This window comes from Pyrgilauda ruficollis, unplaced genomic scaffold, assembly GCF_017590135.1.
Source record: "Pyrgilauda ruficollis isolate IOZ18807 unplaced genomic scaffold, ASM1759013v1 scaffold21, whole genome shotgun sequence".
NCBI classification, from domain to species: domain Eukaryota; kingdom Metazoa; phylum Chordata; class Aves; order Passeriformes; family Passeridae; genus Pyrgilauda; species Pyrgilauda ruficollis.
The window spans coordinates 757,146-818,093 of NW_024520318.1; the positions used below are offsets into that span (position 1 = coordinate 757,146).

General features: G+C 46.9%; 2 protein-coding genes across 2 annotated transcripts; one reads left to right on the plus strand and one right to left on the minus strand.

The window, feature by feature from the left end:
* Positions 1 to 26,711: 26,711 nt before the first annotated feature.
* On the plus strand, positions 26,712 to 57,230 carry MME (membrane metalloendopeptidase). The gene is made up of 23 exons (XM_041467923.1): positions 26,712 to 27,200; positions 30,397 to 30,566; positions 31,657 to 31,692; positions 35,215 to 35,376; positions 36,213 to 36,293; positions 36,982 to 37,077; positions 37,178 to 37,296; positions 38,003 to 38,068; positions 40,643 to 40,777; positions 42,124 to 42,225; positions 43,781 to 43,917; positions 44,018 to 44,111; positions 44,724 to 44,852; positions 45,496 to 45,594; positions 46,089 to 46,169; positions 46,834 to 46,937; positions 47,112 to 47,170; positions 49,154 to 49,273; positions 49,518 to 49,651; positions 50,600 to 50,665; positions 52,756 to 52,851; positions 53,250 to 53,326; positions 55,866 to 57,230. The coding sequence occupies exons 2-23, from the start codon at positions 30,407 to 30,409 to the stop codon at positions 55,963 to 55,965; spliced, it is 2,253 nt and encodes a 750-aa protein (XP_041323857.1). The 5' UTR covers positions 26,712 to 27,200; positions 30,397 to 30,406; the 3' UTR covers positions 55,966 to 57,230.
* Positions 57,231 to 58,901: 1,671 nt separating this feature from the next.
* On the minus strand, positions 58,902 to 60,699 carry STRIT1 (small transmembrane regulator of ion transport 1). The gene is made up of 2 exons (XM_041467982.1): positions 60,687 to 60,699; positions 58,902 to 58,996 (listed from the first exon to the last, which is right to left on the minus strand). Exons 1-2 carry the CDS (start codon positions 60,697 to 60,699, stop codon positions 58,902 to 58,904), a joined length of 108 nt encoding a protein of 35 aa, XP_041323916.1.
* Positions 60,700 to 60,948: the final 249 nt, after the last annotated feature.

Sequence of the window (60,948 nt, forward strand, 5' to 3'; positions counted from 1 at the left end):
TCAGAGCCTCATTATCACAAAGTTAGGTAAAGGGGAAATCCCTAAGAATAGAATGGGAAAATTAAGGACTGCACACAGATGCTGAAGAGCCTGATCAAAGTTTTGTTTTCATGTTCTTATAGGAAGGATGAGTAACTGGAAGATATAGTGCCTGTACCTTCCTTTTCAGTTACTTTATCAGTAAAAATGTGACTCTCAACCTGTTTTCTGCATCCCCAGATTAGGAGATCATTTACTGAGGTTCAGCTCAGCCCTGAGAACCAAGAGCAAGGCTGAGTTCCTTCCTATCCCCTGTGTGTCAGGGTGACACTGTGACACACCTGTTGTGACACATTTAGGCCGATTGCTGGCTCTGTGCAGCCATGGGTCTCATGATGTTTGCCTTGCCTGGTTTCTGAAGCAGGGCCAGGCTGGCTGTGCCCGTGGCTGTGCGATGGGCTGGCACTGCTGGGACCTGCTCACTCAGGTGTGATTGAACTGCAGCACCTGCAGTGGAGCACTGACCTGTGCTTTCATCAGTGAGCCACCTCCTGTCTCCCCAGCCCTGCCCACAGATCAGCACTTCAGGGACCTCTGGAGTTAAAACATTTTCTCTCAGTCCTGCTGCTGCTTGTGAACTGGCCTGAGTGGGTTTGCAGGGCTGGGAGAGCAAAGTTTGGATGCAGGAGTGTTTCCTTTTGTTCCATTGTGGCATTCCTATGATCCCCCACAGCAAGAGCAAAACAAAACCAATTTGTGAAGTCGATTCTTAAAAAACCCTCTCAGCCGAGTCAGAGATGCCTGCATTCTGCAAGGCCTGGAGGCAGTGGGGGGAGTTTAGCCATATAAAAAAGTGTTTGTTTTCAATGCACTCCCCTTTGTTTCAGGAGAACAATGTCCTGAAGGATCTCTCTTCACTCCCCATGGCCAAAATCAAGTATGGACAAGAACTGAAATAAGCCTGGGTGGTAGAAGAGACTTCTTTAAAATCCACATTTCCTGTGGACTTTTTGTTTGTTTCACAGCACATCATAGTTTTATACTGATGGGAAGGACTCAGCAGAAGCAGTAACACAGACAAAGTCTGTCATACATAAGGAAAACCCCTCTTCTTAAAGTACCTCTGCCCTCTGGAGAGCTGGAGTACCTGCCACTGGAGTTCAGTCAGCATTTTTCTTGTCTAATCTCCACGTGATGAACTCACATAGTCCTTAATGACTCCATGTGTTTATTATTTTTAACAGGGAATATTTTAACAGTCTCTCACCTACTTTTAGGCCACTCTGTTACCTTTTTTACATTTCCTTATGGAAACAAGCAATCATTTCTAATAAAACATTGTAAATTTCTGTATGTGCTTCTACCCAGTCCTAAAGAATACTACAGCACTGAAAAGGGCCTAAAGGGATTTAAAGGGATGATAAAAGATTCAAAGACTCTGCATCTTTGATCTTCAATGATACTCTGTGTTATTAAATTAAGTCTAACCTAAATGTCAAATATATTAAATGCTCTAATTGGAGCAAGGTTAATGCATAGATTGAAAGCATCTCCTCGAACGTCTCTTTTAAACTGTGCATTCTGTGCTAAGTAACCAAAGTTCACCCAGACTCTGAGGCAATAGATAATCCCTCCTCATTTGCAGTAGTCACCACCCAGTGAAGTTCTCTGAGTTCTTTGTAGAGCATCAGTGGTTCACAGGCACTTCCAGGGCGTCAGTGGAGCTGTTCCTGTCAAGTACTTCCCAGTTTTCAGCAAAAAAGGCAATCCCTGAGAGCTTTCAGGAAATTTTGGGAACACTTCAGACCTCCCTACTGGTACTTGCTCCAAGTCCTTCTCTCTTGTGTGTTTCTCACGTGGGAATTTATTTACATTAAAATTTGCTGTTTCAGGAGAAGTAGCACACGCAGAATTGTATGCCCCTGTGCAGATGGGAGCAGCTGGAGCTGAAACCAGCACAGGAGACTCAGTCATGCTGCTGAGCATAAGCCCTGCAAGCAGAAATAAAGAGCACAGGCAGAGCGTGGGGCAGAGGAGCTGCACACCCCTCATTCCAGGCAGGAGCCAGCTGGTTTAACCCCTTCCCGCTGAGGGCATGGCCCAGTGCCACTCAATATCACACTGCCCCAGAAAGGGGAAAGGACAAAAAGCAGGACAGTGACACTTAAGGAGAAAACAATGTCCCAAAGCCCTTTCCCAGTGCTGTCACAACAGGAGGGGCTGCAGGATGGAGGCTGCAGAAGGTCAGGTCAGCATGATCACACACTGGAGTCAGTTTTCCCAGAAGGGCCGTCTTGGAAAAAAGGAACTCTGGCAAATTTCCATGTGGAAATCAATTCAGACATAAATGCTCTGGCTGGACAGTGTCATCCAGCTCCCTGCATTCATTCCCACAGCCCTTATGGGTACCTGCAGGAGGCCCTAAAGGCCAGGGGACAGAATTGTAATCCCTCTCTTCCACAGACCTTTGCTGCACCAGCCACAAGGGAAGACTCATTTCTCTTTTTGACCTCTCCAAAGCCAGGTTCTACCTGTCTTTCATCTGAGTTTCAAGCCCTGGTGTGTGAATAATAAAAGTAATGTAATCCACATGGTCAACATTCCCTGAAAGCCCTTCACACTGCTCTAGAGTGTCTCAGAAGTTAAAGGGACTTGTGCAGTTTGGCTCAGACAGAACAGATCTCTATCTGTGGTGCAGGAGTTTTTATGACAGATTATCACTCTTTTTTTTCTCACAGAATTCCGTGGGAGTCTGACTGAATCAGACATGAACAAGGGCTGAATCAAAACCTCAGGACCCAGTTCACTGGACGTTTAAGATGCAGAGTTAATCCCAGAGTGAAAAAAGTCAGTTTTCAGTGGAAACTCACAGGACTGACTCACTGCAGTAGGTTTTCTCACTTTCCTGATATTTCTAGAACTCTGTCTTTCAAGCCTGTCTGTTACACAGCTCATCTGGAAAACTGTCCTCAGGTTCTGGTCACCTTTCACAGAGCAGAATTGACTCTGTTTGCCCCTTCTCTGTAACTGCATGGACACACCAGCTGGGATATTACAAGCTCAAATAGGCAAAATCTGCATTAATGAAGATTTGTGGTTCTGTATTTTTATCATCCCTGGCTACCAGAATTTACAGGCATTCATTCCTTCCTGGCTGCAAGGAAGAGAAAGCTCTGTAATCCTTTTGTTATAATTTAATAATCCATCATTTCTTTAGCACTGCCCCACTGCTGTTGCCAACTAACACATCTAAGTGGGAATATTGCCATTTGGAACAGCTGGATGTGCATTTCTGTACAGGTGATAGGGAAGACAGGAATTGTGAGGGATCTCTTTTCTCTCCCCCATGACCATTTTGGCTACCTGAGTTTATTCTCCACTGGGAATGAGCAGTGCTAGTCAGCCTTCCTCATTTGGAGCTGCCCATTGACAAAGACTGGAAAATGGCTGATGACAATTGTGCTATTTTCTGTTCTCTGACATTCTGACCAGCTTCAAACGGGGCACACAGGAGGCTCGATGACCTCAGCCAGCCCTACCCACACCACAGGCAGATCATGTCTCTGCGCTGCTTTCTGCTGGGAGCCCAGCTCAGCGCTCTGAGTCCACCCCACCTGGAAATAGCCACAGCCCTGCAGGGCACTGTGCCCTTCTGGCTCCCCTCCCGTGCAGACAGTCCCTGCCAAGGAAACCCTCTTGTTCCCGTGGCCAAGGCTGCAGCTACCCCGCACTGTCCCAGGAGCAGGGCAGGGCCCCTGAGCACCCACAGCAGCACAGCCCTGCACAAGGGCCAGGCTCAGAGGCCACTCGAGCTGCAGCCTGAGCCCTTTTCACGTGGCTCTGCCTTGGACTGAACATGCCACGCTGCTGCAAAGCAGTTCTTCGGGCAGAGATTCCTCCAGGAACGTGCACACACACCGGGGCTGGGGCAGGAGAATGTGCATTGAAAACCTGGCTTTGCTTGAGTTCTGGCTGGTGACAGCGTGCCAGGAATGGCTGTCCCTGGGCAGAGCAGGCAGAGCTGCCACCCTGGCGCTGCCAGTGTGTCCCTGGCATGGGCACAGCACCCCTGGGTGCCCACAAACCCCACGTGTCACAGCACAGGCTGCTCGAGGTTTCACTCACATGTTAAACAAGGCAATTTCAGCTCCATTTGGTCTTAACCCGTTCGAGGAAGTGTTGAGTACAAGCTCATAAGGGCTTAAGTAGAGATTTTAATAAGGACTGATAAGGCAAATAAGGGCTCTAAGCAGAGATTCCATCCAGACTCACAGTTCCAGCTGAGGCAAGTGGACTGAACTGGGGGGCAAACACTCCCCAAAGCACAGTTCAAGTCTTCAGGGCAGGGAAATCAACATTTCTTTAGCATCAGCTTCTCTCCACTGTTTTTTAGAAGGAGGGAGAAGGAAAAGAAAAAGTAGAAGTTTGGGAATAATTAATTTGCAGTGAGCCCTGCTTAGGCAAGTGCTTCTCCACCAACTCTTCTTTTAAATATTTCTGATAATGGGATGCAGATACTTACACCTGTGAATTACAGAGGTAATTTGCACCCACTTAGAGCTCCGTTTTGGGGAGGTATAAAAATACCCCAATAACGGGAATCCGGTCCATTCCTTATAACCATTATTAGAAATGAGACTAGAAATTATTTTAGCTTCACTAATAACAGGAAAATCAGGCAGAAATGTGCCTTTGAAGATTCCATGACAGTCTTGTCTGCCACTAAATATATGAACACCATTCCTGCAAAAGTTCTCCTTGATTTTCATCCTCCTGCCCCCTTCACAAGAATGGAATGATGCTGGAAGAAAGCAAAGTGTCCCGAGATTGTTCCAAGACATCTCAACACTCAAGTTCACTGAGCTGTTCCAAGTATGTGCTCGGTGACAGAGGCTGCATCCCTGCAGTCCTGATCCCCCAGGGATGTCAGATCCATTCTGCATGCTCCCTCCACAGTGAGCCTGGATGCACACTGGCCCATAGACCTGGAATATCAGAGATCCAGGGATAAAGCACTCAAAGGAAAGGGATTAAACCATAGACTCCAGCACAAAAAGGCATTTGTGTCCACCCCACCTGGGGACATTCTGTGTGTAAATCCTATCTGATACAAATGCTGCATAAACAGACATCATTTAAACCCTGTACATGAGCAAGCTCAAACTTTTCATAAAGAACTGCCAAGAGAACAAAAGATCTTTTTTTTTTCCCCCGGAATTCTTCCACATACACTGGAACAACACTAAGATATTTTGGGAATGCTGCTCCCCCTGTAAAACTGACTCTAGATTCTCCATGACAGGTAATTGTGGCAGGTAACAGAACAGATGACCTGAGATTGTCCAAACAGATTAAAGTGAGCAGGAAAATGAAGGGGTTTGAAGGCAAGCCATTTGGATCATCCCTCTCTGCAGTTACAGCTGTCATACTCCACATGACAGCTACAGCTTCAATTTCTTTCCGCTTGATTTGATCCTTGTGTGACAGTCCATCAAATTCAGGAGTCAATCCCAGAACTGTATCATAACTTTCCCTAAAATTCACAGAAATCACACTGCTTCTAATTCTGTTAAAATAAATGGCCTGAAATTAAAACTCTCCCCAACCTTTGATAATTTTTTTCAGTGACAGTGCAGCACCTTCCTAGGCAAATGTGCAGCTGAAAACTGAGGGAGTGCAAGAGCAGGGCCTGCACAGAACCCACCAGTGCAGGTTTTGGGAACCCTTCCAATGCAGGACTGGAGCAAAGTCTGAGCTGCAGGAGCGTGCAGGCAGCAGTTCATCCCATCCTGGGCTGCTTGGCTGGGCAGTTCTGGCCCGCTGAGCCCCTGTGCTGGCTGCTGGCAGGGCTGGAATGCCAGCAAGGAGCAGCCACGAGGGTCACTGTGAAACTCTCCAACTGGGAAACTCTTGCTGTTGAGCACTCACAAGGAACACGCTTCACCTTCCCAGCTGTGGGAACACTTCTCTGATTCTGAAGTGCACTGTTGTGTACAGGATTGGTTTGCTGGATCCATCCCAATCTCCCTCCAGAAAATGGGCAAGGAGTGCAGAGAGGCCACACACCTTCCAGCCCAGTCCTGCTGGCACCAGCACCTCTGCCAGCTCAGGGACACCCACGTGTCCCAAAGTCCAGTACAGGAAGCTGGATCAAGTACAGATTCATAGGACAAGGAGAACCAAGAAAACTTCTCCCTTAGCACTCCTCATCAAGAGCCTCCATCCCAAGGATCCATGGGTTTAGTGTGGAGCAGCTTACACATCCTGGGAGAAGACCTGAGCTGTGTCCTGGGAAGAGCTACAGGCTCAGCTGGCTCCTGGTGGGACACCTGAACTCCCCACACAGAACTATTCCAGGCATCCCGAGTCATTTCCTCTGTTTACCGTGCCCAGGGCTTTCCTTCTGCCAGGCAAAGGCTGCTGGGGTTTCCGAGGGTGTCCTGGTAGTGCCCCCATCCCCAGCAGTGCCCCCATCCCTGGCAGTGCCCCCGCCCCTGGCAGTGCCCCCATCCCTGGCAGTGCCCCCATCCCTGGTACAGCCCCCATCCCCAGCAGTGCCCCCGTCCCTGGCAGCAGTTCCCCAGCTGTGCTGGGATGCACTGAGCCTCTGCACAACACCCTGACACCCGGGCGAGCTCCTGGCACAAGGATCAGGCTTCTCCTTCACCTGGGGCACAGTTTGTGAGTAAATCCTTCCTACGTGCCTTGAGCAGGCTGGGGCTGTCAGTCATGGCACAAAAGCAGTGCCTCGACTTAATCACAGCCTTTCCATCAGCTGCTGCTTTGGGGGCTTCCACAAACCCACCCCTTTTCCTGGTGCTCCAGCCTCATCCCCCCCTAGGATTTCTGCCTTCGCTTGTTTACATCTGACGTTCCAAAATTAATCACCAATCAAACAAATCCACTCATGTTACTGGACCATGCCAAGTGTAAAATAAAGGCACTACAGGAATCAAACTTAATTTTAACCCTATGCAAACAAATCTAAATTAAGAATTTTGATTATTGAAAAGCAGATGGCACAGGGAGGCATTACATGACCACTGCTAAAATGCCTGATTTATAAAAAGGAAAATACTATTTCATCAAAATCCATTCTTCATAGTAGTGAATATATGAGATAACTAAGGCACATTAAACCAAGTTATTCTCTTAAAATGTCCCATTGCAGTGATAGAAACTAGTGTAAATACAGTGTCTTACCGCAGGATAAAAAATTAGACTTAATTTTAATTTTTTCTTTGTTCAGGGGTACATCAAATACATCAACTTCATCAGCCACAATTCTATATGGTGGAAGTTGGAAGTATTATGCAAATCAGGATTAATTTTCTTGGCAATAGCAGAGGAGCCCTATTTCACTGCCTGGGTGCCACTGCCTGCTCAGAGGTGTGCTGAGACAGCCCGAGTCACACAGGGCATCATGCAACAGGGAAATTAAACATTCAGAGCTTCCTTTCCCAGCCTGGCTGTGGCTCCTCATTCACTCAGCAGCAATGATCTCCCAGGATTCTCCTAGAGAAGGAAATGGGTTAAACTGATGAGGTATTTTTAATGTGTGTTGACAAAGGTCCAGAGTGAATGTACAGTTACATTAGTTAAATTGGGACTGCTCTGCTCAGCCCCAGTAGGAATGTCTTTCTCTTGTATTATTTAAAGCTTCTGGGTTTTTTTAACATTTCCTTATGTAGAAAGAAGAAATACATTAGATGCAAATCCACTGGGAAAATATTCCTGCATTTTCTGTAAAATCACATTGAAGAAGCCATGGAAATTTGTTTCATTTTCACACTGTCTTTACACTTAATTTGTACAGTCCTTTTCCTTTTCTTTTCCTAATTCCACTGTAGGGTGCAAAGAAAGAGGAAAGGAAAAGTCCATTTTTGTACTCAGCTTGCACAGCAAGGATAAGGATCAGTGACACCATCCCAATCCCTGTGGTCCCATCCCCACAGCGACAAGCAGAGAACAGCCTGGAAGGGAAACTCAGGCTGAGATCCCCCTCGGTGATCAAGTGTCTGTTGTCACCTAAGAGGACAACATGCCATGGATTTTGAGGCTGGTACAGGAGGACAATGAAGCCTCTCTGGGCTGGTAACCTGAGTCACTTCGGATGCCACCAGGCTGCTCCCCTAGGCAAGGGAAACTGCACAGACCCAAACTCTCCTGTACAGCAAATCTGCCTGCACTGTCATTCCTGGAATCCTTCCACGGGGAATTTCCTTCCTTTCCTTGTCCTTTGAGAGCAGAATTCAGCACTGAGTGACTTGATCAGACTGCGATTGCTTTCGTACATGTGGGCAATCTGTGCTCACTCCCACTCAGACCTGCTTGGCATGTTGGCTAAGCTCCACGTGGTGCCCTGTTTCCCCCTCAATCCTAAAATATTCAGGGTAATTTCTGGTGAACCACAGCACTGTGGGGACTTTTTAGGGAGACCCCAATCCATATGGCAACTGGGCTTAAAATTATCTATAGGTGCAAGTTCCCTGGTGAAAGAATGCATCAGTCTTGTATTACAAACAGCCTGAACATAAACAGATTTTACTGTTATTGCTTTAGATAAAATCTTTCGCCCCTTCCAAGGTTTTATATCATTTCACACTTATAGGAAAAAGTCCCAAAAGCTTTTCAAATGGGATTCAGCCACAGCTGCTCTATCATAAATCTAGAGAATTAAAACGTGCAGTGAGACAGTTTGGCTAAACAACCTCTTAATTTCCTTCACGTGAAGCAGCTTGTATAAACAGGAACAGCAGCAGGGATGGGAGCTTGCTCAGGACATGGAAATGGAGAGAAAGGGAGAGCAAAAGCAGCACTGGAGGAGGCTGAAGGAGAACATGGGGGAGCCAAGGAGAATTAGTAAAGTCTTTGGAGTCAGAGAGCTGGGGAGGGAAGGAGAGAGGGCGGGCAGGGGAGCATTCACCCCAGCCAGACTGGTGAGATCAGCAGTCCCCAGTTATGAAAAGCCCCCCTGGAGCCACTGGAGATCCCACTGGCAGTGGGAAGACAGAGCAGCATAACCTGGCGTCACCTGTGGGACTCCGGGGAGAATTTAGGTTTTGCAATTAGAGAACAAATTTAGAAATTACCTTGCAGTTTTCCCAAATCAATCCCTCCACAATTTAAACTAGTCTCTCCCTGAATCCTGATGGAATTCCTCCATTTCTGACTCGATCCATGCAGGCATGCTGCCAGCCCAAGGTGGTAAGTGACTGCTCAGTGTATTGCAGATTTTAGCAGCCACACCAATGAGCTTCCCGTGAACAGAAAATTCAGGATTAATACCAACCCCAAATGTAATATGCACACACCCAGCATGCAAACTGTTCCTCATCTTGTACAACCAGCTAAGCTGGCAACTGGCCATTCTTATACAAATACCAAATACCAGAAGAAAGAAAATAAAGCAAGAATCCTACAGGTCTTACTTCTCACTCAATTAATCAGAACCATATAACAAAGACACTGTGGTTCATTACAGGGGGAAAAAAGGTTATTCCTGATGAAAAACATGTTTTCTCCTGATACCAGCAACCAAATGGCAGCTAAATGATGAACTGTGGAAGAGAACTGGGAAGAGTTTTCCTTCCTCCCGCTAGCATGGACGTTAGGTTTGCCCTGCCAAGGTGCTTCATCCTACCACTGTCCCACAGAGCACAGCCCCCAGGCTGGGAGGGAGCAGCTCTGCTCTCAGCTGGACCCTGCTCCCAACAGCAAGAGCTCTTTGTGGCCCAGCAGTGGGACTGGAGCCATTGCACAGCCACCCAGCCTGGGAGGCGTGGGACACAGGGCTCTCCAGCTGCACCGACTCTTCCGAGGGACAGCTTCTTGGAGCTTTGAAAGAGGCAGCTTTATTTTAGCATCTGCATGAAGTTCTTCCCTGTCAGATCAAATACAGTGATAGCATCAGCCTGTGCAGGTACAATTCCAGGATTGTTCCCGCTCTCACTTTAGATCTGGCATTTATATCCCAGCACTGCCTAACTGGTGCACGTGGCTGGAAGCTGAGAAGTCAATTGTGTGTTTTCCTTCTCCACAATGTCTCAAAGGCTTGGGAACAGAATGTCTCCCTCCTGCTGAAACACACTGCACATATCAGCCCCACTTTATGGGCCTCTACCTTCCTCTGTCAGTTCATAAAAGTGCCTGCCAAGTTCTGCTTTGGATGGGGCTGGAAGAGCCAGGGATGGCCCTGCTTTGCCTGAGGCAGAGCTCAGCCACCCTCACCCACTGCAGGGCACAGCGGTGAGTGTTGGCAGTAAACTGGGAATCCACAGCCCACACAGGAGCCACCCCTGTCTGCCAGCACCGACAAAGCCTGGGAACAGCTGGGGGATTAGACTGCCAGAGCCCACGGTGCCAGTGGCCACAGCACCACCTCTGTGCACGTGCCACCAGGAATAATGGGAAATGTGGGTTTGCACCAACCCCTTCCTTCTCCAAACTCCTGCTATTCCACAGCCAAGTCCCACCTGAGTCATTTCCAAGCTGGCCAAGGGCAGCAGGAAAGGCTAGAGAGTGGAGACCTTGAGTCTGAGCTTTGGCTGAGCTGCAGGGTGAGCAGAAAAAGGGTGAGCAGAAAAAGGGTGAGCCTGCTGGATGCTGCAGTGTGGTGTGGCACAGTGCACTCGGGGACAGGAGCTGCAACACCAATAACAGAGCTGAGAGCACAGAGAAATGGTCCAACTCTGATCCCAGAGTTACTGTGCAGGACACCCAGGGCTAACAGGAGCCCCTGCCAGGATGGTCTGTCTCTGCCTTTTCTCCCAGGTAAGGCACTCACGTGTCTGCAGGTCAGAGCTCTTTCTCACAGAGCTCTTCTGTCTCACCTGGCTGAGGTGTCACCACTCAAACTGCAATTCCAGAGCCCCCCGGGGTCTGTCCTTCCATTATCCACTGCTGAACTCAGCCCAAAGCAGGTGTCCAGCCCTACACTCCCGTTTCCACGTGTGCACAATGAACCAGCCCAGCCTGGAGCAGGGGAGGGGAGCAGCTTCCCAGGCTGTGCCCCAGACACGAGCTGGGATGGACGCTGCTCTGCTGCTGTTTTCAGACATGAAAAGAAGAACCCGCAAACACCTCTGCTGGTTCTGAGACCGAGTGCTCCCCGACCAGAGTGGGAATCCCTGGGAGCCCTCAGGGCGTTGGGAATGTCTGCTGACACTCCCAGGGACCCTGGCCTCAGGAACACCATCCCTGCTCTGACACCCCTCACCTGCCCACCCTGCTCTTTTCTCTCCCGCCTGTTCTTAGAAGGGTGCAAGCTGACCTGGTGAGAATTTTGGCAGCCTGAGCTCAGCCTGGCTAACAAGGCACTGTGGATTTGTGGAACCAAGTCTCTATTGCACCTCTGGGCTTTGCTACAGTCCCAGAGCATAAACACAGTCTCATTCCTGACTTTTCCCACTGTCTCTGCTACTGCCCCACAGCAACCACGAGCTGCAGAGCCAATTCCAAACAAAGGCTGCTTCAAGATAAAACAAAATAAAAGACTCCCTCATTTTAGAGCAGAAGCACAAGGCCCCAAGCAAAAACATGCACACAATTAAGTTGATTTGTGCATGGAAATGTGGTGAACACATGAAAATGCAGCATATTTCTGTGCCGCCTTGGGCTTCTGACTTTATGGAAATTCACTCCAATATATTAAACCCTATTTGTCCTTTGAAAAACAAACGCCCGTTATTAAGTAAAGTGCCTAAACTGAATAAATGTGATTGTCCCATGCTAGCTGGATTGCCTATTTTAAAAAACCCCAAACTAACAGTTCATATCCACTTTATTAATATAACTGTCTTTTCAGCAGAAAAAAATGAAAAAGACAATGGCAGTCTCTTATGTTGACATACACATTAATCAGCAAGTCACCAAGCAATGTTCATCATCCAGACAGGCTTCTGCTTTCCAGACCAAAGTGAGCACGAAACAGTGACCCATATTGAGTGAGAAATCTCACTCCTGGGCTGAATTAAATCCAAAATGCCTATTAGTAGGTTGGTTCTTAAAATGAACAAACTGCACTTCCTGATGGAACAAGATGTTTCAGAATGAGAATCTGGGAAAGTCTCTTTCTTCAGAGGTCAGTCTCTGTAACTTCACACAGTTGTGCCTCAGGGCTGTACTTTGTGGGCATATTGGTTCTACCAGAACACAATTGCTGTTTCAAAAAAGAGTAATAAAACTTTCAAAACTGAAGGAGTGGGGGGACTCAGACAGACAAAATCCTGCAACCCAGAGGATTTTTGAAGCATTGAATCATGGTTCATTCTCCCACTCCTTCTGACTCCAAAGGAGTTTTATCACTGACCTTGGCAGGTTATGCCAACACTGAACACCCAGGACTAAAAACCCTGGAAGGTTCACTCCCAGCACCTCTGCTCGCTTTGGTTAGGAAGGATTTATAAAATACACACTTCTGTAGAAATGTTGCATCTGGAAAAGATTCTATTTTATACCTCATCCACCTGACCAGTTTCTTTTCAATTTGCATATATAATCAGGTGTAAGAAAACACCTGTTTTACCAGTTCAGGCAGCGGCAGGACAGACTGTGACCCACATCAGGTATTTGCTGAGAGGCTCGTAGCACTGAGTGTGTCCTTGTGTGAGGAGACTGAGGGATCAAACCCTTTCCCTGCTATGATGCTGTTTACTGAGACCAAACCACAAAGAACAGATGAACTCCAAGATCATCAGAATTAACTCCTGACAAAAATAATGAGATTCAAATTGAACACTGCTAAACATAAATTAGAGAAGAGTGAAATGGTAATATTAAATTAGCAGCAAGATCCTTGGGGTTATTTAATACACTCAGTGAAAGTCACAAGTTGTGATATAATATTTAATTGGGATATATTTGTGTCAGCTGGACACAGTAAAAAGTTGACAATGTTTTGTTTGAAAGGGATAAAGCGTGTGTTTGGTGATATTTAAGGAAATGAATACTTGCACGTCAGAGCTGTGAACGGCTCCATCCGAGATGAAACTTTGCTACCAGCACCTACCCCAGGCCCATCAGGGCAGGTGTTCAGAGGTTCTGTCCCACTGGGGGTTCACTGGCCACTGCAGCTTAGTACAAGACATGCAGCCACAGATTTCTTTCCAGCTGGAAACGTTCCCCAGTGTCTCCCAGCCCAGGACAGAGCAGCTGTGTGGTCCGCAGATGGCCACCAGCGACACGCCCCTGTGCTCACAGTCAGGTGGTAAAAGAATCCAGCCCTGAGAGCTCCCGTGGAGCTCACCCCCTCACAGGGAAGAACACTGACAAAGACTTCGATTTCAAATATTAAAAGCACAAAAATACCACGGGGAGCTGATATCTCAGTGCCAATTTGATGACAATGCTGGCAGTGGGAAGGGCTCCAGGAGACCTTCCAGCACGGGACTCGGGGTGCTGAAGCACCATCCCAGCTCCTGAGGAGAGCAGCCAGAGGACAGCACCAGTGCTGGATGGACCCAGCACTTCCCCCTCATCCACAGTGCTCAGGGAGCTCGGAGAGCTGCGGGCTCTGCCCGAGCACAGAGCAGAGGTGCCCGGGCACAGGAAGGGCACAGTTTGGTCCCTGTGCCCTGTGTCCCTGGTCAGCAGTGCTCCAGCACCAGCTGCAGCTGCTCCCTGCTGCACAGGGAGGGAATAAGGTTTCCTTATTGCTCAACAAAAGCTGCTCTGTTGGGACGCTGTGGTTGGGGTTTGTGGTGCTCCTGCTGCCAAACACCTGCATTTATTCAGACACAAGTGCAAAGGAATCACAGTTTGTGATTTGTGTTCCTGTTGTCGGACACCAACCCAACAAGGCACTCAGTGAAAGCTGCCTGGAAACTCTGCTCCAGCGCTGGGTTTTGGGGTCTTCACACCCTGTACACCAAGAGTGAGTAGGTGAGTAACAACAGCAGCCCCTTGAGCTCAGTGCTGGGCAATTCTGCATTAGCAAAAGTACTGCAGAATGTTTAGGGGATAATCAGACCCTTTATTCAGTTCTGCTTTTTCTTTTGTATTTTTAATGTCAGTTCTGACTTTTCCTTTTATCTGTATAGCGAGATTTACCCCTTGGGTCAATTTTGGGTAGTGGTGTCATTTATTTATTTTATTGTTATTATTAAAGATAACATAATCAATATGTGTATTTTAAGAAGGACAACTTCATCTGACTTGCTCTGTTTGTTTAGGCTGAATTTATCTTATTGGCTGAGAAACTACCAGGAGACTTTTCAGAGTGCAGAGCTGTGCCTGTGCCCGCAGAGCAGCCAGCTGTAATTAGATCTGCATACAAAACCTCAGCAGTGCCTTCCCAAGGCCTTACACACCAAACCCTTGTCTTAGTGATGGCAGTGGAGGCTGAGCTCAGCAGGGAGTCTGGACCCTGAGCTCCTCTTTCCTGCAGCACTGACACCAAACACGGAGCACGCAGAGCCAGGGGGATAAAGCTGATGCAAGAACAGCTCTTTCAACAGCCCTGGTGCCCCTGGGCAGTGGCCACTGGCTGTGGCACGGTGGCACACGGATGTGTGGTACCTGCCAGGTGTGCCACAGCCACAGGGGGACTCCCAACAAGAGGCCACAGCACAAAAACAGACACAACTGAGAGCTGGCAAGAGCTCCTCCACTCAATCACTCTGTTCCCACAGCATGTGAAATCAGAAGGTAACTCCAACAAGGAAGGCAGCTGCTCTAGATTAGCCCTGAAAGGATTCTCCTACAAAGGCACTGGCAGCGCCATTTCCCCGCTGCCATAAACCAAATTTGTATGAGCAAGCCCAGGGCTCTTAATCTAGATTTATGACTCTGCTACCAACTCCATAAACCACCTACAACCACTTGAGTGGCTGGATTAAAGTCAGCTGTGTGGGAAAGAATGTGAGTCTGTCATCTTCAATGAAAGCATGTCCACCTTGCACTGATCCTGAATCTGACTCCAGAGAACTAACTGGAGCTTGCCTCGGGACACACACACAGCAGATGGAACAGTTCCAGCTGTATTTTGGAAAACTGGATGACTCAGCTATTTCTCTTCTGATTTTTTTCATCTCTTCAGAGTTTTCTTGGTTCTCCTCAGGAGCTGAGTCTACACACCCTTCCCACAGAACCTGCAGGCTAATCTCACCTTCACTTCACACCAGCATTTTATTTAGCTGGCACAGTCCACTACCCAGGAGCTCCCAGAGCAGCCTGCCCTTAAGAATCCTGTCTCCTGCCTGAAAGATCAGGGTGCTGTGGATGCCTGGCAGCTTCCATTCTCTGTGTTATCAGACAAACACAGCCCTGCTCCTCTCCAGAGTGCTCCAAGGATGGTGCCAGTGCTGGCTATCACAAAAGATCAGGGTGCTGTGGATGCCTGGCAGCTTCCACTCTCTGTGTTATCAGACAAACACAGCCCTGCTCCTCTCCAGAGGGCTCTGGGCTCCAAGGATGGTGCCAGTGCTGGCTGGAATTGTTCTCTGTGTGCATGGTACTGCACCAGGATTTTGCTTAACCTCTGTATAACATAGTCAGTATTCCTTTCCTTCCCCCACCGTGTCCTAAAATAACACTTTTTAAACCTAATCCCTGTCATTCTGGGGAAAGTGTGTATGGAAAATTATTATGTTGGGAACATGTATTTAAACAGCTGCCAAAAGTACACAATTTTAAAATAGTGAGAGCAAAGCAGAGCACTGTGGGGTCTCGCCAGAAGAAATCTTCACTCCAAAAAGCTTATTTCATATACACAATAATTTCCTCACATAAATAATACCATAATGCTAATAATGTTTATGGGATGAGACGGATCTCTTCTGAATGCCAGCACAAAATTTAAATTAACTGACAAGAGGCATAATTTACCTTGAGTTCTCTTCATTAGGCACCACTGGCAGCTTCTCCTGAACTAGGAGGAATAACAATTAACTTCAGATGGAAATATGAAATCTAAATTACAGTTGCTAAACCTAAGAAGAGTAAGGAGAAGATTCTATTATAATAAGATATATTCAAATTACATACACAGCACCTTTAATTTGGGAGAGTGGGCTCGTTAGGAATGACAGAAATGCGGATAGAGTATGAAGTTTAGTATTTCTTTATGTTCCTCAAACAAGCAATGCAAGACTGCACCTTGTTTTCTCTCAGTGCTTATATAAAGAAAATCCCAACCAGCTTCTCAGCTGTTAGATATGGTATAACTTATCACACGTTCTACTGGGTCTATTTCCACCCTAAATCTTCCAAAGATTCCTGCAGAGGACACCAGGAACTGTGCTTGAAACTCCAAGAGAGGAACAACTTCTTCAGTTTCTCACCCTCCCATCTATGATGAGGACTCCAAAACCATAGGAGTGAATTCTAGTTTGCATTACTCGACTCCTTGTACTTCTTTCAGTTGGGGAGCTGCATGACACCCCTCCTGGCCCAAACCACCCCTCTGCCCCAAACCACCCCTCCTGTCCCAAACCACCCCTCTGTCCCAAACCACCCCTCCTGTCCCAAACCACCCCTCTGTCCCAAACCACCCCTCCTGTCCCAAACCACCCCTCTGTCCCAAACCACCCCTCCTGTCCCAAACCACCCCTCTGTCCCAAACCACCCCTCTGTCCCAAACCACCCCTCCTGTCCCAAACCAACCCCTCCTGTCCCAAACCACCCCTCTGTCCCAAACCAACCCCTCCTGTCCCAAACCACCCCTCCTGTCCCAAACCACCCCTCCTGCTTAAACATTTACTAGAGTTTTATTTGGAGATCAAGTTCCCAACCAGGACATGCTCTGAAGCCCTGCCTTTGATGGGCCTTACCCGGAGTGCTGTGAAGCCTTAAAGGGCCTGGGGCACTTCGTGTCCCTCCTCCTGTGAAGTGACCATTCCAAGTGACTTGGAATGTCACCACCCAAGGATGTCCTGTAGCTGACAGCTGTATTCCTATGGCAGTGCTCCATGTTCTACAGCATCCCTTTAATCCCAGGCATTGTTCTCAGACAATTTCAAATATCTTCCATTTACATTCAGACAATGACATGTCACTGTTCCCTCACATATGGTCAGCTCACTTTGAGTTATGAGATTTCATTTCTGCAGCTCACATGGAAAGGGGAATAAACAAAATAAAAATTCCTGGTAAGGACAGCAGCTGACTGATACAGAACCAGGCCCTCATGAAGCCCATTATTCTGGAACAGTTGAGGGGAGGAAGAATTTATATGACAGACTAGGTTTTTTCCAAAAGCATGTCAATAATTTATGAATTCAAGTTCTAATGGAAAGCAGGTGGGACCTGTACTATAAATGGCTGCAGCTCTAGAAAACTGAAATGCTCACTGAATATACCTTGGTAGGTTATCACAGAGCACTCTTTAGAAAATACAAAACCCAGAATTGTTACTCTTTGTTTTGGCAGAGGATAAAAAAGCAACCTGTGAGACAAAGGGTAAAATACCTTTCCTTTACTGCTACCACATCAACTATGGAGATTATCCAGGATATCTGACCTTAAGTTTTCCAAGGTGCAGCAGGGTGTTCCAGGAGTGTTTCAGAGCATAAATACACAAGACCTGGGAAGACATAGCAATAAATATTTATAAACACTCTTGTGAATTTTGTTTTGGCTCAGCCATCAGAGCAGAACATTATTTACATAGTAAAACCAAGCTTCTATCTGTAAACAAAACCTAATAATCAGGGTGATAATATATGCTGAGGGCAGAGGATTTTTGTCTCAGGTAAAACAAATAACACTCATAAACATGAGAGCAGCCAGTCAGTGAAAAAGGAGGAATAGTGTCACACATCACAGTGTGAACTGTGCCCAAAGCTAAAGAACGGTTGTAAATGATGCATAAGCAAAGACAGCATTTACCTAAAACTGTCAAGAAAAGCTTGAATAAAATATAAGGTCAAAAAACCCTCTCTGCGAAGAAATTGTAAACTATAAATGGAAAGAGCTGAAATTGCACAACGTAAGCAGTCAGTTGATGCTACATTTGGAATGTAAAAGGGCACAGGACGGGGCTCCCTCAGAGCAGGCACCCCAGGCAAACACTGCTCTGGGAGCTCAGGTGAGCTGGAGCTGCAGGCTCAGGTGTGGAATTGCCCCTCACATCTGGAGCTCAGGTGAGCTGGAGCTGCAGGCTCAGGTGTGGAATTGCTCCTCTCTCTCACATCTGGAGCTCAGGTGAGCTGGAGCTGCAGGCTCAGGTGTGGAATTGCTCCTCACATCTGGAGCTCAGGTGAGCTGGAGCTGCAGGCTCAGGTGTGGAATTGCTCCTCACACCAGGAGCTCAGGTGAGCAGGGAGGAGCGGCAGGCTCAGGGGTGGAAATTCCCCCGCACACCAGGAGCTCAGGTGAGCAGGGAGGAGCGGCAGGCTCAGGGGTGGAAATTCCCCCGCACACCAGGAGCTCAGGTGAGCAGGGAGGAGCGGCAGGCTTCAGGTGTGGAATTGCTCCTCACACCAGGAGCTCAGGTGAGCAGGGAGGAGCTGCAGGCTCAGGTGTGGAAATTCCTCCTCACACCAGGAGCTCAGGTGAGCTGGAGCTGCAGGCTCAGGTGTGGAATTGCCCCTCACATCTGGAGCTCAGGTGAGCTGGAGCTGCAGGCTCAGGTGTGGAATTGCTCCTCTCTCTCACATCTGGAGCTCAGGTGAGCTGGAGCTGCAGGCTCAGGGGTGGAATTGCTCCTCTCTCTCACATCTGGAGCTCAGGGGAGCAGGCGCTGCAGGCTCAGGTGTGGAATTGCCCCTCGCTGTCCCCCAGCTCCCACGGGGCACAGCCAGGCTGAGGGGGCTCAGTGCAGTGCCCAGCACCGGGGCAAGGGCAGAACACCCTCCCGAAGGACAGGATGTGCAGGACACCCCCAAAGGCCAGGGATTTGTACAAGGAGAGACTTCTGAGTGTTCACCATGCTGTAAAATCACACACACAGGATAAAGAGAAGTGAGACAAGCTCAGTGCACTGCGTGGGGATGTGTAGTATTTTATAGCCATTGTTTTGCACCATTCCCTCACCTAAAGCAAGAACAGCAGTGTCAGAAATAATTCTTTAAAGTATGAAAATAAAGAAAATAATTCTACTAGTTCTGAGCATTGCTGAATATTTTCCAATCTTCCATTGCTGAAGACTTCCAGAGGAAATCTTGCTGGACTGGAGGTCAAACTGTAACTATAACAGTAGTCAAAGACAAGAAAAACTTAAAAGTCTATGAAAACATGTGGAAATTACATCAATGCATGACTGTATTTCATAAGAATCCTCACAGAACAAATACTACTATTTCCAGTCCTCAGAAATGAAGAATGCATGTCACAATTTTAACACAAAGAAATTTAAGCAAGCGTACTTTCTAGACCTTCACAGTGGTAGGTAAGTGTTATTATCCCCTACAAAAATAAGCACCAGGATTTGCTCTTCCACAGGACCTCTGCTTGGCAAAAGCAGTGCCAGCATGATCTCCCCCAGCAGTGAGGAAGCTGACACCCAGAGCAGCTGAGCTGTTTCTGGTTGTTTTGCGTGGCTCTCCCTGGGGTGTCTCTGGAGAGAAGAGCCCCAGGCGTGGGGCAGGCCGGGCTCCAGCTGGGGCTGGGTCCTGCTGGCTGCCAGCTGGGCTCGCACTGTTGGTACCACCTGCTCTGAATTCTTCAGCCCTTTCTATCTCTGCAGCAGCTCAAGGCTCTTTCAAAAGCTAATTCACTGGAGAGAGAGGAAGGGACACTTTGTGCTTGATGTTTAAACTGAAAATTTGTTTTCCAGAAGCTCTTCAGGTTGATAGTTTTGATTATATTTTAAGAGCTCACAGTGTGACACATTGAACTGGGGGTTCCTGCTGCTGCTGTCACTCACAGAAACCCAAACTCTGCTTTGAGTCAGACAGCAAGGGTATAAATCCAGTGTAATGCCAAAGATATTCGTGGAATTACTCTGCCCGCAGGTGACGGAGCTACTCGGAGGCTGTGTAAGAACAGCAGTAAAAGTTCACTGTGGCTCTTGATCTACATAAACCCCAAACTACTGAGCTCAAGGAACACTCCAGCACTCGTCTTTTATCCCACTCCTCCCAAGGTCAGCATTTTCAGAAGCACATGTTTTTAATGCTCAGGATACCAGCAGTGAAGTTATGTGGTAATAGGTACAGAAACAGCTGAATTCATAGTCTTGCATTTAAAGAAGACTTAAACTCACTGTAACTTCAAAACTTTTCACAGGAGCAAATCAATTTGACATGAACAAGTATCCTGGGATTGCTGCAGTCAGGAGATATGGGTACGGACCCAAACCACTCTGAGAGATCCTGATAGACATTACACTTACAAAAAAAATCTGAAATTGAATTTAGAGCCCAATTTCACAAGTCAAACCTATTGCTGATCCAAAACCAGACTTGGATGGGTCAAATTTCCAGAAAGTTCTACACTCCCTTTGCTGCACAGGTAAGCAGAGTAGTTTTCATCACCATGGTCTTTTTTCAGGATAATTATTGAACAGAGAGAAGAAAGTTAATTATGGTTTGGGTTTCTTTAACCTGGAAGAAAAAACCAGCAATTTTGTGCTACTATGAGAAAACTGCCCGTTGTTTTCTGCCTTTTCTTATCCTCCACCCTGCCCAAGCTCAGAGCAGCGAGACATGGGGTAGGGGGAGGAAGGTATTTTTAGGTTAGATGTAATTTTCCCTTCCTCTCTGAAAAGCAAACAACAACAGAAGCTTGTGCTTGTCTCATTTATGAGTAAAAAATAAACCAGAACTTCATAATAAAATCACCTGGCATTTAGCAGACACCGATCTCCCCAAAACACACAGAAAATGTGATGCCACAGAACCTTGTAAGTGACAAACAAGTATGATGAAGGAAAGCAAAGACTTCATATTTTTTTAAACACAATTACATATTCCAAGATGAGAAAGCAGCAGCACTCACATATACCTACAGTACAATGCATACACAGAGCCTGGCTAATGTGTGTTTTAATATTCATGTCTTATCAAATATGTAGATATGCATTCTCAGAGAAAACACACATTGTACACTCTAAGCCAGGCATGTGTTACCAGGATAATGTTAAACATCTATTTCTGCATTTCAGACGATAAAATCTTTGAAACTTCTCCTTGTTCTTTACAAAATAAGTAGTTTTCTAATGCTCATCCTTCGGTTCTATGTGTATTTCAAAACACCCTAGCTCCTAGTTCCCTGCCAAAATCAGTGGTGTCTTTAAAACTTCTTAAGGAATGTAATAGGTCTGGAAACTCTTAGCAGGCTACTAAATCCCCCTGTAAATCCTGGCAAATTCCCAGACTGCCCATTCTCACAGGGATACATGGCCTAATTACAAACCCATTAAACACTGGGAGTTCAAGGGTCTGCTTTAAGCCTGCAATTATTTGATCCTCCTCACAGCAAAAGCGTCAGTGAAACGGAGACAGGCAAAACGAGACAGAGCCAACAGGAGAGGCAGAAGCAGGACCACAGAGTAGGCAAACTGAAATTGTGAGGCAAGTGAACAGCAGTGGGGAAAGACTAAGAGGGAGGGAAATAACCCTCTGGAAAGGGGAAGACTTTCAGCTCCAGGGGGAAGAGAGCACTGCTGGCATGGTGTGAGGGCTGCCCAGCAGGGCCAGGGCACGGGGCTGGCAATGCCAGGGCACCTCTCTGGTACGAAGGAATGGGAGCAGCTCTCTCTGGGATCCCTGTGGAGCTGCACCTGGCACAGGTGTGCTCATGCCTTGGCAGCAGAATGCAATGTATTCATTTGCTCTGACACACACTCAGACAGCACTCAGTGTGCAGCTGAACACACCACACACGAGCACCGACCCAAGGGGGCCATGTCCCAGGGCACAGCCACCTCCTGGCTCCTCGTGTCACCCACGGAGCTTCCAGGAGCTTTGACACACCCCAAGGGAAGGCAGGACAAGTTCTCACTGAGACAAACAACAGAGATTTGTTTTCCCATATTCACACATACAGCACATTTGTCCTTTCGTAATTTAAGACAGCAAATCGAATGTAAACCATTAGGAAAACCTCTTGGTTTTCTCTTCCAGATCTACTATATCAGAGTGGCCTAAGAAGGATGGCTTGGATCAGGACAACTCTCCCAGTGTTCTGACAGTCCAGAGTCAGCACTTTTTCCTCTCCATTTTCAATACTGTACTTGTGGCATACAAGCCTTGTACTTTGTCATTTGAGATTAAAAAAGACCAGAAAAAGACATTTAAGTCATGGACTTGATTCAAATGATCTCATGGACAGGGCTGTGGAGCCAGCTAATCTGTGACATTGAAACACAACCTATTTTTCTTGCTGACTATTTGCTTATGTCATTTGGGTGGTGAAAAGAAACTCTCATCCAGGATGCCAGCAGCAATAAAGAACAGCAAAATGGGACTAACTTGCCACTAGGCCAGGCAAGGTGTCACTGCTCACCGCTTTGTCAGGTTATGGCCGATTGTTTTCCAGAGACCCAGACACTACTAACGAATATTTTAAATCTGTCATCCTACATTTAAACACAGCAAGAAAGAACAGCAAAATGGGACTAACTTGCCACTAGGCCAGGCAAGGTGTCACTGCTCACCGCTTTGTCAGGTTATGGCCGATTGTTTTCCAGAGACCTAGACACTACTAGCGAATATTCTAATCTGTCATCCTACATTTAAACGTTCCTTTCCTCTCTTTTGAATACCTCCCAGCCATAACAATCTGCTTGACTGTAACTGTACTCCAGCCTGCAGCAGAGACAGCCTGTGGTGCTGTGTGTTTATCAGCCCCACAGTCCACCAGGGGCTCGCTGCTGTGACAGACTCTGACAACGAAAGCAATCACAGCCCTTGGCAGAGATAACCTGATTAGAGGCTGTACCAGGCTGGGCATTCTTGCAGCCTGCTGAGGGAACACACACTTGAGGAGCTGTGTCCTGCTGAGGTGGGATGAGCTGCAGCCCCTGGCCCCTGCGGGGCACAGCCACAGGTGGGCACTGCGAGTGCAGCATTCCCGAGGGCTCCAACAGCCCTGTGTGAGCTCTGGGGCTCCCTCAGCCCCACCTCTGGCACCCAGGGTTTTGGAGTCCCACGGGAGTGTGGGATTCCCCGTGCTGTGGTCCCCAGTGCTGCAGAGCCCCGGTGCAGAGCCTGGAGACACAGCAGGATGTCACTCCTTGGGTTCTGTGTGTCCTAGCAGCTCCTGCTCCAGTTTTTGCTGGAGTGAAGGCCTCTCTGTGCTTCTGCTCTTTTTTTCCCCAGAGCCGTGGTTTTAAAGTTAACCAGAAAAGTGTGACTGAGCCTTCACAACTGTATTAGCACTGCACAGGAAACCTGTGGTTAACGGATCTCAATTCTCTCCTCTCTTTTTCTTCTGTGTTTACACCATTATCAGTTTTCACTCCATCTGCATATGGCACAGGCAGTTTTACATCCCCTGTTTTGACCCACTTCTTCCAGGAAATCACCCACTATTGTCCCAATAACATTTGACTCACGGTTCCTGGTAGGCTGCAGAGATTCAGGACCCCAAGGAGCCTGTTAGCCAGAGCTAACTGCAGCAACGTGCGTGCCTCTTAGCAAGCTACAAACCAGCCAAAACAAAACAAACAAAAACACAAACAAACAAACAAGCAAAACATGGGGAGGGGGATTAAAAAAAATTTTTAAAAAAAGGAAGCTTTTCAGCCTTTTCAGCCAAGTGTTTTATCAGGCTTGCAAACACCTGCAAATCACTTGCACTGCAAAGCCTGTCGCCTAACAAAGACAAAGCTTTGTAATACAATACAATTAGACCTGAATAATTTAGGCATTGAAACAAATATTTTGAGACCAAGACTGTTTGCTTTCCTGAATGACAAATTGACCAGGCCTGGATTCATTACAAACCTACTGAGAAACAAAACCAGAACCAAAGGAGGAAATATTCAGTGTGGTAAGACTTTACCACCTAAATTCTCACAGTCCAGCTGCACTGAACACGCACAGGGCTAAGGAGGGAAGGCAGGAGGTTCCCCATTTTCCTCTCCTCTAGCAGAGGACATGATGGGGAAGGGATCAGCAGGGTTGAGAGGAGTGGTCAGACTCACACAGGCAGCATCCACGTTCTTTGCTCCTTGAACCCTAGCTTTGCTGCTTTGAAAAGTGAGCTTTTCCAGAAGGAAATAAATACAGTATCCATAATGTTGTTTCACAGTTGCATAAATGAGTCCCAATGTCACCCAGAGGTCATATGGGGAATGAGGTCATGCTGTGGTCGTTTGGACCAACAGGAGAACACAGTATGGAATGGGTCACTGAATTCCAGTTGGGGTATTGGATACAGTTCATTTTTCTGAAGGCTGGACAGTGAATCCATTTTTGTATGTTGTTCTGACCTACTTGTGGGCCCAGATTTTGGAGCAGCTTCCTTCCCTAGCCATATTTTTGAGGGATACTACAGCTAAGTATTGCTATCTCTTCTCAAATCAGCAGTGAGCAGAAATCTTTGTTTTTCAAGGACATGGATTTAACAACAGTGTGCTCTTCCATATTAACTCCCTTTTGTTCATTTTCTGACTCTAAATGGTATGCTGAGTGTTATTTGGTTCTATAAATTTACCATGCATTGGTTTCAACCTGGTGTTTGTCCATCAGAAGTCCAGAGCAGTCTGTGAGCAGCAGTGCCAGACCCCTCCAAACTCGTGCCTGAAGGATGAAGCTGCAGACTCTTCCTCCTGCCCCTTCTCACTGCAAGCAGCAAGATCAGAGCAGCACACCTCAGCAAGGTGTTAAGGAAAAATATTTACTCTTATCTCTAAATTCGAGGATTCCATTGCTTCTTTCAATTGTGGGGTGAATTTTCTTTTGTTGGTCTGCCTTTTTGTTTCTTGTCTTGATGAGATCACAGTCCTAGCAGAGGAAGGTGAGTAAGAAGGAAGCAAACACATACAAGGGTCACCTGCTCCTTGGGTCATCCTGTCACTGGGGGCTTGCCCTCAGGAATCTGCAGGGCATGTCCATTAACAGAATGAAGATACAGGTCTGTCATCCCTAAAATGATAGGGTTGGAGAAGCCCTCTAAGACTGTCCATTCCTCCAGCACTCCAAGGCCACCAATGTCCCCAAGTGCCACATCCACACAACTTCTAAATTCCTCCAGGCATGGGGACTCCACCACTGCCCTGAGCAGCTGTGCCAGGGCTGGACAGCCATTTCTGGGAAGAAATTCTCTCTAATATGCAAACAAAACCTCTCTGGCAGAACCTGAGGGCATTTCCTTTTGTCCTATCACTTGTTATCTGGGAGAAGAAGAGACCCACCTCACTGCTGTCTCCCACTGCAAACCTCACCTCACCCAGAGCAGCAGTGATAACATTGTCCTTAAGAAGCAGATCACACTGTTGACTTGCTGGGAGTTTTCCCTAGGAAAGGCCCAGACAGGAATCTCAGTGCTTGACTCACAGATCACACCTCTCCCAGCCTGTGTCACCCACAGCTGCTCTCTCTTTCCAAGCACGGGGTTCTACAAGAGTGGAAACTCTCTCACTGCCTGTCAGGTATGTTAGTCCTCTTCGGGCTATTTACAGATTGCCAGACCAGTTTCTTCCTTTGCTCTCTCTTTGTGGTTATTTAGGCAGTTCTACTTTTTTTTTTTGTTCGCCTAAAATTTTTGAAACAAGTCCTTTTTTTTTTTTGCCTTTTTAGTTCACACATCACCCTGTGCTTCCCAAGCTTTGTTGCAGTGGAAGCTGTGCTAATGGGCACCTGGTTGCAAAATCAAATGTATTTTCAATGCCTCCTCCATTCTTACATTGCTTAGTGAAATTTGCTATTGTTTAAGGCATCAGGTAATGACAGGAGTGACCTGCAGGAGCACATGGCTTATCCCAGGAATTGGACTGGAACTCTGTAAGAATTACTGCAGGAGAGGGTGAACGTGAGATATTTATAATAATTTGAACACTGATCCTGGAAAGGATATAATCAGTATTTTCCCCACTCCCCTCTGTAGAAAACTGCAGTATTCTTGTTCTCTAGACCTTTGGAAACTTTTTTCTTGCCCATTTTTTACACTTCTATTGCTTTTGTGGTGAATAAAACCTCCTTCTTCAGAAGTTCATTTTGCAAAAGTGCTTCATTTGTACAGCTAATGCTCATCTTCCCCTCTTCATTGCATCTGCCCTGCAGATCACTCACTGGGCAGTCCCATAAAGAAATGGGAATTCAGTTTCCACCTTTCTTGGCAGAAGGAAGTTACTCCTCTTAAGCCACAGACATTTTAGTGCGTGTAGCTGGTAATAAAAGATTTCAGAAATTCCAGCCATGTCTGCCTCAGAGGTAATAAACCTCTAAAGGAACGCAGCAGAAAGCAGCGTGGTGTCTGGTTTGAATGAGAGGAATGACTGCAACTCATATTGCTGCCGTTGGTATTTGTCAATCTCTTAGTAAAAATGAAACTTAATGAAAATGAAACTTTGTAAGAATGAAACAAATATCTTTGATACTTAGGTGGCTGAGAAATCTTTTGACAGAGCTCAGAGCTGCCTCTCCGTGCAAGAAGTCACAGCTATCTCCCTCCCGAGGAGAAATCACTCGGTGAATGAGGACGCAAGATCTTGCAGAGCGTATGTGACTGCATTAATTTGACAAAGGCGATGAGTGTGCATGGAAGCAGGCAGCGAGCCGCAGACATGCAGCCGCTAACCCTCCCCGTGCATCCCCTCCTCCTCCTCCTGCAGCCCGGGGCAATGCGAAGCGGGCAGGTGCAGGGGCTCCACCGGGCACGGCGCTCCCGCCCCGCCCGGCCCGCGCTGCCCCGGCGCCGGGGGAGGCGTGGCGAGGAGCGCAGCGCGCTTCGCCGGGGCGGGGGGGCTTGTTTGTTTGTTTCCTGCCCCATCCCATTTTTATGATTGCGAAGAGGAAGAAGCCTTCAGGTCAGCCGGAGAACTGCTCGCCCGGCGGCCGGCGGACAAGGGCTCCTTTGATCGGCGGCGGGCAGCGCCCGGGCTCTGATGTCCCGGCGATGCGGGCGCCCCGCGGCCCCGCCGCTGCCCGCGGGCGCTGAGCCCCGCCGGCGGCTGCCCGGCACAGCCCCGCCAGCCTGAGCTGAACCCAAGCCCGAGCCCCGGCCCGAGCCCGAGCCCCAGCCCGAGCCGGAGCCCCAGCCCCAGCCGGCGCCGCCTCCCCGCGGGCCCCGCGGGCGCGGACCCGCCGGCTCGGGGCGTCCCCGCCGCCTCCGCCCGGCGCCGCCCGGGGATGTGCGAGGCGGCTCCGCGGCCGGAGCCCTGCGACCACCAGCGGGTGAGTGCGGGACGGGGCTGCGGGAGCGGGGCGGCACGGACGGACGGACGGACGGGGCCCCGCGCGGCTCCCCAAGCCGGGAGCTGCCAGCCGGCAGCGGTGCTCCCTGAGCCGGGACGCTGGGTCTGGAGCCAGCTCACCCTCGGGGGGCCGCGGGCCGGGCTCGACCGGGGGTCGCACCCCGGGAGCAGCGCCCCGAGCCACCCTCGGGGGGCCGGGACCGTCCCGGGCAGCGGCTGCGGCAGAGCCGAGCGCCCTCCCCGCCCAGGGCGGCCCGGCCCGGCCTTAGGCGCCTCCCCGGGGGCCGGAGCCGCGCTCGGAGGGCTCCGGGGATGTGCCGTGCTCCGGGGCTGTGCCCGGCTCCAGGGATGTGCCCTCTCTGGGGATGTGCCGGGCTCCGGGGCTGTGCCCGGCTCCGGGGCTGTGCCCGGCTCCAGGGATGTGCCGGGCTCCGGGGATGTGCCTGGCTCCGGGGCTGTGCCCTGCTCCAGGGATGTGCCCGGTTCCAGGATGTGCCCGGCTCCGGGGCTCTCTCCGGCTCCGGGGCTGTGCCCTGCTCCGGGGATGTGCCCTGCTCCGGGGATGTGCCCGGCTCCGTGCGGCGGAAGAGGAGCAGCTCCCGCAGGCTGTCCGGCGATGCCCCATGGCGCTGTCCGGCGATGCCCCATGGCACTGCCCGGCTGGCACGGGACAGGCTGCACAAGTTAATGAAAACACAGTAAAGTATTCCCGTGATGTGCTACATTTTCTGTGGAGGCGACGCTGGGAATCAAGTAACCCACAAACCGATTTTAACAAACCCATCCCAAAACCAAAAGCTAATGCATTCATTAACTCATTGTGCCATTAGATCAGGATCAGTCGAAACACCTTCAGCTCTCTGTGGTGTCTAAGCTTCAGTAGGCAGAGCAAAGGGGATCACATAAGCACCAGGAGAAGTGTAAGAAAACCAGAATACCGAGGCTTAAATTATTCCTACAGTTTCGCTGTGCTTGCAGTAGCACATAAAGCAGCTTCTACCTGGTGGTCGTTAATGCAGATGGGTTCAACTCTAACTAGAAGTAAAAATTAGTCAGATGCCTTTAGATGCGAGGAGCTCTTCTGCAAGAACAGGAAGATTAGCTCGCTTGGAAAAACTTAGATGACTGCAAAGAACATATTTACACATGAAAGGTGCAGTGTTTCCTGCTGCTCTACGGAACTGTATTTTCAGTGCTCAAAGTCACCACCAGAGTCAGGAGATAAGCATCATTGCTTCAACGAGGCTCCAAGTACCCAGAGGATTCCGGGGACTCGGCAGTATTTAGTTCACTCTTTTTTTACTGCTTAACATGACTGGAAGTGAGAAGGGGATAATGGTTAATTTGGTTTTTTATTACCTATGAATTTCTTGCTCATAGTTAATGCAGGGCAGATTTCTCACTCCTTTGCAAGTTTCAGTGAGATTTCAGTCCTGTGCCTCAGAGACCACTGGCTCATTAGACGAAAAATCTTGTTCTTCAGAGAAAAACAGCAGCTCACGAGGCACAGGAAAGTAGTTGTGCACCCTGTAGGTGCAGACAGAGGCTGGGCAGACCTCAGGATTCCAGCCTCCTGAGCCATGGAAGAGCTGCAGTTCTGGCACTGCCAGTCACCTCCTGCAGCTTGATGTCCCAGGAGTAGTGACAGAAGGGCAGATGAGACACACAGAAATAAAATGTCCTCTCATTTATGTGGAGGAACAGTGTGAGAATATCCAGTGAGCCACGGAGACAGGTGCTGGCAAACCCATGGAACATGAAATGTCTCTTACTTACATCTGTAGAATGGGGCTATTTGCCATCTTTAGTTTATTAATAAACATACACTTTAGGGACCTGCTTCTGCAGCACAGAAGCATCATTCTGTGGGAGGTGGACATCAGAGGAAGGAAGAGATTATTGGAAACTAAGGAATGTGAATCAGGCAGAAAACTAAGGAAAAGAATCAGGCAGGAGGTCCAGTGGAAAAGCAAAGACTGGAGATGTGAGAGATTGCAGCAGTTTGAAGAGAGTTTGGTGTTGGGATGAACACAAGGCAGCAATACAGCTAAGCCAGTTCAAAATAATGAAGTTCTGAGTCTTAGACTTGACTGGATGCAGAGCCTGAGAAGGGTCCCTCCCTGACTTATGGGGAGAGGGTGCAAGGAAGGTTGACCTTTGTGTGAGGGATCTGCTGAATGTACTGTTCCCATTATTTATCCCAGTGAAATTCTCATATTCTTTCCCATTGAATGGAAAGGGTGTGTACTGCCTGTGGATGTAAAGAGCCCCAGGAAATGCTGGCAGGGATTTTCGTTGTGAAGTACTGAGAAATACATTGCTGTGTGTGTAGGGATTGGAATCTCAGGTGGTGGAGGATAACTAGGAGCAGGTGAAGGGACAGCACAGAGCTGCCACCAGCAGCACTGCAAAGGTGGCCCAGTCACCTCTGAAGAGCAAGAGGATCTCCAAAGCTGCTGCAAGGGCTGCACGAGGGAGCGTGAGCTCGCTGCCAGCGGCGTTGCGTGACTCCTGTGCAGTGCTCTAACCTCCAAAGACAGGCCTGCTCACTGTTCTTTAAAAATTGCTGTGAACACTCACTGTCTTCAGTGTGAGTTTGACAGGCTCCCAGCAGAGCCTGATTTTTTTTTCTATTTTTAGAGCCAGCTGTAAAGCTGTAGTCAAGAACTGCTTACATAATATTTTAGAAGTGACAGCGAAGCACAATGGCATATTTTGACCTTTGGCATTAGATAAGTAATTGGCAGGTTAAGTTAATTTTTATTCAAGCAAAGAGACTTGCTTTTTACTGCTTGTGAACTCCTGTACCGTCACACAAGATTAAACCCCACGGGTACATTTTAAAAATAGGTTTTGGTTTGCTGGCCTTCCTTTTCTGTGTGGTGTGAAGGAAGCTCCTCCACGTGAAGGAACTCCACTCTTCTGCTCTCCATCCATGACACAAAGTGTGTGGTACGTGAGTGTGAGTGAGTGTGAGTGTGTGTGAGTGTGAGTGCCTGTGTGCACAGGCCTGGCAGAGGGCAGGATTTTTCATTTCCTGACTGACAGCCCAGTAGTATTACAAATAATTGGAAAAGTCACCTAGAAAACACCTTTGTTACTGTGCAGTTGAGGAGCCGGTTTCGAGCCTGTGACTCAGGGTAGGTGCTCAGTGAACATTCCCTTTTCCATTGCAGACGCTGGGTTATGGGCAAGTCGGAAAGCCAGATGGATATAACTGAAATGAATACTCCAAAACCCAAGAAGAAACTGGGATGGAGTGGCCTGGAAATAGGGCTGGCAGTGGTGGTGGTGCTGCTGGCCATCGTGGCCATCACCATGATCGCCCTGTACGCCACGTACGACGGTGAGCACGCGGGCACTGGGGAAGGGGCTGGGTGCTGGCTGAAATGGAAAGCTGCATCCACGTGTCTTGTTGCTGGAAAAACTCAGAAACTGCGTCTTTCCAACTGGGACTCGGTAAATTCGTTTGTTCATGCAAAGTTGTGGTAAACACAAACCATCTGCTTGTTCTGACTGAGGAATACTTCTGTTTGTAATTAATGCTTCAGTGAGGAAAGATCTCAACAAACTGCAACATTGCTGAAGAAAACCAAACTCCAGGGCTCCCTTTGTGTTCCTGGAGATGTATGAAAATCCTATTTTTTCCTTTGTCAGGCTGTTGCAGCAAGGACTCTCAGTGAGTGTAGTCATCCTGAGAGGTTTTGTGCTTCTGTAGCCAGAGCAAAATAATTTAATTCAGGAGGAAATACATTGGTAATTCTTGGAAAAAATAATACAGAGAAGCTAAAATTTCCATCTGGGGTCAAACTAGAATTTATCCTTGTATTGGGAATTAAGTGCTTTTTTTAAATTTTGAAGTAATTAATAGTTTTGTTTAAGCTTTTTATTGAATATAGTTCAATTATGGGATGGAAAAATACCATTGTGGGAGGAAAAAAAAGTTTTATTTTCAAAGTCTTGAAAGGAAATATTTTCATATTCCTGAATCCTGTATTTTGTTCAGAAGACTTCAGAGTGAATGTCTCAGAATTTTCATATAATTCCTTGAAAATTCTTTTGTCATTGTAAAGTATTGCTAAATTCAAACTGGCTTTGTCATTCACTCCAGTCCTTGAGCTATTTTTCTCTAAATTGCTTCTTTGTTATAAAAATAGTATTTTGCCCACCTCCAATTGATGGGACATTTTCCTCTGATGACTACAAAAATTCCACATGATGAATGACTAGCACTGAATGACCCTAAAGGGTTGAAGATGATGATATTTTTAGAGCCTGATCCTATAAATATTCCCCTACTGACTGTAAGGTGTCCATTCATATTATCTTACTGTACACTGCAATTAAATTGACTGTCAATGGAAATATTTACAGTAGATTTTTTTTTATATTGACATTGAATAAAGAATTAAGAATATAATTGTATTCTCTTTTAGATGGCATTTGCAAGACACCAGACTGTATCAAATCAGGTAAGAATAAAAATACATATGTTTTCAATTAATTTATGTGTTTTTAAACAAAATTACTACCACAGAATTCTGCCATCTAACTGCTGACAAGTATGGCACATGGAAGCATGGGTCTGTTACCCCACATGATTTTCTTGGCGTAGTTCTTCTGAAAACTAAACTGTCATGCTGTGATATTTTCACTCTTACAAAGTCATCCTCCATGTCCAAAAGATTCTGCATGCCATAGTCTGACAAGCTCCCTCATCCTTCAGTAACAAGAGCAGTTGTTAAAGGATCCCAGGCACAGTGCACCCCAAAGGTGCTGATTCATAGGCACCATTTAGACTTGCAGATACAGCAGAAACAGCACAGGAAAGTCGGTATATTGGTTTCCTTACTCCCATGGGACTGCTGGTTCCAGGTCTTGTTTTGGCAGCTCGGTCCTGCAGGGAAAGCCCCAGGGCAGCCCCTCATCCCAGGAGCTGCAGGTTGCCATCAGCACGGGCCACACATAAGGTTTATTCCAGGTGGCCATTGCTGCCTGTTCATCCCATTTCCAAGTTCTTCTCCCAGCATGAAAGCTCCTGCTGTGGTTTGGAAAGCGATCCGGTTAGTTCTCTAGCAGATTGTCAATCTCTGATGCTGCTCATTTTCAGCTGAATACACATTGCTACACGGGAGTTCAGACAGACTCTGTGAATGAACTCCAAAAGGAAAAGCAGGAAAAGTTTGGAGAAATGAGGCACAATGTAGCAAGAAGTTCCTAAAGTAATTAATCAGAACAATTTTACTCTTCTATGCTTCTGTTAAATGCTCTAACAGCATTTAACCACTGGAAAGGTATAAAGTGAAGATACTGACAGAATTGTTTGGTTATTTTGAAGAAGAGCTGCAAATAAATGACCAGAAGAAAAAAAAAATGTAGTAAAATAAATAATGAACAAATAATGAAGAAAAAATGTAATGAGAATTCACTGGTTAAAGAAGGGTAAATACCAGTAACTGCACGGCACTGTTATCCATGGATTTGTGAGGCCACTGCAGTGTGGCACAGGAAGATACAATGCAGTTTGTACTTTTGAGCATTTTTTGGATAAGCTGATACACTCTGATGACTCCCCTGAGCTCAGTCAGCACAGCCTGATGGAACAGGGGATTTTGGTCTCTGTTCCTTACCTAGGTAAGCACATTGTTTTGCTCCTGAATCCTCCCCAGGTCACTGGTTGCTTTGCCAGCTTATATTACTTTATTTGTAAGCTATTAAAGCAGCAACTGGTAATCAGGAGTACTACAGTAAGATTAATCATTACAAGTAATTGATTTGAAGCTCTACATTCTTGGTGCCAGGTAGGAACTGAGTAGTACATAGTCTGTATTTGTATAGGTATAAATTCACCTGGATTAGAGATAAAATAATAAAATATTTGTAACATAATCACATTCTCTTGATTATAATATATCTGTGGTATCAGGCAAATAATGAATGGCTATCTTGGGGCTCAGGTGTTGCAATAGCACTCTTGAGGAGAGTATTCTGCATGGTCATACTTACTGTATGTACTCCACATGCAGCCCTAAATGAAAGACCACAGTGCCCAGAAAGACCACAGCTGAGCTCTCTCTGGTACTTTTGCAGTATTTAGGCTTTAAGTTCTGATAAAAGTTGGACAGCTGATGTTGGCTGGGCTGGACCTTGGAGCAGGAGAGCTATGAGAGATGATTATTTCTGTGTGGCACAGGCAGGCACAGAGGATTACCCAGGTGCTGACTGCAAGCAGAGCAACCCGACTGCACAGTTCAAGCCAGGTTTGATATTACACTGTTAATGATTTCTCAGATTTAAGCAAGACATGGATTTCTCCTGGCTTTTGTTGTGAGGTTTTTCCCAAAGGGACAGGTCAGTGGATAGGGGCCATCTTTTCTTGGTGTCAGAAGATGTTTCTGTCCTACTGTTGCTGTTTGGCAGGGCTGGGGTGTCCACTCCTGGCCAGGAAAGTCTGTGCTGCTGGACTGACACGTGCCAAGGTCACCCAAGGGACAGTGATGCCCTTCAGGTGCTCCCCAGTCTGGCAGAGAGATTCAGAGGGATACCCTTAAAACAGGAGATGTCAGGAGTAGTTACAACTTTCCTCTTTCACAGCAAATAGGTGGAGTTAGGACAGGAATAAACTGCAGCATTCAAAACACTCCCCTTCCCCTGACTGAAACAGGGCAAAAAAGACAGAAACCAGCAGCAGAGCTTCCACAATCCCAGAACATCTGGGGCTGCAGCACGTGTCACAGTTAGTAAAAACATGACTGAATTTCCCAGTCTCTGACTGTTGGCATGATCCCGTGTCCCTTCAGATAGCAGTCACCCTGAAGCCACTGACTGCAGAAGGGAAACCATCAGCTAGGAGACTTTGCATCTATTTCCACAGTGGGTTTTATGCTACAGAAGCAGTCTGAGGTTGAAAATGCACCTGTCCATGGCTATTTCCATCTTGCAGGCACTGGAACATTGTAAAACCATCAGATGCTGGCCTAGAATGTAACACTCCTGAGCCAGCAGAAAAATGGGGGCAGGCAAATCAACACAAACAACACAGACTGTCTATCCATTTCCACCAGCACAAGAGACATGGAAAATATTGAAAGTACTGGAAAAATAACTATAAATATTTGACTTGCCCATGTGGAGGAATGAACACTTGAAATCACAAGCCTCATAATTTACTAAAAATAATGTCAGAAAAATGGGAAGAATATTCAGTATCCTGGGAAATTCAGAGGTATCCCTAGCTCTTGCCTGACTCCCAAGATCTCTCTTTTCTGTGAGAAACTCTGTTCTGGCATACTGGTGGTAGAAGGAGTCTGGGTGGAATAGGAATAGGTACAGGGAGAAGCCCAGAGGGTTTCTGGACAGCAGCTGTCATCAAGGAATTGGATTTCACTGAGAATCCCTGTCACAGTTGGTCAGTGACTGGCCAGTCTTGGACAAGCCACTCCAGGGAGTCAAAGGCATAGCAAGAGGCAGTATCAGCTCTAGAGTAATACGTGGAGCAGGTCTAATGATGAGTGTAGCTTCCAGAAGGCATCAATAGAAAAACCTTTCCTGACAAGAACTGAAATAGTCCAACAAAGTCAGTATTTGATTGAAATAGGATTCAGTTGAGTCTAAATCATACTTAATTACCAAAATGGCATTACAGTGGATGCTTAACCTCTGCTATGTCTTGTGCTTTCAATGTCCCTTTTCACCACATTCCAGTACAAAGAAGGGTAAGTGAAGGGTAAATGAAACATGCTACATTTTATTTAGAACTGAGTGACCACTCACAGGAACATCTGTCAGTTTACCACCAGTAAACACAGCCAACTGGAAAGTATGGGAGTTGTGGTCAGCACAGGAATAGTAATTCCTTGTTCAGTGATGAGAACTTTGTTTGGTCTAGAACATTCAAGTAAGCTTGAGCCTATCCTAAACTAAATACATTTATGACTTCCCTCTTGAGAGCAAACTAGTGCAGTGTGTGTGCAAAGTGTGTCTGTGTGCTGCAGCTGCCCGGATCCTGGAGAACATGGACCCCAGTGCCAGGCCCTGCCAGGACTTCTACCAGTACGCCTGCGGAGGGTGGCTCAAGAGGAACGTCATCCCCGAGACCAGCTCCCGTTATAGCAACTTTGACATTTTGAGAGACGAACTAGAAGTTGTTTTAAAAGGTCAGTGGAGTTTGGGGACTAAATAAAGTTTCTTCTTTGCCTTATGTGTTATCTTAAGAAGTTGTGGTTTTCTAGCAAAGCTTAAAATACTGCCAGATATTTCAGGTTTTTGTGTTTGGTTCAGGACAAATCTGCCCCAAACTGTTGGCTGGGAGAAGGCTCTGGGAGCGTGCTGCTGTGTCTGACACTGGAGCAGAGCTGAGCAGACCTGCCCTTGCTGCTATCTGCAGATCAGACCAGCTGCAGTGCCCACCCTGAGCCTGCCCCAGCGACAGCACTTGGCAGGTGAAGGAGGAGGAGGAGGAGGGGGAGGTCTGTCTGTGTCCACATCAGCTGAAATGCTGGAAGCTGCTCTCTGGCAGCCCATGCCCTGCCTATCTGTGTGCCATCAGGAAGCCCAAAGAGCATGCAAGCTATTTCCCTACCTGTCATATCAAAGTATCACATTCTTCACCATCCCTTTCTTCAGGTGAAAATAACAGAGTCCAAGAAGGCAGTCTGTACTCATGTAACACTCTCCAACTCATTCTCTCCAGGCTAAATATCCTTTTTTTTTACTTTGCCTATCTCCTGGTTTTGCCAGCTGTGTCCTCACACAAACCTGGTTGCTCTGAGAAGTCAGAGCATTTGTCTGTCACCCAGGGATCCTTCGGAGTTATCTCCTGGCTCCGTTACGTGGCACATCCCAGCACAGGCTGCAGACACTGCAGAGCCTTCCCCCTCGGCTGCTGAAAGGCAGAGCCTCCCTGGGGCTGGACAGAGTCCCCGGGCCCAGCCCTGCTGCTCAGATCCTGCAGGGCAGAGCAGGAGTGACCATGACCCGCTGTGTGTTTCAGATGTCCTCGACACCCCCAGCACCAACGATATCCCAGCGGTGCAGAAGGCAAAAACCCTGTACAGGTCCTGCATAAATGAAAGTAAGTGTCCCCTGGGGCCATTGCCTACAGCATACCTCAGCAGCACCCAAAGGCAGCCCCAGGCAGCTGCACCTGTGTCCTATTCTGTGCACCACTTCTCAGATATCCTTTGTGAAAACTGAAATGTGTCTATTCTGTAGAGTCCAATCAGAACCTCAGCAGTAAAACTGGTATTGTACCTCCTGCTTTACTAACTTAGGTATTTTAGGTAACTCTTCAGTTACTAATGTGCTGCAAATATATAAACTCAAATCCTTTCAGTTAAATGGGAGTTAACTTCTTTTGTAGAAACTAGCAGGGATGAGGTGAAAGCTACCTGGCACACCAGGCTCTGCCACTAGAACAAAGAGCAGTACAACAGTTTGCAGTGCTTCCTAAATAATACTTTATAGTTTCTGTAATAGTATGAATACTTTTCAAAACTATTATTTCAAGCTATCTGCAGAGAGAGGAAAGAAAAAGACTACTTCAAGGTCATGTTCTCAAGGATCTGCATATGCTGTTTGTAACTGGAACATTTTTACATTAAATGTTAAAGCACAGTCATACATCAGAGCAAACTGCTGTTGTGGTGATGGGGGAAACACAGTTCTCAGCTTCATTGTTCTGAACCCATAATATATATTATAATATATAACATTTGTGGGGTTTAAAATGTCATGGTAACTCATTTTATTTTTTCCAAAAGCTGCCATTGATATCCGAGGTGGAAGGCCTCTAATTAGTTTATTGCCAAATGTGTCTGAGTGGCCTGTAGCAACAACAGACTGGGATGCTTCCTATGGTAAGATAACCTGTGCTTATTTCCTTTAGTTAAAATATCTAAATTATTTAATTTATTGCTAACTAAAAATAGAGACTGACTATACCTTCCATTTGCTTAGGTACTGCTTGGACAGCTGAGACAGCTATTGCACAGCTCAACTCCAGATATGGAAAAAAGGTCCTTATTAATTTTTTTGTTGGCACAGATGATAAAAATTCCACAGCACATATCATTCACGTAAGTCTGCCTGGGTGCCGTGGCCTTGTTGATCATAAAAGTGCAGCAAATAACTGCAAGCACAGACATCAGTGTTAGCAAGGAGAAACATCAGCGATCTGAATTTGACCTGAGTGCTTTGTAGATGAATTTGTGAATTAACGTAGTTTTCAGCTGAGACTCTGGGTTCCACAGTTCCCTCTCTGTTCTCCAAGCTGACATCTTTGTTCTGTGCACTCATACACTGTTACTGCCAGTGAGACGGGAATGACAGAGACAGAAAGGTCATCTCTGAAACCTGAACGTCCAGACAAGGCAGGAGAAGGTCTGGTGACTGCTGGGATGCAGCAGTTAGAGCAGCAAAGGGCCAGTCTCTCCTGTCAGTGGTGGATGGAGCCGTGAGCACCTCACGTGCAGGGGTTTCAGAGATGCAGGAGCTGCCTAGCTTCTCTCTGGGCTGTTCTGTCACCTGTGGCTCACCTGTTTTCACACTGCCTACCAGTGCCTTGCAGTGTTCAGCAACAGGAGAAAAAAAGATTGAAAAGAAAAAAAAAAGTTTAACAAGAATGAAAATAGTGAAAGGTGGGCAACAGAATGAGAGAGGACCCCCCTGTGGCCAGAATATAATTTGGCCAGTGAAGCATCAGCACCTGTAGTTACCAAAAGAACAGTACAATGGTCTGCCATTTCCCCTTAAGCTCTTCTCCATTTTTATTTGCATTTCCAGATCGATCAGCCTGGGCTGGGCCTGCCTTCTCGGGACTACTACGAGTGCACTGGGGCATACCAGGAGGTGAGGGGGAGCTGACACACACCTGGTGACAGTTCTCATGTTTTAGCCTGTATTTTCAAGGCAGCCACTAGACTTTTTAAGACTTTTTGGAAGGAGATAAATATGAAACAATTTAGCTTTGTTATAGAGCCTCACAGCTTCACAGCTGGATCAAGAGCTATCCCCTGACTGTCAGAGTTGTATTTAACAGAATACAAGTGGTCATGACCAGTCCTGTTCTGTCACTGCAAAAAGGAGGTCACTTCTGAGCTGTGACCGACTGGCAGCAACTGGCAAATGCTGCAGGTGAACTACTTCTACCAGGAATAGGCTTGGAAAGAAAAACAGAACATTCAGAACCAAAGAGACACTTTGCTGCATGAAAGATCTGAAAAGATCACCGTCTCCTACATCAACTGCTGAGCACAAACACAGCAGCAAAAGGATGTGATACCATAGAAATGGCTCAGATACCTGAAACCTCCCATGGTCTCCTTTAATTCTTGTTTTCTCATTACTTCTATGGGTCTCATTAACCTGTTAGCACTGACACTGTATCCCTGTTGCTAATCTTGGATGTGCTTTAAATCCTTGAGAGCTGATGGGTGTCTGTGCTGAAGTCATGGAGCTGAAACTGCTACCACAGTGACCTTTAATTAACACATTCCTTCTGTGTAATTAAATGCAGAAGCAATGAGAAAGTGTACAGGCCATTTGGGCTTTGTAGGTATTTTGTTGGTGTGCAACAGTTAATAGTGATTAAATTTAATTACAGATCACATGCTCATTAAGACATTCATTGCCATCTGAACTGCCCAGTTCCACGTGAGATGGCCTTTAGGAGCTGACTCACATTGCACAGTCTGCGCCTTCCATGCCTTGTGTTAACTGCAGCACTGAGACACAATTCCTGTCCTCTGACCTACCTGAGTATCAGCTCTGCACTGCTGGAAAGCAGAGGAGGAAGTACTGTTAAAAACCAGCTGTATGACAGGCAGGCAGGTCCCCAGTGTCCTCCCAAGCAGGAGTGCTCCACGCCAGGGCTGCTCCCTCCCAGCCCGCTCTCCTGCCCTTGCCTCTGCTTCCTGCTGTTATCCACTCCAGGAGCTGCACAGCAAAATCATCTCTGCCTCCTGCCCCTTCCAGGCCTCTGCCCCCAGCAGCACTGCCCACTCAGAGCTACAGGTGGAACCTGCCAATTAGATATTTTTTAAATCTTTTTCTCTTGTAAGATACAAGGTGGCTCTGCATGCCTTAAGCTTCCACTGAAACTGCTGAGACTATTTATATAGTCCAGATGAAATTACCTGACTTAGTTCTTTGCTACCTGATGTCAGAGCTGCACTTAGCAGAAAAATAAAGTCATTGATTGGTACCTAAAAATCTCTGTTAGCTTACTGGTTTGAGGTAATAGCTACATTGAATTTTATGACAGTTTTTACAGTGCTGGTGTGCACTGTCTTTTGTGACTTCTTGTAGCTGTCAGTGGTTTCATGGGCTTTCCTCTTTCTGAAATGAGCTCTCCTGCTTGTAACTGGCACTGGGAGTTGAGCCCTTTGTGCTGCTGAGCCCTGTCCCTGTCCCTGTCCCTGTCCCTGCTGGCAGCTCTGTGCAGGCTGCGGTGCCACAGCCCCAGGTGGGCACAGCCTGGCAGGGAGGGTGCCCAGGAGGGGACAGGGAATGGCTGCACACGAGGAGCACTCATTAAAGAGGTGTGTGCCCTGCCTTAGGAGCTGAACGTACCAAAATGCTTCATCAATAAAGCTGATGACATGCACACCTTATTAATCCTAGGTTTAATCGCTGGCTTGGTGGGTTACATTGCATAAACCAGATTTATTATTTGATAGCTGATCCAGCACCTATGTATGTTTTTTTATTTGCTTTGAAAAGGAATATTGAAAACAGCATTTCTGTTGATAGAAAAATGAGTGTGACTTACCAATGAGGAATTAGAATTACACATAATAATGGAATTACAATAAAACAGGTTCCATAAAATATAATGACACCTTGAGATATTTGGCTGTGTGACATTTCAGAGAATTTGCTGCTGTGTTCACATTCTTATCATTACTGAACTCTTTAATGTTAGATTTCATATAAATTGTCTATAGTACACCTAACTTTGCATACAGCAACATGAGTTCTGACTGTTCCAAGAAGCACTGGAGGAGGTTCACAGTTTCTGGGAGTGCTTTTCCCACAAAGCCAATTCCCTCGGTTTATGTTCCTGGGAACACAGCTCTTTGGAAGTGGTATTTTTGGAAGTTGTAATTAAAGCGAGCTAGAAAAAACATGGGTGATGGTTTAAATATGGACATACAAATGTCTCATTCTAAATAATGAAAACAGTGCAGTCATTGGGAGCGTTCAGCTTTGAACAGTGCTCCAGTTACCCAGCAGTGCTCCATGAGGGAATGTTCACAGTTAATTTCTAGTTGTGACCTAACAGCATTTCTGATAAAATTGACCTGTTTAAATAAGGATGAAGAACTGTAGTTCATAAAAATGAAGATGAAATCCTGAACATAATCAAGGTATGCTCTCCTTGGAAGAGTTTTGTCTTTAAACTGTTCCTGTTTTTTCCTGCAGGCATGTTCCGCCTATGTTGATTTCATGATTTCTGTAGCTAAACTAATCCTACAAGAAAGAAATATTTCTGTCAATGAGAGTGAGATTTCTGCACAAATGAGAAGAGTTATGGACCTGGAGAAAGAGATTGCCAATGTAAGAACAACTTCTTTAAACTATCCTTTAAATAACTGACTTTTTCATAATACCTAAGCGAGCTGACTGTACAGTGAGTGGTTAACTTCCTTGCTGGTGCTGCTTTGTGGGAGTAGAAACGTATGGAGCCTGTTACACCTGAAGGAACAGCTGTGTCCTGGGAGGACCAAGGGAAAGTATTTGAGGCAGCTGTTTTCCAAACAACAAAACGTGTTATCCTGATCTGCTCACAGAAGCCCTGCAAGAGCAGAGAGAGACAGACTTGGGATTTGGTTAATGTGGTTTAGAGCGTGAGTTTTGGGAGATGCTTTGGGGCCTCTCCTCCCTTTGTCCTGTTTCCCTGTGGGCTGTTTGGATCCCAGAGCAGCAGATTCCCAGCCCTTGGCCTGCTGTGAACACAAAGTCATGTTTGTGCTGCACAAACTGCTCCACAATGCTGATTGTTCCAAGGGCATTTTTTACCAAACACTGTTCTCCCTTAAAAGAAAAGGACAAAGGAAAAATAATATCATGAATATGACTTTGGAGGAATAGTGAGGGTTTGAATGTGCATGGAGAAAACCAAAGGCCTTCATGAGCAAACCATGGCTTATTATTATTAACCATTGCAGCAGGACCTGAAGCTGAGGATGACCACGAAACAGGCTGAATACATATTTTATAGCTTCAGCTATTTTTGAAGTTACATGGATAGTAAGGTCACATACTTGGGAAAACCGCTTATATACACTAAAACTGTCTGGTTCGGATTTTCTTCATTTTTGTGAGAAACACACCTCTGGGCTTGGCTCAGAGATGGGCAATTATTATCAAAAAGGGAATTCACTGAAGAAAGGCTTTAAAGAGGAGAAAGAGAGGAACTCACGCCTGCAGTGTCCCTGCAGCAGTGCTGCTGGTGGAGTCCAGCTGGTGCTGGGGAAGCTGCCACTGCCTGGGATTTTAACCTTTCATCCAAAACTCAGTATCAGCCTCAATGTGACTGAAGAGAGCTGGCATTGTGCTCTTGGGAATTTGTTTAAAAAAACACAGAAAAAACCCACTGAATGCACAATAGAATAGGAAAGAGGAAGCGGAAGAGAAGGATAAAAGGAGGTTTGGCATAACTGATTTTTCAAAGCACTTCAAAAGGGTAACATCTGCTGCTGTGGATGCAGATGTTGAACTCAGCAGTGCAAACTGCCAGTGCCCAGAGCAGCACAGAGCTGTGTGAGCTGGGGGCTGTGCCTTCCCAGCAGTGCTGTGGGTCACAAAGAACACACAGGGCAGCAGTGCACCCTGATCAGAACCAAAACTCCTGGGAACTGACTCAATATACTCAGTAATTTTCTCCTGATTAACTCTGACAGGCAACAACAAAATCTGAAGACAGAAATGATCCACTTCTGCTGTACAATAAAATGACCTTGGCACAACTCCAAAACAACTTCTCACTGGAAATCAATCATAAGGTGAGTGGTCAATAACCTGGTATTTTAACCTCTAATTTATCACTGATGGGATTAAACAACGAAGGCTGGATTGTTTTCCTGTTAAAGACATGACATATTTGCAATTGAACAGGATCCCTGATGTGCACAGTCCTACCTGCTCCTCTGATGACACTGAACTGTATGCACATTCTGTACCCACTGCTTCTCCTGACCTGAAGGCACATCTTCCCATTTGCCTCAACATAAAAAGATGGAAAAGTACAAAGGAAAAAAATTTCCAGTGGGAGGTGTCTCTGCCCATGGCAGGGGGTTGGAAATAGATGATCTTTAAGATCCCTTCAAAGCCAAACCATTCTGTGGTTCTCTGATCCTGTTCCTTATCCTCATGGGTTCAGGGCCCAGGACAGAAGTCCAGCCTGTAGCCACCAGCTGGTTCAGGGATGTTTAGTGAACTATTCAGCCCCACTCTGTTTATCCAGAGCTGCAGATTCTGAACAAAAATCCAGTTTGTCCAACATTGCCTCTGTAATTTCTGCTCCCAGGGCAAGCAGAAAGGAGCCCAGGCTGTCAGGCCCATGAATCAGGACAGCTCTCCACATGCCTCCCACTGCAGCTCCCCCGGGATGTGTCAGCTCTGCTCCCACCCTGAGCCATGTGCTGTTTGTGCAGGGCAGCCTTTAACTCATGGCACCAGAGTGCAGCTGAAAACCAGCCCAGGCTTTGCTAACACAGCTCTGTCTCCTCAGGAACATAATGTCATACTGAACATGGGTAGTTTTTATTCTCGTGACTTTTATTGAGGTTTCTGAGGCCAGTAAGGTGCAATGAAACACTGTTATTCCTGGCACTTTTTCATATTCACTGCAGTTTTATTGACTTTAATTCTCTGACAGTTCCCTCCTGCCTGGTTTAATTGGTTTCATAATTCACCGTCTCCCACAGGTGTAGTTGGTTACCATTACAGTCATCCTGTCAGAAAACAACAACTCCTGTCATAGAATGGCATTGCCCTGGTTATTATTAGTTCCTGGGGGGTGCTGCAGATCAGCACTAATTTAAATTTATTCCAAAATGCTCAAAAGACACTTGATGGGAGTTGGTAGTGTTGTAATGTCTAAGGATAGAACAGCAATTATTCCCAAGATTAGCCTGAAGTTTGCTGCTTCTCTCCCAGACCTGCAGTGACTGTTCCTTAAAGCCTGTCTGCTCTCCTCAGCTACTTCCACTTGTCTGATGGAAGACATTACCTCTCCCAATAAACCTTTCCAAAGACACAGGCAGGGAAAAATCACCAACACTTTTTAAAGTAATAGGCAGAACAGAAACTTTAAAAATTAAAAAAAAAGGTGTTAGTTTGAAATCAAAGCAATATCTCTACCCCTTCTGCCAAATACCCCCCTATGCTAACAACATTTTTAGAGCTATAAATGATCTCAGGCCAGCTATTATTACAATGACCCCATTTATAAGTAGTGCAAATATTAGGGAAACTAAAGGCAGAGCAGCTGTGTCATGCAAACATATTTAAACTGTTTATGATCGAACCATATCATAATGCATATTGATTTTCCAGGTGTTCAACTGGTCAGAATTCATAAATGCCATCATGTCAACTGTGCAAATCAACGTTGACAACACGGAACACGTCATTGTTTATGACCCTGACTACCTTGTCAAGCTCAGGTCTATTCTCGTAAAATACTCTTCCAGGTAGGTGTGTTGAGTATGCTATTTGCATCTTCTTTCCAGCAAACTTAAAAAGCCTCAAAACATCACCTCACCAGCGTTTTATCATTGTTTTGTTAAACAGAGACCTTCAGAATTACATGGCCTGGCGATTTGTCATGGATCTTGTCAACAGCCTCAGCCGGGACTACAAGGACACGAGGAATGCTTTCCGTAAGGTGCAGAAATTCATCCCTCCCTACGTTTTAATTATGGCTTTTGTGAGCCACAAAAGATAAGTTTTTTATGTAGGTGTAGTATATAAATATTTCATGTATTTTGGATTTTACACACAAAAGCCAGATGTGTTTGCTGAGCCTCTGCTGGAGTGTATCTATAATTTATGGGATTTATGCCTGATAGCTGAGTGGATTTGAAAGCACTGCTTGGGTACCTGGTCTCTTATTTTTCTGAATCTAAATTAATCCCCATTTTGGTATCAGAACAGTCACATTTATTTGCAAGGGATTTCAGATCTGATTGACTTATTAGAAACTCTTCACCATCCAAAGGGATATATTCCGAGGCAACCATTACGGCCCCAATCCTGGTTTTCAGTCATTCGATCCTGCTGATAGCTTAGTGCTTTTAAGGAAATGCTGAGCAATTTCAGCAACTGGGCACGGAAGTTCTGTGTATTTCCACAGCAGAACCTCCTCCTCTGTAAGAGTTTTCCTAGTGATCCTCCCGCTGGAGAGTGAGCCCAGCCGGGTGCCCCAGACGGGGCATGGGGCACACGGAGGTGGAGGAGCTCCCTGCCAGCCCCGTTTGCCCTGCTGTGTGTCCCACAGGCCCTCTATGGCACCACCTCCGAGACGGCCGTGTGGCGCCGCTGCGCCAACTACGTCAACGGGAACATGGAGAGCGCCGTGGGCCGGCTCTACGTGGAGGAGGCCTTTGCTGGGGACAGCAAGCACGTGGTAAAGCCCTCAGCCCCTCAGCCTGAGTGCCACCAAAGGGGCACTTCATCACCGCCACGCGCTACTGACACAGCTTTGATTGCGCTTTTCATTACGGCCCAATCAAAGTGGGCTTGATTTGCAAGTTTTTGTTGAAGTGTTAATAACGGTTATTATAAGGGTTTAAAAATGCAAGTTTTTATCAGAGTCCGGTGTGAAATGTGAGGCTTGCGGGTGCACAGCTGGAGGGAGAAAGCCCCTGCCTGCTCTCTGAGCCAGGTCCATGGGCAGCTGTGCACGAGCCAACCCTCACATCCCAGGAGCAGCACTCGCTGGCACCAGCACCACTGCTGTTCTTTGAGACTGACACCAGTTCACATCCTGCCACCCTGGGCACAGGGGCAATTCGTTATTTCTGTTCACCTCCAGCCACACAGAAAGCTCCTGAAAATGGACCTGGAGCAAAGCCTTAGTTGACTGCCATCACCACTGGAATCCTGGTGTGAAGCCACCCATTTTTCGGGTTGGCACAAACACAACGATTCCCTCAGATGCACGACATGCAGCGGGGCAATGTCTGTTAGGTTTTGGTAACCTGCACGACTGAACTGCATTGCCCACCATCGTACTCTGTGGGTTTGTAACATTCTGATGTTTTTTCCAGGTTGAAGAAATGATTGCAGATATACGTGATGTTTTTATAAAAACCTTAGATGAACTTACCTGGATGGATGCAGAGACCAAAAAGAGAGCAGAACAAAAAGTAAGTTCTGTCTGAAATATTGGTAATGTGTAGTTCTATAAAAATCAGTATTTCAATTGTTTGTCCTGACAAAAAGTAAGTAGTAACTTCTATCACTATATTTTAATACAAACACATTTATATTTGTGCTTACATAGGCACAGTTTAGGATTCCAAGGGAGGGGGCCTCTGGAGATAGGCACACAAAATGGGAAGAATCTGTATACAAGATTAAGACCTTTCAGGCAAATCAGTGATTAAGGAGCTAGATAATGAATATCTACAGGAAAACAATACTGAGAAGGAATGATTTCTGTTCATTTGACCAGCTATTAGGAGGAGCAGGATAAAACTCATAAACTTGTGCTTTCAATGAATAAAAAATTTAAACAAAATCTATATATAATTAACATCCTGTGGTTCCTGCAGTGGCTTTTATATTGCCTTTCTTATATAATTTATTATTTAAAACCATGGCTGGATTTACTATGGATATCAAATTCCTTTGTCCCTAGGCAAGAGCAATTAGAGAGAGGATTGGTTATCCGGATGAGATCGTGACGGATAACGACAAGCTCAACAGTGAGTACCAGGAGGTAAGTTTGCACAACAGGCAGGAGAATTACAAACGGGTTTTCAGAGAAGAAAAGAGTCATTTGCTTTCCTTGCCCCACGAGCCCGTGTGTGCCCAGCTGCAGGGGAAGGGAGGAGGTGTGACCAGCCAGCCTGGCATGGGATGACACGCAGATGTGCCTGGCTCTGGTGGCATTCCAAGGACATGTCCACATTCTGCTGGGATTATGTGAGGGCAAGCATGGAGCCAGTGGTGTTCGGTGCAGCATTCCATCAGCACAGACTGGCCCAGCACTGGGCGCAGTGCCTGCACGGGCACAGAGCTGACTGGTGTTTTGTCTGAGGTGGAACTGCTCCTTACCAAACTGGCAGCTGCTGGGTTGCAGCAGGCAGCTCCAGAGGTTAAGGACAACACCAGCAATTGCTGAACTCCACTCAAAATATGTCTAGAAAGAGAGAATGAAGAGCTCTGGAAAAGTACCCGGCTGCTAACATAGATGCAGCTACAATATCAACTCTGTGATGTAGCAGAGCTCTGCAAACCAAGGTCTAATTGTAGATCAAAACATATTCTTAGAAATGTGTTGCTTAGCTCATCGTGCTTAAGACTAGATGTTCCTGATTCATGTGGCTTTTATCCCAAATCAGTAACACCACCACTAACTCCTCGTCCCCCTTTCTTTTTAGTTGAACTACAAAGAAGAAGAATACTTTGAAAACATTATTCAAAATTTAGTATTTACCCAGAAGAAAAGGTTGAAAAAGCTTAGAGAAAAGGTGGACAAAGAAGAGTAAGTATTTAATAATACTCTGTCTAGTCTTTTATCCAGTTTCCACAGGAGAAGGTATCTTCCAACTTCAAATATTCTGTGATTCAGTTACACAGTTTCTAGGCTTGTTCTAGCAATCATTAACTTTACCATTAACAATTGAAATACTAACGTTGATTCCTCTGGTGTTACCAGGTGGATAAGTGGAGCTGCTGTTGTCAATGCTTTTTACTCAGCAAGTAGGAATCAGATAGGTAAGGTTTACCTATTTATTTTTTATGTATGTATGTATGTATGTATGTACGTATGTACTTTTAAAAACAGGAAGTGAAATGATCTTGTTACAACAAATTTGACTGTAAAGATTCCTAATGTCAGCCTACCCAAAACCATACATGGAAATAAAAAGCCCTGTCCATCCTGGCTAAAGATTAGAACCACATGGAGGCCCCAAGGTTTCTCATCTTGTGAACCATCCCAGCTCCCTTCACAGTGCTGCAAGGCTCACAAGAGTCACGAAACATTTCACAACATTAATTATGCTTCTCAGTATTTCTGTCACATCCATTCTGAAAATAGTGTTTAAATTTTAGTCATCCAAATGTCATAGACTGCAGTGTCCTTTCTAGGCCATCAGTGAGGTACTGTGATCCACCTGTAATTCCTGAAAAAAAGGCTAAAAAAATGGAAAAGCCTTGTCCTGCAGGGCTCTGCACACAAATGAAACAAGATTATTTCTCGATGTGAGCATTTAGCTCTTGACTGAACAGTTAACACAAAAACTTCCAGAAGGCTTTGTTTAAAATAGCTTTGTTCAGTAATTTGTAGGAAAGGAATCATGATGTGGAAGACTGAAACTGGTGACTGGCAGTTAATGTGAGTCATAAATTCTTACCTCATCCTTTAACTATGGCATGCACAGGATAATTAAAGCAGTCTGATCTTTAGAGTGATGTCTGAATTAGCTGAGAACTAGACTTTTAAAAACCCTCTAAAGAGCAGTTCTGTGCATGATGTGTAAGGAACCTGGAGCTCTGTCACTCCATCTGGGCACGGCCTGACCTGCTGTGCTCCATCAGCAGCTCAGACCAAGAGGAGCCCACTGAGCTCCCGAAGTGCAGCTGAGCTGCTGCTGGCCAGGCAGCCCCGGTGGGCTCCCCCAGGAGCACCTGCCTGAGGCAGCACAGCCCTGTCCCCTCCTGGGGCAGAGCTCCCACAGGCTGCAGCTCCAGAGGTGGCTCCTCACTGTGCTGATACCATCCGTGCTCCCTGACAACAGCATAAACAGTGGGGCATCCATTCCAGAGCAAACCAGCACTGCCCTGGGACTGCTGTGACAGCAGCTTGCACACGCAGCACAACTGGCTCACTTCTAACCTGGTTGTTATTTGCTGATTTGCCCATGGCTCTTTCTCATCCTGAAAGGAAGCCCTAGAACCGAACTGGATTTGTACTGAAATGCAAGAAGTATCAATCTTTCTTTTGCTGTGTGAGAACTGTCACTCAATTCCTTCTGTCTGTTTAAGTTGTGTAGAGCTACATCCACCTCCTTCCCAGGGAGAATTAAAACTCCATATTGCAGCAGCAGCAGGGAGACAGGAAAAGGCCTTCAAGATACTAAGTGAAACTGAATATTTTATAGCATTTTATTACTCTTAATTTTTAAAAATATCAGAATTGCAACATGGTTTCTTTTTAAAAGAATTGTTATTTAGAAGAAGCCTAGAAAAATGAGCAGAGAAGTGGGTAAATGGAACTGCTTTGTTCCAGTTCTTTTATTGACAGCTTGGCCTATTTTTATTGATTCCAGTGGGAGTTACTTGTATTTTCAAGGGAAGAATAAATTCCTGTCTCTGAGATTGATTTGTGATGGAATGATCAAATAATCTATTCTTCCTGGGGGACACCCTCCCACTTCTCACAATGTTGTGAGGTTTGTTTAATGATGAGACTGAAGTCTGTGAATGCTAAGTGATGTAAATTGGAACAAACTGCTTTTTCCTGCAGAGCAAAAGAGTAACAAAGCAAAAGCTGGTCATGACTGTGGAAGTGTCTGAAGAGGGGGGTGGTCTTGCTGCTCTGCTGCTCCTGTCCTGCAGCATTCCCATGTGTCAGTCGCTGCTGGGAGATCCGAGGGAACAGGGTGGTTTTGGCTGAAGCCCATGGAAGTGTCTGGCCCCACTGTACCTGCAGGGTAATGGGGCAGGGCCTTAACTGTGCTGTGGCTTCTTTTTCAGTCTTCCCTGCGGGCATTTTGCAGCCCCCTTTCTTCAGTGCCTCCCAGCCCAAATCTCTGAATTACGGCGGCATAGGAATGGTCATCGGGCACGAGATCACGCACGGCTTTGACGACAACGGTGAGCACTGAGCTGCTAGTGACAGCACTCCTGCACAGGCTGTTTGACAGGCTGTAGTGCTTAACCCTTCCAGGGAGCACGTAAGAGGGAGATGGATTTCCACATGTAAGATGAAGTCTGGATTTCTGAGGCATTGCAGTATTGCTCTCCCAAGAGCACAGTCCAAAGTCTTGCTCGCTCCCCTCCTCGCTGCACCAAACCCTCTTTTCTTGTATAAATAATTCTGTTTAACGTGCTGTTACAGGCAGGAATTTTAATGAGGATGGAGACCTCGTGGACTGGTGGACTGAAGAATCAGCACGGAATTTCAAGGAGCTCTCCCAGTGCATGGTGTACCAGTATGGGAACTTCTCGTGGGACCTGGCAGGTGGACAGAACGTAGGTCCTGTTTGAGGAGCTCCTGGTTTGATCAGACAGCCCTGCTCGCAGTGCTACATGGAAGGCACAAGAAGTTATTCCTCTCAATTCCGCTGGCTGGCTTTTTACAGCCTCACAATATATTCCATCATACAGGATAGGGAAAAGATAAAACTCCCAGCCGTGAGGTTTTCCCAAAACATGTGTTGAAGTATGGGAACTCAGAGAGAGGCCAGTAAAAATAGAGAAGGAAATTTCAATATGTTTTGCTGCCCTTTCATTCACACATTAAATTTAATCAAAGGATGATTCTAGATTTTGCAGCTTTGACTATCGTTAATCAATATGATGGACTAAAGGTTAAAACAAGGATGTTTTTAAAATAGAATTAGAGATTTCCCAATATCAAAGCTTCATCATCTTTGGTGCTGTTTGACTGACTTAGGAATACCTGCTAAATAGAGATCTTCTACGTATCTGGCTACTAAGAAGCTTCTGAACTCGCCTACCATACCGAAAAATACCTTCTAGCAGGTTTGCTGATGTCTGTTAACAGACAATTTCAGCAGTTTGGAGTTTGAATTTTAACTTGTTCTACAGACTACATTCTGTCCACTTCCTCTAACTGGAACTGTGGTAAGAAACTGAGCATTAAAGACAAGGAGAAAAGAGGAAGAATAAATGAACAATGACTAAGTAGCAGAAAATCTGGGTAAGAGATACAGAGCTGAGAAAGTTGCCTGGAGGAGAAAGAAGAAGATTAGAAAAAACAATATTATTTTAAAACATGGATTTTGAGACAAGGGACATAAAGACTTTTCAGAGATTTTAACATAATCTTCTCCTAAACTTTCAGATTTTAAGGTAATTCTTGCCTTTAGAAACTGGAAAATGCACAAAGTTTGGAGTTACAGGTCCAGGATGAGCTTTTTTTCCCAAAAAACAATACTTTTCCTTTCTATTTTACAGCTGAGTGGAATCAACACACTAGGAGAAAACATTGCTGATAACGGGGGTGTGAGACAAGCATACAAGGTAAGAAATATCCATTTCTCTATTTTAGCTGAAACTGTCAGAGATTAAGAAAATCAGTTTCAGAGCCTTGGAAGAAGAAACACAATTTCTGTGTTAGGGACAGGACCAGACCTACAGCACCATCAAGGCCTGGATTAAAGCTACTGGCCAGCTGTGGTATTTCTCTCATCCTGTTACTCATGTCAGGCTATAGATTACCTGTTCCTAGGGAGCTCTTTTTCAATTTTTTTTCCCCTTTGTGAATAAGGAATGTGTGGAATGGAAACATTCACTGGCTCACACTTGGACCATGACCTAAAGAAAGTGCTGATACCAGCAGCTGTCTGCCTCTGGCTGTCTTTTTCACCAGGTTTTTCATGTCAGGAAGGAGGGGCAGGATGACTTTGTTCTGACCCATAGACATAAACACTTTGCTTTTCATCTTGTGCAGGTGACTTGGGCCCTCTGTGCTGGTATCCCAAGATGTCAGAGACACTGAACTCCCTGCACTAAGCCTTCCATGGGAGCTGGATGCTTTTTGGCTTTGCTTTCCTTCTCTTCCTCAACCAGCTGCTGGACTCCCTAGATTGGCCACGGTTGAGACTGAGAGTCAGAGAGACACAGGTTCTTTTTGTGAGCATGGTCTGGAAGAGAGTAGCGAGTCAGCTTCTCTGTCAGCTTTCCTTGTTATTCACAAATCTGATGGCTGCAAGCCTCAGCAACGTGTTCCTCCTTCTCCTTCCCTGAACACCTTCTTCTGTGGCAAAATACTCAGCACTTGACAACTGAGTGCTGTCACTGCTCAGCAAAGAGCCTCTGGGATGCATGGGCCAATGCATGCTTCTCCAAGCTCTCACTGGAAATGGACATGTTTGAGGGCAAAGACGATTATTAATGAGAGTTTAAGGAATGGTTTGGAAGCCTAAAAGAGGCATCAGGCTTATTAGATTAGTCTGATCTTCAGTTACTGGAATATTTGTGCAAAGTACAAAGCCATGAAAGGGGATACGCTTTCTGAAAGGAATGGGAGTAGCCAGAAAAATTAGGTCAGAAGTATTAAAAATTATTATGACATCATATAAACAGTAAAAAAAGGTCCAGAAGGACTCTTGAGAGGTCAGTATCCCACCGCCCTCCCCATGCAGGTAGAATCAACCCCTTCTGCATCCTTCCAGCCTCCCAGAGGAGCATTCCTGCTGCGTCCTCCTGGCACTCCCAGTGCCACCATGGCTCTGCCTCCAGCAGTGCAAACACAACAATCTGCTCCTTTCTCTCCTGTGACCTTTCACATATTTGAAGACTTACATGCTTCAAGGCCCAGACTTCTCTCCTTTAGACTAAACAAACCCAATTCTTTCAATCTTTCCTCATAGGTCATGTTTGCTGGACCTCTGCTCATTCTTGCTGCTTTCTTCTGGACTCTCTCCAGTTGGTCCACATCTTTCTTGAAGGGCAGTGCCCAAAACTGGACAGAGCACTCCAGCTGAGCCCTGGCCAGGGCCGAGTGGAGAAGAAGGATTACTTCATGTATTTCATATAAGCCACTCCTGTTTACACATCCCAGTACAACACTGGCCTCTTTTGCAGTGCTGTGGCACTGTTGGCTCTCACTCAGCTGTTATCCATGGAAACTTCCAGAGCCTTTTCCATGGACCTGCTATCTGCTCATTCCTCAGCTGCGCTTGGGCAGTTGATGGGCTTTACTCATGCGTTGCTTTGGCACTGACTTCAGGCAGAACATTTCTGCAGCATCTTTCATCAGTGATGATACACTAACAACACATCGTTTGACACATCTCCATGAGAAACACGAAAGCAGCTGTTCTTACTATGGCAAGGTTTTAAAGCCTTCTGCAATTCACTTTAAAAAAACCAAACCCCAAAAATACCCACAGTGGAAAAAATCTCTTTTTCATCATGCAGCATTAGATAATTAATAGCACAGTACTAAGAAATGGCCCTGTTGTCTTCTGCTTCAAGGTGGCACGTGTGGGATGGATGGGAGGCGACAATTAATTATGTCAAAGAATCCATGTTCCTCCTTGTCATCATTTCATTTTGACCAGAAAAATGCTGGAAGTGGTAACATTTCTGCTCACTTCATTCTACAGGCTTATGAAAACTTTGAGAGAAAACACGGAAAAGAAAAACTTCTTCCTGGTCTCGACATGAACCACAAACAGCTGTTTTTTCTGAACTTCGCACAGGTATCCTTTACTTCTTGCCTGAGGGCTTTGAAAACCACTTGATGTTGCAGTTTAACAGCAAGTCAGAACAGGCTGACTCCCGTGGGCTAAGAGCTGGCAGAGCTGCAGAGCTGAGCAGTGTTCACTGCAAAGCAGTGAAAATAGTCTTGTTAGGTGATTTTTATCTTCCCTAAAGAAATTAATTCAGCCACTTATAAGCCTGGTAGGAAGCGCCTTGTGCCCAAGTGCCTTTGTCTGAGGACAATGACGTACTTTTTTTAACAAAATACACCCTTTTTTCTCTATGTTCTAATGTGGAATTTATTCTCATGAACATTAGGTGTTTCACAGTTAAATGACAGCAGGTCTCTTCCTGTAAAATCTTAGGCTAACGATGCATTTCTTTGTTACCTGTGCAGGTGTGGTGTGGGACGTACAGACCGGAATATGCAGTGAACTCCATCAAGACAGACGTGCACAGCCCAGGCAGATTCAGGTCAGCAGAGCCAACACCCCCAGCACAGCCCCAGGGTGTAACACCTCTGCAGCAGGGCTCTTTGTGGGGGAACTGAAGAGACCCTGCCCAAGGGCTGGGCTGCCCTGCCCAGGGGAGCTTTAACATGCACACATCTGCAGGCAGAGCACGCTGGGGCTGCTTAGGAGGAGGGCTGGGCTGTCCCTGTCCCTTCCAGCCCAGCACTGCCCAAACGGGCAAAGCCCTTCCCAGGCAGCTCCACGGGCAAAGGAAGGATGTGGGATTGTTGTCTCAATTCTTCTCAATTCTCATTGAGAAGATCCAGCTTAATTCTGCCCACACTATGGAGCAGCTTTGAACAGTCTCCACCACAGGACACACACCTTCACCTGGCTGTCACTGTGTGACTGTTACTGCAGAGTCCCAGTGCTGTGTCTGGAAGCCAGGGCTCACCCACAGCTCCCTGGCTCTTGCAATAGCTCCTGATAGGGTTCTTGTACACCAACAGCATGAATGAACTTTCACCCTCCACTGAAGTCACAGGTAGAATCAGTGGGAGATCACTGCCCCTCCCTCTTAACAAACCCATGTGCTGGGGTACAACAGCAGATGTGCATTCTGTGTCTGCTGTGCTCAGCCAGCCTTCCCAAGATCAGCTGGGCTCAATTCAGTAGAGCCATGCAGGAAACGTGGCTGCTCAGGGTGCAAGCCTTTGAGCCAGACTAGGATCTTTTCTTTTTATCTGAATCACAGCAGCCTATTCATCAGCAGTGTAACAATGTGCTCTAATAAACCTGTTTGGTCCAATGCCACGGTATCAGTGGCAGTGCAGCCATCACAGCATCTGCTGGAAGGCTGAGTCATCTCCAGGCTCTATGTCCACAATAGCCAAGTTCTGTGCTGATACAATCCACTACATTAATTCCAGTATCTTTCTTTCAACGGCTTTTCACCAAATCTTGTTTATCCCCCCCACTCAGATATTTAGTGAAAGCAGCGACTGTTCCCTCCCTGTTCTCGCCTGCCTTCACTGCGGGTGGGTTGTGCTATCTGGGATCTCTCCCAGAGGCAGTTTGTGCACCAGCTCCTACAGTCATTCCTGTCTGGTCTCAGTGCTAATGAGGCTCCAGAGGCCCTTCAGAACCTCAGCACATCTGATTTGGACGAGGTACAAGGCCTTTGAAGCTGACTAGTTAAGCATTTCAGTGCAACAAGCTGTGTTTGTGTGTACCCTGGACACATTACATCGTGCTGTGCTGTCTGTACCTCGGTAGGACAGGCCATAAACTTCACATGCAATGATAAAAGTGTTCATGAGAGACCAGACAACAGCCTCAGAATGGACAGTCATTTACAGGATGAGGCCCCCTAAGAGCTCTAAAATAGAAAACATTTCATGAGACATACCCACAAAATTAACACCTAATAACATACTACACAAGTGTCACGAAGGCTCCCAAGGTGCCTTTTTTGATTATTATCTGGGGACTGCAATGAGCCTTTTCAACACCTGCTACACTGACTGTGGGCTGCTTGTCCTTACAAGCAGGACAGGCAGTTCCTCATAAAAATTGTTAATTGCAGTGCATCCCGTTTTAGCAGTCCTTGTTCATTGGAGCAGTGAAGCACAGCTAGATCACCAAAATGCATGAGGTTTCTGATAACCCCTTTTCTGTGCCATCTCCTGTTCCACTGCTGGCTCCCAAGACCAGGGAGTCACTTTTGGCCTTCTAGAACAATTGAAGTATTGCAAGTGTCAGTGCTGACCTTCACCTCAGCTTCTGTGGGCACACCCTGGTTCTAACGATGAACACAATTCTCAGAATAATCATGAATTACTCAAAGAAACAGTTCTTTAAAGAACTTCTGGGCCACAATCAATGTCCATCAGTATCTGTATTTGACCTGTTTCCCTGCATAGGTGTGTGCTGCTGTATTCCCAGTCCTGAAGGAACCAGTGACTCTATTCACACATGTTCACAATTACACATATAAAATCAGCCTTAGCTGGAATGGCCTCATACTCACTTCCCATGTTGAGTTGAAAGCCATTGTTTGTATGAGACTTTTTGCCAGAAAACTCATTCACTGGAAAATCTGTGCAGAACGCCCAGAGCAGCAGCATGATCTCAGTAGAAACCTGGTTGGTGTAAAAATGTAAATGAACATTCACTGACGAGTTACCACCACAGCCCTTGACCTCAGGGTCTTGTTTTCCCTTCACCAAGAAACTTGTCAGCAAAACGTAGCTGAAAAAACCCTCAGTGAAAACTACTGACAAGTGAGAAATCTGTTCTAGGGGAAAAAACTGGCTTGTGAGAGCCAGCCATGAGGAGGGGACAGGTCCTGTATTTTTGGGGTTGCAACAGGGGCAAGATGAACTGCAGAAGAAAACAACAGCCAGCCCTTGAGGTGAAATGAAGCAAATCAGAGCTCAGCAACAGGGCGTTCCCCACACTACACTGAGGTGACACAACAAAACAAGTTACAAAATGTGGCTCATGTTGTTTGTTTCAAACCCAGGCCAGCAGCAATGACAGCGTGTTGCTTTGTTTTAAAGGGTGCTGGGGTCACTGCAGAACTCCCCAGAGTTTTCAGAAGCCTTTTCATGCACCACGAGAGACAACATGGACCCTGCCAAGAAGTGCCGCGTTTGGTGACGGACTGCAAACCTCACATCTCAAGGAGCTTTCCAGGAAAAGAGACCTTTCCAGCTGATTTTGAGAAGGGGAGGAGGGAAGCAAGCTGAGTGGAACATGCTGGAGACATGGCTGTAATCCTCGGTAAACATGCAAACCCCAAATCATGGCCCATGGCAGCACGGAAGGCAGCGCGGGGCTGCCTGGCTGGCTGTTTCTCCCCGCAGGACCCAAGTCCCTGGCAGTGCACAGGCACACCTCACTGCAGCTGTGACCTGCCCCGCAGCCCGTGGCTTTTGGGATGCATTCCGAAACGGCAAAGTGTAACACATGATCTCCCCCGGGTCCGTGAATGCAGATTTCTCATCAGGGAGTAGGAAGGACTCAGTAAGACACATTTTAGCCATCATAACACGACAGAGAGACGACAGTTTATATCCCAGTGTCAGACTCTGTACCCTCTGCTGTTGTGGGAAATCTGTTCTACCAAATGTTTTCAATTTTACTTGAAACCATTTATACAAGAGGAGTCCAAGACCTGCTGTACTTAAGTTACTTCTCACTAATTACTCCAGCGTGTATTACCTGAAGTCCCTATTTACAACAGTTAATTTACAGCTTTCCAGCCCAACTGAAATCATAGGTAATTTATTAATTTCTGTAGCTATAATCTGTAAGATTGTGATCAAAGACCCTTTCACCATTTTCTAAGCTTTATCTTGCTTTCTCTAAAATTTCTCTTTTTAAAGTTTCTAGTAATGTATAAATCATAGTTTTTATATTTAAATCTCGAGCTACACTTTTGACTTGAAGTATTGTAACATATTTTATCAGTGGCTGCATAGAACTGGGAAATTGGACTAAAGCATGGTATCGGACAATAAGATAAAGCCTACAAAACTGAGTTCTCCAAAGGAGGGCACAAGCATTGGAGTTTTCAGGCTGACCGTCAGTGCTTAGGCTCTGATCCTGCACATAACTTGTATGTGTTCTGACCAATGGCAGTCCTCACATCAGGAAAGCTGCACAGCTGATTGCAAGAGTCTGAAGGAGCTTTAAGTAAGAGGGTAAAAGGCTTTAAATCTGCAATGATATGTATTAAACATCCTCATGCAGATTGCAAAGGAACTTACTGCTTTGTTTATCAAAGCAAAGACATTTCCAAACCAAGTACCAGATACCTCAGATGACTGCTACAATAGGTCTATTTAAAAACCTATGTCCTTTTAGCCGAGTTTGTCATCTGATCAAAACATTTTGATAATAAACTGAAATTATGAGCCAAATGCAGTGCGTGTTCTTCATAGGAATTATGAAAATACAAATTCTCTGCAAATAGATGTCTGAGCTTGCCCCTGAGCCCCACAGGTCAGAAAACACAGACCACGACACACAAATCCCTCTCACAGCTCCCGGGAGCGGCTTTGCGCCGAGCGAGCCTCTCGGAGAGGGGAGACCCGGAGCGCCTGTTTTCGCACAGAAACCAACGCTTCACACCGGAACCAACACTCCGCACGGCTTTGCACAGAACAAGGACCCAAAAAAGCCTCCAGCGCTCGGAGAGAGCCGGAACGGGGCTGGAGACGGAGAGCAGAGCCAGGCGGGCCCTGCAGAGGAGAGGGAGCGCCCTCGCCTGCGCCGTGCCCCGCGCCCGGGGGGCTCCCATGGGCCCGGGGGGCTCCCATGGGCTCGGGGGGCTCCCATGGGCCGGGGGGCTCCCATGGGCTCGGGGGGCTCCCATGGGCCGGAGGGCTCCCATGGGCTCGGGGGGCTCCCATGGGCCGGAGGGCTCCCATGGGCCAGGGGGGCTCCCATGGGCCGGGTGGCTCCCGCCACTCATCCCGCCCGGGCTCCTGCCTGAGCCGGGGTTCTTACCTGAGCCGTGCCCGCAGCGGGCCGGGCCGCGCGGGGCTCCAGCTGCCCGCAGATCCGGGGCTCAGAGCGGAGCGGGGCCGGAGGGCTCCGAGGGTCCCGGGGCTCAGAGCGGAGCGGGACCCGGGGGCTCCGAGGGTCCCGGGGGGCCGGGGGCTCCGAGGGTCCCGGGGCTCGGGGCTCACAGCGGAGCGGGACCGGGGGCTCCGAGGGTCCCGGGGCTCAGAGCGGAGCGGAGCCGGGGGCTCCGAGGGTCCCGGGACTCACAGCGGAGCGGGACCCGGGGGCTCCGAGGGTCCCGGGGCTCGGGGCTCACAGCGGAGCGGGACCGGGGGCTCCGAGGGTCCCGGGGCTCACAGCGGAGCGGGGCCGGGGGGCTCCTGAGGGCGGGGGCAGGTGAGACAGCGCCCCCTCGCGGAGCGCACCTGGCGCGCCCCCCCCCACCGGGACCGTGCCGGACCGTGCCGGACCGGAGCGGAGCGGACCGTGCCGGAGCGGAGCGGAGCGGACCGTGCCGGACCGGACCGTGCCGGAGCGGAGCCGCCGCGCGTTGTTCTCTCTGCGCTGCCACCCAGAGCAAGGCAGCGCCCTCAGCCCCGCCGGGGAGGTCTGGGGGCATAACGGGGTCACGGGCACAGGTATGCCCAGGTGTGAGGCGCTGCGGGAACAAGCAGGAGCAGGTGAGCCTCTTCCCTGGGCTGGTGTCAGCCCCTGGGGCAGGAGAGACGCAGCAGGTGGGCAAAGCCGCTGTCCTTGGCGTGGGACTGGGAACATCCCACCCAAACTCTGGTGCTGCGTGTGACACTGCTGTTACTGCAGGGCTGTGTGACACTGCCATCACTGCAGGGCTGTGTGACACTGCCATCACTGCAGGGCTGTGTGACACTGCCATCACCGCAGGGCTATATGTGACACTGCTGTCACCGCGGAGCTCTGTGTGTGTGACACTGCTGTCACTGCAGGGCTGTGTGTGTGTGACACTGCCATCACCGCAGGGCTGTATGTGACACTGCTGTCACCACAGGGCTCTGTGTGTCACCGTCACTTACCGCAGGGCGCCGTGTGGCACTGCCATCCCTCCGTGGTCAGGAGAAGACAATGTACACCATGAGGGCACAGCCCACGATCCAGCCCAGTGCCAGCAGCACGGGGACGAGCAGGCGGGACAGCGGGGCCTGGGCTGGCACAGAACACAGGGTCAGTGACACCGTGGGGACCTCGCTGAGCCAATGCCACCAAGGCCAGGCCTGGCGGTGGCACTGCCCAGCAGGAGCAGAGCCCTCAGAGGAGCCCAGGGCAGGCCGGTTCTCTGCACAGCACACGGGCAGCAGCACTGGCTTTCCATCTCCACACAGGAGCAGAATTTCACGGACCCTTCTGTCGGTGTGTGCAAGCAGCACACCCTTGCCAGAAAGCAGAATAACAACCTTTGAGATCCTCTTACTTACCAACGTGCTACAGCCTCTTACAGCACATCTTTACACAGTTAATAGAATTACAGGGATTAATACAGGTTCTGAAGGGATTAGTAAATGATGTAAAACTGTCCACAACGCCTTGCACAGTTCAGATCGAGCAGGCAGACTCAGGGATGCTCACTAATTTAAGGATTGCCTCACTGTTCTTCTAAAGCTCTGCACAGCACACCTGTCTCACCAAGACACTGCACAGTGTGCCTGCCAGAGGGACAGATCTGCGTGTGCTGCCGTGGAAATATTAACCACACAGACACATTACAAAATCCTGCCCTGAAGTTGGCTGTCCTTTTGGCCCAGGGGAGCCCCCAGCTGTTTCATTTGAGACATTCACTGCTGTGACGCCAGGTGAAGCTGCTGGGATGGTTTCCCTGCACTTTCTCTGAAGGTCTGATCACAAAGGCAGGGCTGGATCCTGCTGGGGGGCACAGAGGGCTTTGTCAGAGCTCTGCTGATGTGCCCGCTGGGGGGATTTGTAAGGGGAGCTGAGCTCCAATATAAACCAGTATCAGGGCAATTTCTGGGGCTATCAATGAAAACTCAAATAAATAGTATTCAGTGTCCTTTTGTACCTTAGCAGAAATTCACTCTCCCTAGATGCCAGAGTCATTGGTGCAAAAAAAACCCAGGAGAAAAGTATTTAAAAACTGGGCAATTTCTGGGGCTATCAATGAAAACTCAAATAAATAGTATTCAGTGTCCTTTTGTACCTTAGCAGAAATTCACTCTCCCTAGATGCCAGAGTCATTGGTGCAAAAAAAAACAAAAAACAAAACAACCATGAGAAAAGTCTTTAAAAACTGAATGTAGCTATGAAGATGTATTAAAAAGCTCCCTTCACAAGTGTTACCTGAGTAACTGCACACAGCACACACCACAGCTACAGTTGTAAATTTAAGTGAAATAAATAAAAATGTACAATACATATAAAATGCATTTTTAGAAACTGCCTTTTCTCCTTGGAGAAAGTAAAGTGTGCTTACAATGGAAAGGTCATTATTAAAATTTCATTTTGCTCTGCCACTTGAGCTTTGTGGAGTTAAAATCTAAATTATTCTGTGTTCACTTGGCACTACACTTGGAGCTCAGCTCCACACAGTATAACAAAAATGCTGCCAAATACAACTCATTTTACACACTGTCCTGTTGTGTCAGCTAACCTGGAATGACAACTACAAAACATAAAGAAAACAAAACTGGTAGGATTCAAAAATACAGGAGGAACCCAAGCTGTTAATAGAATTAGCTTTTAAAGAGATTACACTTTCTTACTGAAAAGTAAAATATATATAGTGTATCAGACAAGAATACAGGCAGCGGGGTGTATTCACACTGCATTGCTCAGATCTATTAATTTCAGTATATTATTACATTCCATGTAATTGTGCCTCTTACCTGGTTCTGCCATTCCCCCTCAGCTAGTTTAATGGCAGGTTAAGGTTTGCCTCTGCAGTTGCTCTGAGAGCCCTGGGATGCTTTAAATAGAGCAATATTTGGAATGTGCTGCAGCTGCCTGGCTCACTGGTGCCAGGGGTTGGCTAGAAGCATTCAATTGTCTAAAAAGGCAGGAACTCAGGGGCTCAAGGTTACTCTGCCTGTTCCTCCAACTGCACCTCTGTTCCAGAGCAGTCTGACTAAAGAGGGGTGCATTTCTTGA

What these genes read in the sequence shown, in the direction of transcription:
- MME (XM_041467923.1), top strand. Translation starts at nt 30,407, where the DNA reads ATGGGCAAGTCGGAAAGCCAGATGGATATAACTGAAATGAATACTCCA. An exon ending in TCAACAGTGAGTACCAGGAG is followed by an intron (nt 46,170 to 46,833) that starts GTAAGTTTGCAC and finishes CTTTCTTTTTAG; the next exon opens with TTGAACTACAAAGAAGAAGA. An exon ending in AGCAAGTAGGAATCAGATAG is followed by an intron (nt 47,171 to 49,153) that starts GTAAGGTTTACC and finishes CTTCTTTTTCAG; the next exon opens with TCTTCCCTGCGGGCATTTTG.